We start from the raw sequence: 72,089 nt of genomic DNA, 5'->3' as shown, positions 1-72,089 counted from the left end.
CTAATGATCACAAACACATTTGATGAAAGCCCTAACATCAAAGACAGATCAAAACAAACAGGATAATACAAGGCAAAGAACAGAAGAACATGGACCTGTAACACTATAATTAATATCACAGAAAGCTAAGAAAAGATTATTATAGCAATGAAATATTAACAGAGTTCTATAAAGAAGTGCTTCTGGAAATAATGATAAAAATTTAAAATTCAGTATGTTGTGGAACAGAAGTCTAAAAAATCAGAATAAAAGAAGGAAGGAAAGGAGAAAGAAATAAAGAAAAAGAGCAATGACTGGAAAATTACTGGATTAGTGGAAGAATCCAGGAGATTGATTCAACATCTACTAAAGGAGTTCCAAAGAAAGTATGAAGAAAAATCAATGCAAGAAATTTTCAGAGAACTAATACAAGAAAAATTCCCAGAATCATAAATCACGAGTCTACATACTTAATAGGCCCATTGAGTACAAAGAACATTCCATTTAAGAGGATCCCTGCTAAAGCACATCATTGTGAAATTTCAGCTAGGAATAAAAAGAGGATCCTAAATATTTCAAAAAAAATATTTATTATATAAGGAGAAATAAAAAAAGATTTATCACATCAAAAAGACACCTGATCCCAAATTATTTCCAACCAAGACTTTGAAGTTTTATAGTTCTGTTTGAGAGTTTGGGAAGAATCACAACACATAAATAGAAAACTAAGCAAACAAAAGGAGGCAAATATTAACTCAAAGAAAAACAAAAGTTATACAAGAAACCAAACAGAATCACAGTAGATCATTTGGTTTACCAGTCAATGACACTTACACTGTTATAAAATGCTGACAAATGATATAATAAAAAAAGCAGTGATGTAACTAGTATCAGAAAGCAGGAAGGGAAGTATGGGTATTGGAGGTAATATTTCTGGACCCCATGTTTTATATCAGCATGTTGATAATGTCTAAAATTGATGAATCAAAAAATAGGTGAAATACCTGTATAAAATATGAGAATAAACACTAGTAGACAGTTAAGTGAGTTGATAGTGTTTGGCTATGTGGAGTAGGAATTGAGGGTAAGGAAAGAGGGAACAAGCGTAGCTGAAATCCTATTTGACTTTTAAAAGCTTCTATTCATTACACCTATAGAATCAACCTTTAAGAATTGGGCCTTTTGACTTAAACCAATTTAGAGCAGTAAAATAACTGTAGACAGTCCTCTGACCTTTTACCTAGTTGCAACTGAGTCTCATATGGGCTAAAGAACATAGCATACGCTTATTTAATGAAGAAACAAAAAGAAGATAGGCGAAAAAACCCAGCCATCTTTGCTTCCAAATCTGATTTATTGCAGTGTTTTAATTATTAGTACTATCATTTCTCGATTATGAAAACTGTCACTACCATCAAGTCAGTTTCCATTTATTTGTCTACTTTCATTATGCCTAATGTACTGGTACCCAAGGTCTTCTCTTGTTAAGAGCCCTTTTCTTTCTCTCTCTCTAAAACATTTCTTTTCCATCCACTAGCTAGAAACCTTCAATATTATCCTGATCTATCTCTTTCAGAATTTTACCCTCATTTTCTTATAAATCAATGTAAAAAGTGACTCTGGTAATATACCGTCACTCATATCAATGCTATACTTCCATAATTTAAAAAAATGTCTCAACCCATCTGCATAATGTAAGCAAAGTTTCACTCAAAATGAATCACAGACCTAAAGCACTAAAACTATTAACACAAAAGAAAAAAATACAAAGTAGACTTCATCAAAAGTAAAAACAAATCCTCTTCAGAAATATAGTTAAGAAAACAAAAGACAAGCCAAAGACTGAGAGAAACTGATAAAGGGCTTGTATCCAAAATGTATACAGAACTCTTAAACTCAATAATAAAAAGATGAATAATCTAATTTTTAAAATGGCCAAATGACTGGAATAGACACTCACAAAATAAGATACGTGTTGAGTATCCCTTATCTGAAATACCTAGGACCAGAAGTATTTTAGATTTTTGATTTTCTTGAATTTTGGAATATCTCCATATATATAATGAGATATCTTGGGTACGGAAACCAAACCTAAACATGACATTCATTTATGTTTCACATATACTTTACACACATAACCTGACAGTAATTTTATACAATATTTTTAATAATATATGTGGCTCATCACATGAGGTCAGATATAGAATTTTCCACTTGTGGTGTCGTGTCAGCACTCAAAAAGTTTCAAATTTTGGAGCATTTCATATTTCGAATTTACAGATTAGGGATGCTCAACCTGTATATGAATGGCCATTGAGCACATTAAAAGTTGTTCATCATAGCCAGGCGCAGTGGCTCATGCCCATAATCCCAGCACTTTGGGAGGCCAAGGGAGGAGGACTGTTTGAGGCCAGGAGTTGAAGACTAGTCTTGGCAATATAAAGAGACCTCATCTCTACAACAAATAAAAAATTAGCTGGGCATGGAGGCTCGTGCCTGTAGTCCTACTTACTCTGGAGACTTACGAGGATCACTTGAGTCCAGGAGTTTGAGGTTATAATGAGCTCTAATCAGGCCACCCACTGCACTCCAGCCTGAATGACAGAGCGAGACCCTCTCTTTAACTAATAATTAGTAAAATGCATATTAAAACCCAAAGAGAATAAAATGGCTGAAGTTAAAAGGACCCATATGTGAGAGTTTGAAACAACCATAAATCTCTCATACATTGCTAGTGATAAAGAAAAATGGCATAACTACTTTGGAAAACAGCTCTTTATATTTGATGAATTTTGCTAATTGTATATACTCACACAACCAACACCAAAATCAAGACACAGAGCTATTTTCCAATATAACTAACGGGTACTTTCAAGTAAATTATACCTCAATAAAGCTGAAAAAGTAAATCCTCCCATACTGTAGCTCTACAACAATCATGAATTATTTAATGATTGCCTTGTTTGTGTTCAAGATTGCAGACAAGGACAAAATACTGGGTTTTCTCTCAATGAGCTTCAACGTATGTCTGAGACATCAGAATTAAAAATACAAATATAAGATAGTATACACTTAGGATCCAAGTTGCCCTGGATGCTGTGATATGAGATGGGAGCTCAGAGATTGGGCTAGATATTTTAATAAAAATGAAGCTCAGGGTTAAATGAGGGATATTTAACCTTGATAGACTGATCAAAGGCAAAGATGCAAAAAATTTCACATATATAAAGAGGGAGGCAAGAAGTATACAACTGGTAATATTTAAAGCTGGAATAATAACCACAATCACCAAGTGTGTAGTGGAGTGAAGAGGGAACTGAAAATATACCAATATCCCCATTACCCCTAGTGAGGAGTAAATAGATATTGTCTAAGGAAATCAAGGATCAAGACCATAAAGGTTATTAATATAAAGGCAACCAAAAGAAGGGGAAAAAAATATAAACTTCCCAAATTTTCAGAAGGAAAGACATATAACAAAACAAAAAAATTCAAAGAGCCTATAAAGATAATAAAGATATAAAGATGAGGCAGAATTTAAAATAGAATACATAAAATTAGATAAAGGAACCAATATGAATCATATTCATATCAGTAAGTACAATTAGAATAAACATAACTAGTGAAAGAAAAGGCTTATATGGAAAATTCTCAGGCCTCACACCAGACCTCCTGAATCAGTAAACTTGAGGATGGGACCCAGGTAATCTGTATTTGACATGATTTTGATGCATGCCTAAGTTTAGCAATACTGATATAGCAAAACCCACCTAAACTCTATATGCAAGGGCTGTCTGGAAAGTATCCAGCCAGAAAGTAACCATTCTCATTATATTAACATGGCTGGATACTTTCCGGACAGCCCTGTATACAAGATATGCATCTAAAATATGTCTCAGAAATGCTGAAAATAAACAAAATACAGAATAAAAAAGAAATCTATAAAAACTAGAGAAATCCAAGATACAGCAACACATTAGTAACTGAGAAGACAACACTCTCTTCACCTATGAAATCAAATCCATAAAATATATTTAAAAATATATAAAAGAAAAATATATACCAATTTATAACATAGTTTACTAATCAGTTTATTCTGTATCTTGAAAATAGATAATGAACCACCTGTTTAAATGTTCAAAGAACATCCTCAAAATCAGCTAATATAGTAGGCCTATTCCACAAAGTAGAAAAGGACAAAATATTCTGACCAAAAAAAAAAAAAAACACCCAGAAATTACAAAAAAAAATTAAAAACCTTTCCATTGTGAATTTCAAAATCTACTGGTTTGAACAAATCCTTTGGCCAAAGAGAAAATTAAAACAAATTGCAAAATATTCAGAAATATAATTCATGAAAACAAAACAAAGCATGTCAGAACCTATCCAACATATTTGAAAAAATGCTTGGAAAAGAAGTTTTAGCATAAATATTTACATCATTTATAAAAGAATTAATAATAAACTAAGCACTCTAAATAATTTAAATAAGGAAAAGTAAACAATAAAACAGAAAACTAGTAAAAATAAAAAAATAAATTAATTTATTACAGAAAAAGAGAAACAATAATAAATTCATGAGTTGATTTTTAGGGAAAAAAGTTAAGTAGGAATAAAGCAAAAAAAAAAGATTATTTGTAATTAACCATAGATAGAAAATGATTGTAGGGAATATTCTATTCAACCCACGCAAATAAATATGAAAACCTAGCAAATAATCTTTGAAAACTGAAACCAGAAAAGACCAAAAACTGAAACAGGAAAACTTGAAAAATAAACATAGAAAAAAAAAAATGGAGACAATTGTTAAGGTATTTCATTGCCCTTAAGCCCAAAGCATAGAAGGCTTAACAGGTGAAATGTAATAAACTTTTAATAGATAATAGTATTACTATTTATTTTAAATTTTCCAATTACTTTTTAAATTCATTAAACTTGAGAAAGTATGATGCACAACAAATCGATATTTTAGCTACTTTAATCCTAACAAGCCACAAGAAAACAAAAAGTTACATCTCCTTTGTAATTAAATCCCCTCATATTTTTATAGGTATTACATCTACATCCTTCACACATATTTATCAGAATTGAATTTTTCATACTGTAAATGACAGTGTTGGGCAACGTCATCTGAATACCAGGTAAAATGGTTCTTCCAACAGCATTTACCTCATGGTTTAAAAAATATTTTCAAAATATAAATCAAAATACTCTAATGGCAAGGAAATCTTCACTGTTTTCTTTGTAAACAATGACCTGTTAGAACAAGGGTTGGTAAACTACATGCCATATCTGTTTTGTGAAGAGTTTCACTGGAACATAGTCATGTTCATTTATTTTCTCGTCCGTTCACTTTCTTGTCTATGACACTTTCACGCTACAATGCCTGAGTTCAGTAGTTGTAACAGAGATCCTACAGCCTACGACGGCTCAAATATTTACTATCTGGCCCTTTACAGAAAAGTTTGCTGACCCCCTGTCCTAGAGTACCACCAATTCCTTCCTCTTCCATCTGGCTGGAACCAGTATTGTTGATCCAGCACCGACCACAACCAGATAATAAAGAGACAACCTGGGAGGAATTTGGATCCTTAAAGGACAAAGACCAAAGTAACCATGGAAATCTGGACTACTCACCACATGACTGTTATATGACCAAGAGGTTTAACAAACCTCCAAATGTACTAGGCACATTAAACCAGCACGTTTGGAGGTTTGTTCTATCACTTAGCTTTACCGTGGTTAGTACACTTCTTAGCCCTATCTCGCTGCTTTACATATCATGTATCTGAGATGTCTAACAAATGTTCATCACCAGCTTAGACCTCTCTCCTCAATAACTGATTCACATATCCTACTGACTATTCAACATCTCCACTTGGATGTCTAATAGGGATCTAATTCATCCTGCTCCGGTCCAAACTCTAGCTCTAGCTTCCAAACCAGTTCCTCCTACATTCTTCTCATCTCTTTAAATAGTAACCTCATTCTCTCAGTTGCTCAAGCAACACTTCTATTTCTCTCAGATCACATACCTATTATATCTTCATATACTATTGGCTTTATCTTCAAAATATACCCAGAATCTGGCTATTTCTCACAATCCTCATTGGGACAACCAACGCCTAAGCCACATCCTGTCTTGCCTGGATTATTTAATAGACTCCTCACTGGTCTTGCTACTTTGGTTTTATCTCTTTACAGTTCTCAACACAGCAGCCACAGTAATCTTGTCACAGTCAAATCATGTCACTGCTCTATCTGAAAACCTTTTTATATACTCATAAAAACATTTAGAAGCATACAGAAGACACTGTTAATAGTGGCTGCTTCTTGGGACCAGAAATAGAGAGCTGAGAGCCATGAATGAGGAGACATACCCTATCGTTTTAATTTTCTATCCAGTACATACATTAAATTTTAAGTATGATTTCTTTTTAAAAGTAACAGGGGAAGTGAGCTAGTAAAAGTCAGTACTAATCCCCAAGCCTGCAATATTGTTAAAAAGCAGGAGGTGAGGAAGCATTCGTTGAACTATGACGGCTGAAGGTAAGACAATAGGAAATAAGACTAAGGGAGTAAAATTCAACTCTGAGGTATACAACAATGGCAGGAGGGAGAAATGATTGAAAGCTAAATTTTAAAGAAACGAATCTACATGCTAGTCTTTGAAAGATTACACGTTTGATACATAATAGAAAGATTAGATACATAGATGATATTTTACCAAAAATAATTTACATGCTAGCTTTTGAAAGGTCACAGATCTGTGAAGGCCTGAATGCTTAAGGAAATGAGTCTAGGCATAAAGGGAGAAGTGAAAAATGGAGAATTTTAGTAAAAGAGGGAATAAACATGAAAGTAAGGCTATAAAAATCATAAAATTGAGGCTGCAAATGAGGTAGAGAGCCTGGCACCCAGAATACAGGTGGGGGAAGCAACCAGTCCTCTAGAATCTGAGAAAAGGAAAACATAGAATCAGGAAGAATATCTGGAAATGTCATTTAGGTATCTAAAGAATTAGCAGTAACATCACTCCAAAAGACAAGGGCTAGTAACAAAAATCTCAAAAAAACAAACAAAAAAGAAAATTTAGAGGTTGCAAACTCTCAGTAACTGCAATAAGCCTTTTATCCCATTCATACCTGCCAGGTTTTTGCTTACTCACCTAGAGAGAACCTTCTTTCACATCTCTTCCTCAATCATCCATTGCTCTTCTTGTCTGAACTGGTGACTTTAAGCTTGTAAATGAAAAAGTGACATAGGACTTGGACATTATGGCTGGGGGGCAAAGCAGCATCCCAGAATTCAGGCTGAGCCCTTAGGACTCTAAGAACTGTTGAGGGGTAAGGAAAGTGCAGCTCCTGGGGATGCACAAGATGCTGGCCTGTGAAAAAGAAGTAGTGATGACTCTTTGGTTTATACATACATGTGAGCAAATAGAAAAAGAATATCCATACTTAGCATTTCAGGCCAAACCCATAATGCCATTTACAAGCTCCACACATTTCAGAAATGAGAAACAGAAGGTCCCTTATTTTCAGAATTTAGGTTACACAGAGAAGCTATGACATTAAGTTGCCAGAGTTCTCCAGAATCACAACCTGTACAGGTTCCTTTGAGCAGGTGTCACTTGTGTTCTTGCTCCTGATTGAAGTCACATTTTTAAATGCCTTTTTTTCCCATAACAACACTTTTCTCATAAATGTAAAGTAACTGACCTTGACTGATATGGACAAAATATATAGGAAATTATTTTGATAGTATTTATAGGTCAGAGTGCTTAAAAATTTTAGAGGACTAATATATCTTACCTACATTATGTTACTGTAGGAGAAATTAAATATAATAGTATCCTACAATTATAGTCTTCCCTTGGTATCCACAGGGGATTAGTTCCAGGACCCCTGCGGATACCAAAATCTGCAGGTGCTCTAGTCCCATATATATAATGTTATAGTATTTGCATATAACCTATGCACATCCTCCTCTATCCTTTAAATCACCCCTAGCTACTTATAATACCTAATGTCATGTAAATGCTATGTAAATAGTTGCTATAGCGTATTGTTTAGGGAATAATGACAACAAGAAAAGTCTGTACGTGTTCAGTACAGATGCAACCATTGTAGGCCTAAAAATAATTTTGATCCATGGATGCAAAACCCACAGATACGAAGGGCTAACTGTATTCTCATTTATTGATTCAGCAAATATATATATTTATCACTTATTGTGTGTAATGAAGAAACCTTGGTTTCCAAGTTGTAATGGAGTATGACACATGAAAGGGTCAAACTTACTCAGAAGCTCTTCTCTTACTAAAATGCAAGAGCCTTAGAACCTGGCTAGACAGTGCTATGAATTGCTGAAACAAGTTATACAGAAGGGGGATTGGATGGAGGCAGATGTTAGGAAGGAGCTATCAGTATGACACTTTGGACATAAAGAGCTTGAAGCTCCTATGTAACCTCCAGACGGACTGTCCATTAGGCAGTTGGATATATCATCAAGAGCTCAGGACAAGTCTCCAATAGAAATAGACATTTATTAATCATATGTGTCAGATAAAGCCATAGCAGTGGAATGTTATTGCCCATAGAGTACTTAGAGATGAAAAGATGTTCAAGGCCAGCTTAGAAACACCAATAGCTAAGGAACAAGGAGAAACATTAAGTCCTGTCTTCCTTATAACTTTTAACAGATTTTTTTGTATATATCAAAACCATATATTTATGATATATATTTTGTACTTTGATTCTTTAATTTTTCATTTTATTGAAAAATATGTTAAGAATAAGTGTGACACAATACTTGAAGAAAGTGTCTTTGTAGATAGAAGAAATTTGTTTCACGACATTTACAAAGGCCATTTGGGCTGTGGAAAACCCGGTCAAATTAGTAGTCAGGCTGCTGAACTAGGGAGTTTCTCGATTTCTTTGCGCCAAAGGCAAGACAATTAGCTTTCCATTTCTGTGCTTTCTGTGTTAGTGGAAACTACCGTTAAAGCTATTTTCCTTAGTTCAGGGCTTCTCTAAACAGCCCCACTAAAGTTTCTCCAAAATATTAAGAAAACTCAATACTTACTGGGAGTATAGGCACCCAGTAACAAGTTTTTCGGAAATCTTTCCTCTGAAACAAAAACAAAAAACAAACAAAAAGAATGCTCATTTTGTTTTCTACTTCACAATAGGTTTGCTTTTATATAAAAATCACTTTTAATTCACTCAATTCCTTAGCCTTTACCCTTTCTTATATTCCAGAAAAACACATCCTTATAATCATTATTTTAGAAACGAGGAAAGTTAGGCTTAGAGGTTACTCCTCACAAAGCCACCATCTATCCTCACAAACTTAGAACCAGTTTCTCACTAACTCTACAATCCCAACACCCCTCACAACCCTCGGGGACCCACCCGCGCGCCCACTCGTTTCCTGCCTACCCCTGCTCCCATCCACACAAGCTCTACACACCGCACGTCACAAGAGGCGATTCCTCCCCTTCGGCCTCCACAGCCCCGGCGCAGGCACCACGAATCCTCTCTTACAGACTCCCTGGCAGGGTCCGGGCCCGCAGACCAAAGCCCCACACCGCAGAAACCAAACTCACCAGCAGACAAAGACGACCATGGCGAGCCGGAGAGTCTGCGCCTGCGCACTCTTTCGGCGGGCGAACATTTCCAGAGGTCTCTCGAGCTCTGCCGGCTCCCGGCTCAGAACTGGACGGAATCAACCGGTCTCGGCCTGTCCTCCACGCCACTCATTGACTATGGACTACACTTCCCAGAAGATTCAGGCTTCGAGTCAGCTTTTCGCGCGAACCTTCTTTTCTCCGCCAGAGGCTGTGGGACTGTCTCTCTGGTGGGGGCGGGAGTGTAAGTAGGCCGAGTCTCAAGACTTAGTTATCGTAACATTCTGCTTGTGTCTACTCTGCCTGTAGGAGAGGGCAGTGGTGTGCCAAAGAGTACGATAAGATCAGCTCAAACACGCTGGGCTGACTTCACGTAGGAGCCGCGGTGCGATGCTAGGCCAGGACCCCCAGGAGACTCCCAGGCGCGGTTCGGCGATCGGCGGCAATCTCTTTGGCCGGACTCGGGCCGGGCGCCATCTTGTCCGTCGCGGGTGTGGGGCTGAACTACATTTCCCACAGGGCGCCGCGTCCTCGGCCCCTCAAAAACCGCGAGGCTGGCGGCTCTGTGGACCGCTGTGCTGGACCTAGGAGCTGGTCCCCGAACGGTTCGCCTCGGCGACTGCTAGTGACGCGATACGGGGGAGGCCGGAGGCGAGGAGTCTAGAACCGGGGCGGGGATTGAGACTGAGTACTGAGTCTGTTGAGGCGTAACGGGCTGAGGAAGGGCGGCTGTGCAACCGTGTGTGATTGTGTGGCTGTATGTCCTAGCGTTGTGTGACACCTTGTGTGCGGATGTGGGGAGTATTATGCTGTCCTGTGAGTCCTTGTGTTATGATTGTTAATTTGTGACCGAGTGTAACGCTGTGTGTTCAGGCGTGGGTTAGCTGGGACTGTAGGTGTGAGTGTATCCCTGTGGTGGATGTGTGATTATGATCGTGTGTGACCATGAGTTCCTCTGTGTGCATGTATACGGAGCTTTGTGACTGTGTGGCTGTTACTCTGTCCCCGTGGGCACTGTGACTGTGCAGCACCGTGTGGGGCATGGAGGGAGGGTACTTGTCACTGAGGGTACTTGTCAACGTTAGATGTGTCACTGCAGCACTGTGTGTGCGTGGATTTGAGGAGACCGTGACTGTGTGTCTGTGACTGTATGTCATACATAGTCATATGTGGGAGCACAAGACAGCTCGGCACCTTGACAGTAAAGGAGCACTTTTCTGTGACACTAAGATTGCCATGGAAGCGCCGGTCTCTGATAACCCAACCATGGTGGGGGAGGGGCAGCCAGAGTAACCTCTGACCTTGTCATTTGGACCTCGGAGGAGGTGTGTTGTCTGCCATTTCTGACCTCCAAAAGAGATCCCCAGAGAAGGAGGAACTCGGTCACATCTAAAAGCCATGTTTAAGGTGCCTTGGAATTTTCTCTTTATTCCTTAAATGCTTTATTTTTTCAGGATACAATTTTTTTTCTCTCTCTTGGCAAATGCCCAGAAAGACCTATCAAGTAACCTGGAATCTACTATTTCTCTTTGGAAATAACCTTCCTTCCTTGCTTTCCCTAATTTTCTCTTATTAATATGGGGAATAGTTCAGTCTATCTTGCATGCTGAGTATTTTTGTTTTACATATGTACATACATAGATACACATATATGCATACAGAACAAATACATAAACGCATGTTATATATAGAGTATGTTTTCATTTAAGTGATAGTTTAACTTCCAACAAAATTGAAAGTTCCTTAGAATATTTTAAATATTAGATACTGTTTACTGTTTTGCCACCTGTGGCTAACCCAATATCCATTCCCTCCTCTTTACTGCTGTAAAAATCCTGATCTTATTTGGAAGAGCACTGTGCCCTGCTTAAATAAAGAAAAACAAACAGAAAAAAAAAAAAACAGAACTCTGCATGTTTTGGCTTCTTCTGTTGATGTAAGCAAAAGTTCTTAGATTGGGCTTCTCAAAGAGTTTTTTAAAGATGTGGGGATGGGATGGGGCTGACTCAGTGGGCATGTACTCTTGTGGCCCTTTTCCTCTTTCTGTCTGGAATGTGGATATGGTGTTACATGTGGAGCAGCTATTTTATAACCATGCATTTAGAATGAAAGGAAGTGTATGAGAGTTTACAATATATTAAATGAAAATAGGGAATTTTAAGTTGTACATTGTGTGAAAGCAATTTGGTAAAAAAAAAAAAAAAAAGTTCCACCTATGTATGCATGAAATATGCTTTTTTGTTTGTTTAGTTGAGGGTTTTTGTTTTTGTTTGCATGAAATATATAGTAGCATTTTAATTTTTCCTCACTATAACTAGACTTAAGTTTGGGAAAGAAGGGATTTCTCCTTGTCTTTTTGTATAATTATTCAGTCTTCAGCATGTACCACAATGGCTAGGACATAGTTAGCTATCAGTAAATATTTGATTAATGAAAGAATAAGTAGTTAATAAATGATAGCAGTGTCAGTTTCTTTTTGGTGACACACAAGAAACATGCCCAAATTGCCACTGAGATTACCCTTAATTCTGCCTTCTGGGGGAGGACAGTGGTATGCTAAGGAGCAACTGACATTGTTCAAACTGGATATGAATTCTTCATCATCTACAGGCCTTTTGATGTGGGGTGAAAGATACTCACCATTACTCACTGTTTTTTAGTTTTCTTTGATGCTTACTGTGTTTTTATATCTAATGATATTGATAACCAATTTTTCATGAACATTTAAACTTGATTACTAATTTTAATTGATATATATTCCTTACAACTTTAGCAGGGCTTATTCTTTTGAATGCTTTAACATGAAATCATCATATAAGATTGGAAATAGGGAGATTTAAAAAGTGGGAATAAATTTAAAAAAAAGAAGGGGATTATGATATTTAAGGAAGAGATAGTGGTGGCCTAGACGAGTGTGTTGGTAGTAAATATGGAGAGACATAGATGCTTTTTATTAAGGGGGGAATGTTAGAAGTTGCTGAAGGATTGAATGTAGTAAGAGAAAGGAGAATGAAAAATGACACAGGTTTCTGAGTTGAGTAATTCTGTTGGTTAGAGTTGATGACAGGCAAAGCCAAAGAAAAATGCAAATTGTACCTGCTAGGGCTCCTTTCTCCAGAAGAGGACTGTTGGCATGGCAGACACCTATGGTTTATGTCCTAAAGTAGGTAGATAAAATAACTTATCACTATGATCCAGTTTTGAGTTTGAGCTTTTCTAATGATTATCACATGAGCTATCCTGTCATGTTAAGACTCTTCTATGTAAAAATTAAAGGTTACAGGGGTAAGTAACAGACTAGTGGTAATATTTAAATCATCTGGGTATTTGCTGGAGTTTCTCAAAAGTGAAACTGGGGATGAGAATCCATTCTCCCAGTGCCATTGAGTCTACAGCCTTAACATTTGGATTTCTTTAGACAAGGTTTGTGTTCTTCCCAGTCTATACCCCAAAGTCTATGAGAGGCTCTGACTTGCCTTTCCCTTTTTTGCTGCCCTATATTGATCCCACACTGAAATTCACTCTCTCTTCAATGGGGACTGTTACCTGTTCTTACTTACTGGGAGTAACTGTAGGAATATAGTGACAGAAACTGCAGAGGAAAATAAATTATAAGTTTTTGACTCTTAAAAGCCACTTCATTTCTTAATAGGGAAAAACTAGAAACATTTCTATTCAATAAGAAGAGACAAGAATGTCTGTCATCACCATTACTATTTAACCTTTTTTTTTGAAGGTGCTTCCTAGAGCCATTAAACAAGCAAACAAAAACCTTAGAGGAAAAAAAAAGAGGCAGTAACACTGACATTAAATGCATGATTCCATAGGAAATATGCAGGGAAGATAAATGTTTATATATATTTTAATTACCTTCTGAACCTGAACTTGAGTTAAACAGACTCACTTATCACTAATCCATGCAAGAACTCTACTGATCTGTTTTCAACCTCATACCCTGTTCCCATTCACCATCCACTGTACATACTCATTCAAAATGATTAATTTTATCTTTATACTTGAATATGTTCTTACAAAGTCATATATTTTACATGTATACACTTTATCTACATAAATAAGTCTCCTGTTCCTTCTTAACTTTTCCCCTAACCACAATGTTTTCACAATCCATCTGTTACTGTGTAAACATTATGTTAGCGCATTGACCATATTTTATCTACCTACTTTTCCAGGGAATGGACTCTCATGTTACCAACACAAGAAATGCTGAAATGAAATATCTTCATACAAGTCCTTTATGGACCACTTTGAGAATTTCTTGGGCTATAGAATTTCTGGGTCATAGGTTATGAGTTTACTTGACTAAGTAGTGCCAACTTCCCTCCAAATTGGTTACACGAGTCCACACTTCCACCAGTATTGTGTGAGTGTGGAGCTGTATTTCCCTATACCTACATCTGCATGAACATGGCACTATGTAGCCTTCTCATAGTTACCAGTCTAAAAGGTATAAAATACTATTTCTTTGTAATGTTAATTTGCATTTCTCTGATTGCCAGTGATTTTGAGTATCTCTTAATGCTTATTAGGTTTTTGAACGTCTTTATTTGTAAGTAAATTGTTTGTTTGTACTTTATGTTCATATTTCAACTGGGATTGCTTTTTCTCGTTAATTTGCAAATGTTTCTTGTGTTTTCTAGATATTAACTCCCTGACAGTTTTAGACTCTGTGGATATCCTCTTCTGTATTTTATTTATCATATTTTTATTAAACAGAAATATTTTAATATCATAGTTATCTATTTTCTTTTCTTATGATGTCTTTGTCTAGCACTGGTATCAGGGTAAAATTGGCCTCATAGAATGAATTAAATATTACCTGCTCTTTATTTTCTGAGTTTGTGTAAGGTTGGTATTTCTTCTTTTAAAATGTGATACATCTCACCAGAGAAGCCATTTGGGCCTGGGTTTTTCTTTTGGGGAAATTTTTTGATTACTAACTCAATTTCTTTACTTGTTATATGTCTATTTTCTATTTTTCCTTGATCAATTTCAGTAGTTTATGTCTTTCTAGGAATTTGTCCATTTATTGAATCTGGATTTTGAGTAATATTTAGAACATTGCACTTTTTTCCAATAAGTACACCAGCTGATTCTCAGACACTTGTTTTGCTCCCTCCTCTCCCTACCCCCACCAACTACTCTCTGCAGTGAACCTTTTCTCTGTCCCTCCAGGCTTTGGGACATCCCAGACTTTCTCTGCCCCTCTTTTAACAGGCAAAAGAATCTACTTGCCTTCTTTACTCCCCACAGTCCTTCTTTTACCTCAAGAAGTGAGAACCTGATGGGAAATCCAAGTTAGTGCTAACCTGTGCCAATGCAGACTCTTAATCTTTCATTTCCTATTAAATTCTTTGCTCAGAAAAGGAAACAGACTCAATCATGGGATGAAATTGGATTCAGTTAATTCAGATACACTGAATTACAACTGAGATACACTTCATACTGCTTTTCTGGATAGTTCTATTAATTACTGACATTGGATATTGAAATAGCCAACTTCATTACTGAATTATCCATTTCTCCTTTCAGTTTTATTTTGCTTCATATATTTTGGGACTCCCTCGTTAGGTACATGTTTATTTATAATTGTTATCTCTTCCTAATGTGTTGACCCTTTTATCATGATGAAATATCCCTCTTTGGCTCTCAGGATATTTCTTGTCTGATATTAATTCAGCCACTGCAGCTTTCTTATGATTACTATTTGTAAGGTACATCTTTTTCCATCCTTTAACTTAAAATCTATTTGTGTCTTTTCATTCAGGTGAAATTCACATAATATTAATCATTTTAAAGTATACAATGCAGTAGCATTTAGTACTTTCACAAAATTGTGCAACCACCAAAATTCAAAAAAAATTCCCATTCCCACAGCAGAAAACCCTATGCCCATTAAACAGTCACTCCCCAAGTTTACCTTTCCTCAGCCTCTGGCAACCACCTCAATTTGCCTTTTGTTTCTATGGATTTACCTACTCTGTGGATATTTTGGGCTTTATATAATATGTGACCTCTTATGTCTATTTTTTTTCCCCTTGGCATGTTTTCATGGTTCATCCATGTTGTAGCATGTATTAGCACTTCATTCCTTTTTATTTCTGAATACATACCATGATATGTATGTATCACATTTTGTTCATTCACCCTTTATGGACATTTGGGCTGTTTGCTCCATTTGGCAATTGTGAACAGTGCTGCTAGGAACATTCACGTGCAAGTATTATATTTAAGTACCTACTGTCAGTTCCTTAGGGTATATACCTAGAATTGGAATTGCAGGGTCATATGGTAATTCTGTTGCCTCATAAAATGAGTAAGAAAGTGTTGCTGCTTCTGTTTTTGGAAAAGTTTGAGAAGGATTTCTATTAATTCTTTATATGATTTGCAAACTTCACCACTGAAGCCATGTGGTCCTGGGGTTTTCACATTTGGAAAGTTTTGATTATTGATTCAGTCTGTTTCCTTGCTATAGGTCTATCAATATTTTCTATTTCTTGTTGAATCAGTTTTGGTTGTTTGTGTGTTTCTAGGAATTTGTCCATTTTGTCTAGTTTATCTAATTTTTTGATGAACAACTTTTCATACTGTCTTTTAGTCTATTTCTATAAGATTGTAGTAATAGCCCCATTTTCATTCCTGATTTTAGTAATTTGTGCCTCTTTTTCCTTTTTTCTTAGTCAATCTAGATAAAGGTTTATCAATTTTGTTGATCTTTTCAAAAAGTTCACTTTAGGTTTTGTTGATTTTCTTTATTTTTTTTAATTTTCTATTTCATCTCTCTCTACTCTAATCTTTATTACTTCAGTTCCTCCTGTTGCCTTTGGGTTTAATTTGCTTTTTCTAGTTTAAGGTGAAGGTTAGGTTATTGATTTGTGGTTGTCTTTTTTTTATTGTGACAAAAAACACGATATCTACCCATTAACACATTTTTAATTGTACAATACAATATTGTTAACTTATAAACACAATGTTGTGCAGCAGAGCTCTCGAACTTTTTCATCTTGCATGACCAAAATTCTATACCCATTGAACATCACCTCCCCATGACCAAAATTCTATACCCATTGAACATCACCTCCCCATTTCTCCCTTCCCCTCCCTTCCCTTCCTCCTGCTGCCCCCTACCGTTGACTTTACAGCTTCCTGAACTGTGAGAATTAAATATCTGTTACTTAACTCATACAGTTCAGGGCATTTTGTTACAGTAGCCTGAGCAGACTAAGACAGTTTTTGGTACTGAGAAGTGGGGTCCTGTTGCAACAAATACCTAAATATCCAAGCTTTGGAACTGGGTAATGGGCAGTATGAGCATGGGGAGAAATCCCTGGAGCATGAGCATTGGGAGAAATTGATCTCTCCTTCCTCTTCTCATAAGATCACCGTTCCTATCAGATTAGAACCACATCCTTATGTTCTCATTGCCCTATCTCCAAATGCAATCACATTACAATTTAAGGCATGAATTCCAGCAGGCAGAGGAGACAATTTAAGCAATCTCAACCACAGACTCTCCACACAATTTTAACACACGTATTAGTCTTTAATGCTCTTCACCATTAAGTTGAACCAGAATTCCTTCACTGCAAGTTGCAAATTTAATGGTTCCACATGGCAAAAAGACAGAGTAAGTCTGTAACATCTTGAATTTGGTAAAAACAAGCTTCCACGTAGGCTAGGTAAATTCAGAAGGGATAAAGGGACAAGTAAAAGTGGAAAGGAATGGTGAAGTTTTATACTTTTGAGCACCAAACAGTAGTGAAAACAGGAACAATAATTTCTTTTTTTTTTTTTTTGAGAAAGAGTCTCACTTTGTTGCCCAGGGTAGAGTGAGTGCTGTGGTGTCAGCCTAGCTCACAGCAACCTCAAACTCCTGGGCTTAAGCGATCCTACTGCCTCAGCCTCCCGAGTAGCTGGGACTAAAGGCATGCGCCACCATGCCCAGCTAATTTTTTCTATATATATTTTTAGTTGGCCAGATAATTTCTTTCCATTTTTAGTAGAGACGGGGTCTTGCTCAGGCCAGTCTCGAACTCCTGACCTCGAGCGATCCACCCGCCTTGGCCTCCCAGAGGGCTAGGATTACAGGCGTGAGCCACCGCGCCCGGCCCAGGAACAATAATTAATACCACCAACCACCAGCAATATTAAGGTTTACTGTAGTAACCATGAAATGCCACAAGTTCATAACAAAGTTGAACAGAAAATGTTAATATAACTAAAATATAGCTGTAATTACAAATAAGGAAAACATAAGAATATACTTTGTTCACTAATTTGTCATTTATTCATTAATGACTTTAAAAATTAAGTGTCAAGACACAAGATTATTTTGTTTCTGTCATTTATTTTATGTCTGTATGTAATACTTAGACATTTCATAGTTTTAATTTGTTTATGCTGGAAAGAAAAAAAGAAGCGTATAACATGTAGTACTGGAGTACTACACCCAAGAAAAGGAACATTAATTAGCACTGATGGTAACTCAGAATAACAAGATAGAGTGTAATCAGCAGTGGTGGTCATATAATAGCTTAGTAAATAGAGTGTACCCAGAAATAGAGCTCAGTACTAAATTTTAAAGATATGAAACATCAACTATCCTAACAAAAAGGTTAACGACAGAGACTTATCTTCCTACAGTGTCAGACATGAAATAGCCACCAATTACATATCTTTGAAACTACTTAAATAAAATAAGCAATATTTATAGAAAATATAGCTCAATATGTCAAATAAAAAAGTGGCCTAATACCAGTGATCATGCAAAACTTTAAAGAGTACATAAATTCTGGGAAAAACACCAATTTCAGAAATTAAAATCTAACAAATGATGGTGATATAAATTTATCTAAACATAAATTTTCTTACGAAAATCTCATAACCAGTGGCTCATGATCTCATTCATTGCATAACCAGGTCCTAAGAAAGAGATGATTGTGTAGTTAGGTGAGACTAAGATAAAAGATCTACTAATTGTTGATTTAACTGCCCAAACCTAGTAAGGCAAATCTGAGAGGGGGAAAAAAAATTATAATCATAATAGATAAAAAAAATTGAGGCCATGGGAATATACAGTTGTAAATCCTCTTAATGTCAACCCCCTACTGCTAAATTTGACTGGCTAAAAAAAAAAAAAAGAAAGAAAAAAAATATATTTTAAAAAAAGCAAATCCTCTTAATGTAAGTTCAGTGATCAGTTTATAATCACTGCAATAGTTGAATAGTTGTAGACTTCTCTTCTTTTAAACATCCTTAACAGATTTAATTGATTGACTGATTATGTCAGTAATTTTTACCAAATATTTAAAAGTGTTCCTTTCATTTGGATACTGGCTGGTACTGCCTGGAGGTGAAAAGACTCCTTAAAGGAATTTGTATTATACATGGTAAATATTTAGGGGAATCTGTTGTGTCAAAACAAAATAGACATTTAAAGGAAGTAAATCATTTGATGAAAATGGAAAGGACATTACACATCTACCATTAAAACAAAAACAGCAGAAAACAAAACAAGGAAACTATACACACACAGTGTAGGATGCAAGACTAAAAACCCCACAGCATCTAACTGGGAATTCTAACTCTCTGAATGAAGATAAGTACCTCATATATAAGAAGGAAAGAAGTAGAATGCTAAAAAAAAAAAAAAAACAAAGAAAGAAAGAAAAAGAAAAAGAAAAGTCAAAAAAGCAAAAACACAAACACCAAAAGTTGTAAACAAAATATGCCTGGATAATAAATTTATATGAAAATAACTCAAATCACTCATAATTAGGGAAACAAGTTCCAAACATTTCAGAAACAGACTAATGGGGTCCATCCTATGTCCAATAGATAATAAGAACATAAATTGATTTAAAAAGGAGAAGTATTTGGCAATATCTAACAAAATTGTAAGTATATACCACCTAAGACTGAACAATTTAGCTTCTAAATACAGAATGGCCATGTAATCCAAAAACATATTTTAAAAGAGGGATATATTGAATCCCCTTGATTACCTGTTAAATCCATTGGTTTTCCCAATGAAAACCAGAAACAGAAACCTTTCCACATTTATTTCATTCAAATAACTTTTTTCTCACCAGTATAAATCTTTTGTTGTCAAATAAGGTGCCGAACCACATTTAAGGCATTCCCACAATCCTTACATTCATAGGGTTTCTCACCATTATGAATTTTCTGATGTTTTGTAAAGGATGAACTATGTCTAAAGGCCTTCCCACATGCCTTGCATTCATAAGGTTTTTCTCCAGTATGAATTCTCTGATGTTCAGTAAGGGCTGAACTGTGTCTAAAGGCCTTCCCACACACCTTACATTCATAAGGTTTCTCACCACTGTGAATTCTCTGATGCTGAATAAGGGCTGAACTAAGTCTAAAGAACTTCCCACACTCCTTACATTCATACGGTTTCTGACCACTGTGAATTCTCTGATGTCGAGTAAGTTCACTACCTACTCCAAATGCTTTCTCACATTCTTTACATTTATAGGGTTTCTCACCAGTGTGAATTCTCTGATGTCTAGTCAGGGATGAACTATTTCTAAAGACCTTTCCACATGCCTTGCATTCATAGGGTTTCTTACCAGTGTGAATTCTCTCATGTCGAGCAAGTTCTCTACAGACTCCAAAAGCCTTCCCACATTCCTTACATGCATAAGGTTTCTCCCCTGTATGAATTCTCTGATGTTCAGTGAGCTGTGAACTAATTCTAAAAACCTTCTCACAGTGTATACACTTGTAGGGTTTCTCACCAGTATGTATTCTCCGATGTTCAGCAAGCTGTGAATGAAATCTAAAGTCCTTGCCACATTCCATACATTTGTAAGATTTCTCATCAGTATGGATTTTCTGATGTCGGGTAAGTTGTGCATGCACTCTAAAGGATTTCCCACAGTATGTGCATTCATAGGGCTTCTCACCATCATTTCTTTGAAGTGGAGTAACTTTTCCAATTATTCCAAAAGTTCTTCCATATTCCTTACGTTTATAGAACTTCTCATTATGAATTTTCTGGTGTATACTAAGGTCTTTATAAAAAGTAAATGTATTCCCATATTCCATATATTTACATGGTTTCACACCAGTATGAATATTGAGTTGTAGTGTACGTGAGTTATCTATCCCAAAGGTTTTCCAACATTCATTACATTCATAGGCTTTCTCACCAGCATGTATTCGCTGATATTCATCAAAGTTGGAGTCACAAATGAAGACTTTCTCATATTCCTTATATTCATAGGGCTTCTCACTGTCATGGGTTCTCTGAGGTAATTTAAGAGATTCATGACTGTTGAAATAGGGCACTTTTTTGGAAGTGGCTTTCATTTCACTGATATATCCCACTTGAGGTCCTTGTACTTCAATCTTGCTTTTGCTCTGCCCGTTATTTCTGCAAATGGAGCTTTCAAGGCCAAAGAATTTGCTACTTTCCATTAACTCCCACTGAGAACCATTGTTTTCAATAATGTCCTTTCCTCCAGATAAATTCTTTGTCTCACAGCTGGACTCCAAATCTGAAAGAAGGGAAAAAATGTCTTTTTTCCTGTGTCACAAAAATAAAACAGTCATAGAAAGCAAAGAAGACAAACTGAAAATAATTCCCAATGAGTAAACTGTTTAAAATACTGTTATGAAATCTGGAGAAAGATCAAGAGCTCAGAAAATGGTAACAGCATAACATAAGATTGTGGGCTTTGTGATAAGGGAAATAGATTAAGTCAGTGGATCTGAAATTTAGGTGTTCATCATCACCTGGTAAGCTTGTTGATAAGCATTAATGTTCAGAAACCAATCCAGATAAGAGTCAAAATCTATAATGGTGATTAGTATCTGGTAGAGATAATGCTAATGTAGATCAAAATTTAATAATCCATATATACTGACAATTTCATGATTTTTTTCCCCCTGTAGTAAAATCCAAACACTTTACCATGGATAACAACATGCTGATTGTAAGACCTCATTTTAATCCATTGTCCCCTTTGTACTAATCTTTATTCACCTCCTAGATCAAAACACATTTCGTATCATTTAGAGCTACCCACAGGATGTTTCATCTCTTATAAATAGGCTCTTTGTATGCCAGCCCCTTTTCATTGTTCAGGTCTAAAAGTTAACTATTCTCAGAAAGGGTGTATTAGTTAACCCTAAGTAAATAAGCTCACATATATGTCTCTAATCCAATATCTAGTTCCTTACCCTCACATCTATTTTTTGTGTATTAATTTTCTCTTCTTATACTATTTATTCCCTTATTCCTTAAGCTCCACAAGGTCAAATGCAATAAATTTTAATATGCCAATGAATAACGAGCCCCAAGGAAATAGTATACTATAATAATTACAGGAAAAGTAAATCGCTGGATGGAGGGAATCTAAATAAAATTATATATATAGCCAGGCTGTAATCCTAGCACTTTGGGAGGCGGAGGCAGGAGGGTTGCTTAAAGCCAGGAGTCCGAGACCAGCCTGAGCAAGAGCGAGACCCTGTCTCTACAAAAAATAGGAAAATTTGCCAGGCATGGTGGCACATGTCTGTAGTCCCAGCTACTTAGAAGGCTGAGACAGGAGGATCACTTGAGCCCAGGAGTTTGAGGTTGCAGTGAGCTATGATGACACCACTGCACTCTAGCCCAGGTGACAGAGTGAGACCCTGTCTCAAGTAAAAAACAAAAAAAAAAAGGTATATATACAAAGATAAGTCACTGGAAAACAGATTTCCAGAATAATTATGTAAATGTGAGAATAATTAAACAGTTATCAATGCCTCCCTACTTTCACACTGTATGACAATGTTTTTATATAAATATATGTTTATAATACAGTAAGATACATACATATGGTGAGTGTTTATAAATAACTTTTCCAGTTAATTCCCCAATTGCAGAATTGTCTCCACCACTATTGCTTATTTTGTCATATGCAGATCCGTGATTGACATGTGGGATGAAGAAAAGCAATCAAGATGAGACATGTTATTAACTTCTTCAGAAGCATTTTTACTATTACTCATCTGTTGTACTGAAATCTGTCTATTTTTTTCTTTGTGGTCTTTCCCAGATTTTCCATTTTCTTATACTCAAAGTCAACCACTGCTATACATCTCAAAAACATATATTATTTCAAATATTAAAATTGATATATACGATATTGTTAGACTTTTGCTATTCTGAGCAAAGGCTTATGGGTAAAAAGAATATGCTAACAGAATGATATGGAGAAGGTGGTGCAGATGGGCAAGATTGTAAGGCACTTTGTAACAAAAGAAGTTTTCAACATTGTCTGAAGGTTGCCAATGAGATAAGGGAATAGCCTGAGGAAAATTCCAAGTGACAGAGAAACATTGCATGATAAGGGGCAAGAATAAGATCATGTGACTGAATTATGTTATATGTAACAAAGACATAAACAGTCTTCCTGCCTTTCCTAATAGAATCACATTTCAAGTTTACCAAAGAGCATGTGGGTAACTAATAAATGTAAAAAGAATGACAAATCAGAACACATTGATTCAGATGAAGATTTCTAATGGAATAATGCAGGCATCGTTATTTGACTAAAACATTAAAACCAGATTTGAGTGGCAGTATCAGTAAATCAAAAGCACTTCCATTTAGAAATAAAGAAGCTCTCTGTTGAGTTAATGTGGAAATATAATTGAAATCACAAATTTTCCAGAGAACCATGATGTTGAAAACATTTCTGATTAAAATGTATGGAACTCAATGGTATTAGTCTCATAAAAAGTAAAAATGTAAATGCTTGTATTTTTTGTAAACAAAAGAACGAAAATAACCAATGTATATATCCCATTCTTGAAAATAGAAAAGAACAAAGTTACCCAAAGAAAAGGTAAGGGGAGAAATCAATAAACAGAACTAGAATGTGATGAAAACATAAAAAATATGGAACAAAAATAAAAAATGACAGAAGAACAAGAACCATCAGAAAGGGTATTTTTAAAAAATGTTACAATACTCTTATGCCAGTAAGAGTTGAAAATATAGGCTAATAAATTAATTTCTAGATAAACAGATATTCAGGACTAACCCCAAAAGCCATAAAGTTGAAAAAGATGAATTTCCTAGAAAGAGATAAAATTTTCAAATGCTTCCCATGAAACAAAAAAGTCATAATCATGCCAGTTGCCCATGTTGTTGCAGTAAACCAGAATATAAATCATGGATACTAGAACAAAGGTCTGAATCATGATCTGGAGCAGGTAAGATACAAGATGTGCCCTGGAATATTCTTCCAGAAAGCAAAAATGTTCTATAATATTGGTGGATCACTCAAAAGGATGCAGAAATCATTAATCACTAAGGAAAGCCACCATTTTGACAATACAAGAGTCAAAAGGGGGAAAAAAAGTTTGTGTACTAAAATATCCTAAAGAAAGCAAACCACAAAGCCAGAAATATGCACTTGTATCTAATTCAAGTGTCAGGTCTGGGAAAGGGAGGTTATGGAGTGAGCCTTGGGAAAGCTTGTATCAAGACGCAAGAATAAATTCAAAGACTGAAGAATAAATTCAAAGACTTAAGGATCAATTCAAAGGTAACAGAAATCAGCATAATCATACAACTGGAGATCAAAAATCAAAGTCTGGTGGGCTGAAGTATACTGTACTAATAAAAATCAAGAAATCCATAATGAGACTTAAACAAGAGAAGGTCAGAAGATTTCAAGAGCACCACTAATTAGATAAAACAATATAAAACACATAAACAGTCTTCCTGCTTTTCCTAATAAAATTACATTTCAAGTTTAATAAAGAGCATGGGGGCAACTAATAAAAGGAATGACAAATTGAAAAACAATGATTCAGATAAGGATTTCTAATGAAAATACATTAGGTGAATCATTGATAAGGAACTGTATATGCATAGAATGCCAAATTTAGACCACAGGGACTTCATTCTGAGACACTACCTGAATTAACTCTTCCCCCATCATTCTCTATTCCTTTATTTTTACATACATCACTATATATGTTCTCTACTTACTTGTTTACTGGTTTATTATGCATTTCAACTACTAGTATGTCAATCCCAAGAAGGCAGGGTCTGTATTGCTCTTGTTCACCACAGTACTGATAAGGCTAGCACAGTATCTGTCTCAGTGTAAACACTGAATAAATATAAAGTATATGAATAACCTGTTTTTTCCTTGGTCAACTGAGACATATATAAGTATAAATATAGGAGGAACTGGAAAAGATTTGGTTGCATTGAGGAAGATCTTAATTTGCTTCCCCATCTGTCAGGCTTTTTTAATCACAGGTCTTTGAAGGGATTTTCCCAGCAATATCACAAGGCCTCATCTCCCAGACCATCTGGGCTTTGTGTTCTGCTAACGGTTTTCTATGCTTCATCACCCCTCACTCCCCTGGCCTTGTTTTCTTGTCACATCCCTCAAAACCTCTAGAGCAACTTCCCTTCCTCCAATAAGATAATCACAACTGGATTAGAAACAGAACACCCTGCCTACAACAAAGAAATTTTTAAAATATACTTTTGAGAATTGGTTAAAGTTAAAAAATAAAGTCAAGATGATATTGATAAAGACTTCAGAAAAGAGAAATGTGAGGGAATTGAAAAAAACACTCTCCTTAGAATAACCACAGACAGGTAAAGAAAGGTCATATGTTATTTAAACCCATGCCAATTCTTTGTCTTGAGAGGCAGTATAGTGTTAACATTTAAGGACAGTGTCTTTCATGCCAGCCTGCCTGGGTAGAAAACCTGCCTCTGACACTAAATTGCTGTGTAGCCTTGGAAAAGTACCTAAATACTCTTTGTTGTAAGCAGTCTCTTCTGTAAAATAATAATACAAAGAGTACTTATGTCATAGGGTTATTGTAAGAATAAAATGAGTCAATTATTATTATTTTTTTTTTTTGAGACAGAGTCTTACTTTGTTGCCCGGGTTAGAGTGAGTGCCGTGGCGTCAGCCTAGCTCACAGCAACCTCAAACTCCTGGGCTTAAGCGATCCTACTGCCTCAGCCTCCCGAGTAGCTGGGACTACAGGCATGTGCCACCATGCCCAGCTAATTTTTTCTATATATATTTTAGTTGGCCAGATAATTTCTTTCTATTTTTAGTAGAGACAGGGTCTCACTGTTGCTCAGGCTGGTCTCGAACTCCTGACCTCGAGCGATCCACCCGCCTCGGCCTCCCAGAGTGCTAGGATTACAGGCGTGAGCCACCGCGCCCGGCCAAATGAGTCAATTATTTAAAGTGCTTAAGACAGGACTAAGTACAAAGCAAGAATTATGGAAGTTGAGAGGAGACTCTATAGCTTTCTGAGACATTAAAAGGTCCTTGCTGGAATACTGATTTAATGTTAAATGCAAAGTTCTCTAACCACAAAGCAGGTATAATATTTGTGGGAGGAAATGAATATGAATTGTTTATCAATCCAGCAACATATAAATTGTAGAGATTCTTTTGATAATTATAACAAATCAGGACATGGCCTCTTAGCTATTCTCCCAAAAGGTGGATAAGAAAGTAAAGTAAAGCATGTATTGCAATTCTGAGCTCAAATACAATATACAGGTTGGGCATCACTAATCTGAAAATGCAAAATCCGAAATGCTCCAAAATCCAAAATTTTTTGAGTCCCAACATGATGCTACAAGTAGAAAATTCCATATGTAAGTACTTAACATAAACTTTGTTTTGTGCACAAAATTATTTAAAATATTATATAAAATTACCTTTAGGCTCTATGTATATGGTGCATGTGGAACATAAATGAATTCTGTGTTTAGACTTGGGTCTCATTCCCAAGATTTCTCATTATGTATATGCAGAATATCTATTCTGGAAAAATCTGAAATCTAAAACACTCCAGTCCCAGGCATTTCAGATAAGGGATACCTCAACCTATGATATCTCAGTGATACGCTGTATGTATCTCCCAAGTCAACTCTAGCTCCCTGGTATCAAGGAAGGTAGAAATTATATGAAGAGGCTGAGAAGGTAAGAACATAATAAAGAAGGCTGAATATGTTTAATGGAGGTGTCATCTGCAACACAACAGCACTAAAAGCATGCCTTTGGAAACAGAAGAAATTCACCTAGTTTCTTAAAAGATAGACTTGAGTTCATTAAATATCAGCTGATATTCTAGAGAGCATATTTTAAGTTATTTGAGGCAGATAAATTTACCCAGTGAGACTAAATTGCTGTAGTTCTCCATCATCACATCCCAGTACAAGTCCCTCTGAGCAGAATCCAGATATTCCCACTCCTCCTGAGAGAAGTTGATGACCACATCCCTGAATGTCACCAATTCCTGAAACAACAAACCCATATTATAGGTAAAATTGAAGGAAATATTTTTTAGAAGAAGACAAGAAATAAGGAATTGTATTATAGGAAGGGGGCTAGATATTAAACAAGTAGGCCAGGGGTAGGAGCCTATGACATGGGAAGTAAGGAAATCAGTGCTTCCCAACCAGACTATCTGCATTTCTAAAGAATCTATGTGGTTCAGAGAAATCTTCCTGCAGTCTATGGGATTTCTTAATTAACCAAACATGTCTGGAATGTTTACAAATTAAAAAGAAATTGGGGTATGAACAAAATTAAAAATTTCTTGTAGCCCCAAGTTCATCACTATGTTACTTATTATTTCACGTTATATAATGATAAATTATTTCGTAAGTGCTGTTTAGTGGCTATGGAGTAGTCTTCTTGTTGAACATATATTAGAGCTAATTATACTTAGACATTCAGGTTAGACAAGGTCGTTTCCAATTCTGGGAGCCTGCATTCATCATTTTGTATGACTTGAGGCCAGTCAACATCAAATCCAATCTACCTGGAAACTCAGGTCTGTGGAGAAGTTCAGAGTTTGTCCATGTGTCATCAAACACATCTACCTGCTCTTTTTCCCTAACCAAGGATATGACAAAGAAAAGTTCATTTCTATTCTATATATGCTCTTGATAAAAGACTAAATACATAGGAGTGTGGAACATTATTTGGAGAATACACAGGCACATGGGAGGGACACCATGCTGTTTGACTTCAGCCCTCCTATAAAGTGAAAATGTATGGGGATGTGGTGTACATTCTTTAAGACAGCTGTTTGGCAGGAGAAATCAAAGAAAGGAAACATTCATGAAGAAGAGAGAAACAGCAACTTACATGGTCCATGGTTAGAACTGCAAAGAATTGGTCAGGGAATTCCACTTCTGAAATGACAGCATGAGGAGCTCCGTGGACATGCTCCCTAATGAAACTGGTAAAAAATTATTAAAAACAACCATTTAATGTCTCTGGAAATGGCTCTAGGAACATGAAACAGTTGTGCAAAAAAAAATTTACAAAAACTTGTTAAGAACTGTGAGAGTCTACACTGTATGAACCAAACCTGTGTCCTCCCTTGTCTATCCCATCTTTCTGAGACAAAGACTCTACTCCAGACTGGTGGAGCCAAGTACACAGGGCTTCCTTACCACTTCTCAACCTTTGCTCCCAGTTAGATAGTGATCTTCCCAGACAGAGTAGGACATTATCATTTTTCACTCTGTTCCAGCTACTTGTGGCACAGCTAAAGAATGGGGTTCCCTTCTGCCTAGCCCCCACACATGAGATACACTCTTTAACTTACGGCACTGCTGAGCATAGTGGGTTTCCAAATGTGTTACCTTGGCTCTTGGAGCAGAAGTTCCACACAAGACAGGCAAGCCAACGAGATCTAGGGCAGCTGTATCCCCTATCTACCAAGCACTCAGCTCCTAAAGCTGGGGAATCACTCAGACATGCATGCGATTGTCCTTGCCTCCAGCATGATGATGTTTGCAAAAATGATGTCTGTGAATATACCAAAAAGCACTAAACGATATACTTCTAGTGGATGAATTGTATGGTATATGAATTATACCTCAGTAAAGTTGTTGTTTAAAAAATATGGAGCAGCAGCAAAAAAAAAAAAAAAAAAATTTGGCCAGATTTTCTGGGGATCCTTTCCCAGAGAAGCAGATTCCACAATAGCCAGAGCTGGGGGAGAAAAAAGAGGCTCTTTGACCAAATGTGCCTCAAGAGTTCCCAAAATAACTTGAGTTATTCATAATACAGTTTTTTCTTCTATTATCTTTCTGATTTCAAACATCTCCACCTGAACTCACACAAAATGCATGCAATAAGAGGGGAGTCCAGATAAGTCCCAGGGAATAGAGTTGTTCCACAACAGACACAGAACAGACACCCTTCTGCATAGAGAATACCACTTTAGCAGAATGGTTTCTAGCCAATCTACCACTTTATTGATGTGGATTTGGACCTGACATTGTGCCATTCAGATGTGCCCTGAGGAGATCCTCCTTCCCCATCTATACCTTCCAGAGCTCAGAATGGATGACACCATTCATACTCAACCTCCTGCCTCGCTGCCACCGACAGACAGTAGAAAATAGAAGAGAATCTAGGGTAATATGTTCCAAGAAACCATGCAACCTACAATTGGACCTCCAGTGGACAATCACTCCACCAATGTCAGCACTGTGTTAAGCACTAGGCTGAGTACTGGGGACAAAATACGCAGATGAAGACAATACAGATCACCCATAAGTGCAGCGGGACTATGGTTAACACAGGCATCTGAGTCTTCACGGACACAGATATGCTCACAGAACAGAAATGAGTTTACGTATATGTATGTATGCTCACAGGATTGGTAAAAATGACACTTTACCCAAAACACAACCAAACTTCTGCAGGCTCATTGGGAAAAAATAAAAACACTCCACCTCGTTCACAATTACGTATGGTCTGTCACACGATCACTCAGTCACACTGTCACATAACGATGTCACCACACGATAGGCCCTGAACCTACTCACAATCCTATGAGCCAGATCAGACACCAGTCAGCGCACACACCAGTCTTGTCACACACACACTCAGTCCCCACCCCAAACATACACACTATCCGTCACAAAAAACGGCACTAACAGTCACCGTCGTCCGCAGCTCACGCATACACAGGCCTGAGGTTCCCGGCTCCACGTGGTCCATCCGCACCCTGCCAGTTTGAGGCCTCCTCAGCGCGAGCTCCTCCCGCAACCTGGCTTGGGGGTCACTTCAACTCAACCAGGCAGAACTCAACAACCACGACAATACCGGAGGGGGAAGCAAAGGTTGAAGTTCATTTACCGCCCTGGGGCCTGTGGGAAACGTAGTCCAACACCGAAAGCGTCGGGACATTCAAAGAGCCCACTGGCCACAAAGACAGCGTCATGTCCCACGGGTGCGTAGACCGCTTGCCCTTGGAGGGCGGTTGCAGCTGGCAGGTCCTCCGGGCGCGGAGGAGGCGGCGGATGGTCCTCTGGGAACGAAGCGCAGTGGAGGAAGGAACCGAAGCCTCAGACGGAGACAGTAACGGGGAATTCGGGCGGGGGAGGGCAGAAGCGGGAAGCGGAAGCCAGGCGGAGGCTGGCAGAGGAGGGAACCGGAAGCCTAGGCTGCCCCCACCTCCACTCCCCAGGAAAGAACCGGAAGCCCTGGCCGCGCAGGGAAAAGGGAATCGCGGAACCGACTGGGTAGCCGAGAGAGGCCGGGCTGAGAACTCGTGAAGCGGGTACTGGCGTTCTGGCCAGGGAGGGTCTAGGGGAGAACTGCAAGCCTGGGTCAGGCGAGGCTTTGCTTGACTCTGGCTTGTAAGTGCGGGGTCCCTGGGGGTGGTCCTTGGTTGTCAACCTGAGGGTGACCGGGGTTTTTTGGTCAGTTTTGCGTCATGAGAAAACTGTAGAACTCAGAGCAGCATCTGGCACGTAGCGGAAGCTGAATGTCTGTGTGTTCACCCTGGTCACCACCAGGAAGTTCTCTGGTGTCCTTTTCCAGTTTCAAAACAGAAACCATAGTTCCGATTTCTGTCACTGTAATTTGCTTTGTGAGTTTCAAAATTCCATATGTCTTTTAGCTTATCCCAACGTCTCTGAGATTTATCAGTTGTATAGTTCATTTTTGAAATTTCTAAACAGCATTCCATTGTGCAAATATGCCAAAATTTTAGTCTTTTTTTGTTGATGATCATTTGGTGTATTCCCACGTTTTCTATATTATGAATTAAGCTGGCATGTTTTCATTTCTCCTGGATAAATACCTAGAAGAAATGTTGCTGGATAATTGGTAAATCTATGTTTAACATTCCAAGAAACCGACAAACCTTTTAGAACGATTAGTTCTGAGTGATGTGTTTGAGATTGTACATGACTGGAGTAAGTTGTTTCTGAATTTGGTATCTGTGGAATTATCAGATAGCCTCAGCTGTGTTATGAATGCAACGTAGGGGTCCATGGGATTATGGCTTTGTAAAGTGAGTTAGATCATAGGAAACTGAATGTCTCTGTACCAGCTATTACTTATCAGGGTTTTGTGATGTCTGAAGATGGATACTATGTAAGAGATACTAGTGAATGACTAAGAAACTCTGTTTAGTATATGTTGTTTTGGTTGCAGAATTATGACTTTATGATAAACAAGTAAAATAAGAATTGGAAAGAGGCAAAATTATCATAATTTTTAAATGACAGGGTTACATACCTAGAAACATCATACAAACTAAATCCAGTATGTTAAAATGACTGGGTCTCTGTAAGTAGTACAGAAGAAAAATACTTTCATCCCTACCACTTTGAACAGTTAGATTTGAGTGAGGTATTTTTTTTCCCACTGTTCCTTGATGAAATTGTGGGTGATATTTAATAACTTCTTAAATCATTCTGAGCCAAGTAAAAGTACTTGAAATAACTTCTCATCACAAAGTCAGCCTCATAGCCATTAAAATAGTCATTTTCTAATTAAAATATTTACTATAAAAAATCAGTATTTCAAAACTTCATTTAAAGGAAAAATTTCTTTCGCCTGTCTGCCTATGGTGTAAACTAATTTCTTCTCTATTCCCCCAACTTGTATTACTAGTTAATATTTAGCATAATGATTATTAATATTTAACAGTGAATGTTTACTAGTTAACTAGGCAGATTTAACCACGTCATTATAGAAGCTCTCAGGTGAGGTTTTACATGGCTTCTTTTGCCTCCCTTCTTGTTCACTTTTTAAAAAAAGAATCCAAAAGAACGAAGGTCTTTTCCTGCAAATCTTCAAAGCCATGGCTCAGGAGAGAATGTTTCTTCTCTCTTTTCTAAAATAGTCTTTTTCCCGCAGGAGAGATAAACATTTGCCCATCTTGAAATTTCCATAAGATAGGATTCCCCATTTCTTTTTATTCTAGCCAGATAAACCTGTGCCTTCTCCAAGTTGCCCTTCCAATTTTAACTACTGTTCGCTTATTAATTGGATATTTCACTCAGTGCTCCTTTTTCACTCCCACAAACAGAAATGCATTCCCTTAAATGAAATAAGCATATATTCCTTTAATGAACCTTTCTCGTCTAGACAGAGATTTGATGTCAAAGTAGTGAGTGCTTGGCCGGGCGCAGTGGCCTGTAATCCTAGCACTCTCGGAGGCCGAGGTGGGTGGATTGTTTGAGCTCAGGAGTTCGAGACCAGCCTGAGCAAGAGCGAGACCCCGTCTCTACTAAAAATAGAAAGAAATTATATGGACAGCTAAAAATATATATAGAAAAAATTAGCCAGGCATGGTGCCACGTGCCTGTAGTCCCAGCTACTCAGGAGGCTGAGGCAGGAGGATTGCTTGAGCCCAGGAGTTCGAGGTTGCTGTGAGCTAGGCTGATGCCACGGCACTCTAACCCGGGCAACAGAATGAGACTCTGGCTCAAAAAAAAAAAAAACAAGTAGTGAGTGCTTAGAAGAGTCCATACAAGGGATAGCCTTCACCGTGTCCACAGACCTCAATTTTCTAGTGAGTTTTCTAGTAAGTGATTCTGTTTTCTAGCTAAACATGTCTGTAATCAGTGCTTGACTTGTCAAAACCATCATCAGAGAAAGACCATTAAAGAAACAACTCCTCGGCCGGGCGCGGTGGCTCACGCCTGTAATCCTAGCACTCTGGGAGGCCGAGGCGGGTGGATCGCTCAAGGTCAGGAGTTCAAGACCAGCCTGAGCGAGACCCCGTCTCTACTAAAAATAGAAATAAACTATCTGGACAACTAAAAATATATATAGAAAAAATTAGCCGGGCATGGTGGCACATGCCTGTAGTCCCAGCTACTCGGGAGGCTGAGGCAGTAGGATTGCTTAAACCCAGGAGTTTGAGGTTGCTGTGAGCAAGGCTGACGCCACGGCACTCACTCTAGCCCGGGCAACAAAGTGACACTCTGTCTCAAAAAAAAAAAAAAAAAAGAAACAACTCCTCAACCATCAGGACCATTCAAATACTTGCAGATAGACTTCATTTAGTTAACTACCTCTCTGGGTTATCAATATATGCTTGTAATAGCATGTGTGTATTCTGGATGGATAGAAGCCTTTCCCTGCTGAAAGGCTGAAGCAATTATTGTAGCCAAAAAGTTATCAGGAAATGTGTTTCCTGCTTGGTAAATCCAAAGGGAAATTTCAAGTGATAGAGAGACTCACTTTACTTGACACATCATAAAACAGCAAATATTCAGATATGGCACTACCACTGTCCTTATGATCCTCAATCTTCAGGAAAGGTTAGACACATCAATGGCAATCTAAAATTAAATTTGGCAAAATAAACCACAGGATTACCTGGCCTAAGTTGTTGCCTGTAGCTCTTATGACAATGAGATCAACGACCTTTAGGAAATGTAAACTGACTCCTTATGAAATTGTCACTGGGCAACCCATGCCCTTAATAATAGAACCCCATGCTCATATCCAGATATTTGAAATTCTGATATGACCCAATATTGTAAGGTTTTAATGAAGTATTCAAAAGCTTATTCCCAACCAGTCAAGCCTTCAGAGACTTTCAAGCTCACAAGAACTCTGTACTGGACAGAAACCAGGTGACTGGGTATTCTGCAAAAGACATCAGTGAAAGACTGCACATCAACCACATTGGAAGAAGCCCATTCAGGTTCTATTTTTTCCAAATTTTTTATTGTGTCCAAATACACAAAACATACAACTTACCATCTTAACAATTTTTTTTTTTTTTTTTTTTTTTGAGACAGAGTCTCACTCTGTTGCCCGGGCTAGAGTGAGTGCCGTGGTGTCAGCCTAGCTCACAGCAACTTCAAACTCCTAGGCTTAAGCGATCTTACTGCCTCAGCCTCCCGAGTAGCTGGGACTATAGGCATGCACCACCATGCCCAGCTAATTTTTTCTATATATATTTTAGTTGGCCAGATAATTTCTTTCTATTTTTAGTAGAGACAGGGTCTCGCTCTTGCTCAGGCTGGCCTCGAACTGACCTCGAGCAATCCACCTGCCTCAGCCTCCCAGAGTGCTAGGATTACAGGTGTGAGCCACCACGCCCGGCCTTAACTATTTTTAAGTATACAGTTTCAGTAGTATTAAATACATTCATAATGCTGTGTAATCAGCACCATCATCCATCTCCCTAAGTCTTTTCATCTTGTAAACTGAAACTCTATACTCTTAGACAATAACTCCCTATTTTCCTCTCCACCTAGCCCCTGACAACCACCATTCTACTGTCTTTATGATTTTGACTACTGTAAGTAACTCATATAAGTGGAATCATACAGTATTTGTCTTTGTGTGACTGGTTTATGTCATCTGACATATCTTCAGGATTCATTCATTTTGTAGCATATTTCAGGATTTCCTTCCTTTTTAACGAATAATACTCCATTGCATGTACATACCACATCTTATCCTTTCATCCATCACTGGAGTTGCTTCCACGTTTTAGCTATTGTGAAGCTAAAGAGGCTATGCTGCTTTGAAGATGGGTATACAAACATCTCTTCAAGACTCTGTTTTCAATTCTTTTGGGTATATACCTAGAAGTGGAATTGCTGGATCATATGGTAATTTTATATTTAATTTATTGAGGAACTGTCATACCGTTTTCCACAGTGGCTGTACCATTTTATATTCCTACCAACAGTGCACAAGTGTTCCAATTTCTCCACATCCTTGCCTATGCTTGTTATTCTGTTTTTTTGATAGTAGCCATCCTAATGGATGTGAAGTGGTATCTTATTGTAGTTTTGATTCGCAGTTCCCTAATTGTTAGTGTTGTTGAATATTTTTTCATGTACTTATTGGCAATTTGTGTATCTTCTTTGGAGAATTGTTTATTCAGGCCTTTGCCCATATTTGAATTGGGTTTATTTTTTCTTGTTGAGTTTTAGGATTTCTGTATATATTCTGGATATTAATCTCTTATCAGAAAAATGTTTTTAAAATATTTTCTCACATTCTCTGGGTTGTCTTTTTACTGTGTTTATATTGTCTTTTCATGCACAAAATTTTTAAATTTTTAATTTTTAAATGTTTATGAAATCCACTGATCTATTTTTTCTTTGTTACCTGAGCTTTTGGTGTCATAGCCAAGAAATCATTGCTCTGTGCTTTGTTCTAAGACTATGCTCATGTGGGTTTTTCCCCCTTAGTTCTGTTAATGTGGTGTATTACATTGATTGATTTTCATATTTTGAGCCATTCTTACATTCGAGGAATAAATCCCACTTGATCATGGTGTATCCTTTTAATGTGCTGCTGAATTCAGTTTGCTAGTATTTTCTGGAGAATTTTGGCATCATTGTTCATAGGGATATTGATCTGTACTTTTCTTATGTTGTTGTCGTCTTTGGTATCAGGATAATGCTGCCCTCTTGAATGAGTTAGGAAGTGTTCCCTCTTCAATTTTTTGAAAAAGTTTAAGAAGAATTGATATTAATTCTACTTTAAATGTTTGGTCTAATTCATCAGTGAAGCCATCAGCTCCAGAATTTTTTTTCTTGGTCTGGAGATTTTTAATTATTAATTCAATCTTGTTACTAATTATGTCTATTTATATTTTCTATTTTTTTGTAATTTCATCTTGGTAGGTTTTGTGTTTTTAAGAACTTGTCCAGTTCATCTAGATTATCTAATTTGTTTGCTATATAATTGTTCACAGTACTCTTCTTACATTCCTTTTTGTTTCTATGGAATCAGTAGTATTGTCTCCACTTTCATTTCTGATTTCAGTAATTTGAGTCTTTTTATCCTTAGACCATCAAGTTAAAGGTTTTCCAATTTTGTTAATCTTTTCATAAAGCCAACTTTTTGTTTCATTGACTTTCTGTATTGTTTTTGTATTCTCTATCTCATTTATCTCTGCTCTAATCTTTATTATTTTCTTCCTTCTACTAGGTTTGAGTTCAGTTCTTCTCTTTGTAGTTCCTTAGGTTATAAAATTAGGTTTCTGATTTGAAATATTTAGTATTTTCTATGTAACCATTTACATGTATAAATTTTCCCCTTAGCACCACTCTTACTGCATCCCGTAAGTTTTGGTATGTTGTGTTTTCATTTTCATTCATCTGTAAGTATTTTCTAATTTCCCTTATGATTTTGGACCTTTAGTCCAAAGCCCACCAGGGCCAAACCTAAATTCTTACACATCCAACTGCTTTAAATATAGTCTAAATTGGCCATTTTGAGCCTACCTACTTAGCATACCCCATGAAACTGTACCCAACAGCTGTTAGCAATAAGACAAGCCCTGTAACTACCAAAAAAAGAAAACCCCAACTGCGGATGACCCAGAGTTCCCCGCTTTGCTGCTGAGTAGCATCCGCTAAACATCACCTAGACATATAAGCCCCTTTTCTAGTTTACCCTTCTCTCCTGGTAGGTACCTTGTTGCCCTCTCATGCAACCCTGTCCAAGCGCCACCCAATAAAGCTTGTTGTGTGTGTGAAATAAAACTGTGAAGACACCAAGCTCTCCAGTCAAGATGGGCTCCCTGTGGCTAACAGAGATACTTTAAATTTCAAGCAGAACCAAGCAGCCATGGCATGGTGAGAGAGCAGTCACACACACTGTGTGCTCAGAAGAAAATACAGCCCTTGACAAACATCCTGCTTGCACAACCCCAAGTGGGAGTAGATCCTGGAACCAAGGACTGAAAATTCTCCAACTGACCACCTGAAAATCTTCAATCAAATTCCCACTGTATGCCTGTATCAAAACATCACATGTACCCTATAAAGATATACAACTATTATGTACCCATAATAATTAAAAAAAAATTTTTTAAAGCAAACAACAAAAAAAAGAGGCTTGTGGTTTCAGAATTGAAGGTCACCCAATCAGGACTCTGCTGCCTCAACCACCAGGGCTCAGCTATATCAACCAATAGGAGCTAAACAAGTTTGACTCCTTCATTTGCATAAGGGAGCCTGACTGGGAACATGGGCAGAACTCTCTTTATAAAAGCCAAACCCTCCCTTTGTTCTCTGAAGCACATTTTCACTTGTCACCAAACTCTGTGACTCCCCAAGATATACATTGTTTTTTTTGAACAAAAGCCTCTCCTTTTCACTCTGCAGATCTCGTGGTCTTTTTGGTAACATATGTTACTGTCTATTGTGGTCCTGTCTTTTCCTGATCAACCCCTAAATCCTCAAACTTACTACATCAGTAGTGCCTGACGAATGAATATCCTGCTTAGGATACCTTAGCAATTTATTATAAATTCTTTTGTTTCCAGGAGTACCACATGTGTCCTGTAGGATTATACTTCTGTATATACTTTCTGATGGCACTATCTGAACCCAAGAAGCACCCAGGTAAGCTTTAACATACTGACAGAGTTGTGCTGTGCCTAAATTGATGCCTCAGGACAGATAACGAAAGGATAATACTGGAAATTAAGGAAAAAGCCACTTGGCTTTCTAAGATAAAACTTTATGGTTCAATGTGGTGTTTGTTTTAACAGGCTAAATTGAGGAGCCCTGGAGGATACAACTAAGGCCAATAGTGCAGGTTGGTTACACTCTGCTGCAGGGGTTCTATTGATAATAATTTTGCTGTAAAGATGCTTTGGCCAAGAGCCAGAGAAAAAGCCTGAGCAGAAAAGGGTTAACACAGCAGGTCTGATACTGCTATCATTAGAAAGGCCTGATTGCAAAATTGGTCCTTGGTTGGTATCTGGAAACTTTCATTTCACAAGTATTCTCACTATACCCTAACTGCTAAGGGTGGATATCACAGTGTCCAAACTATTTCTAAATTCAATATAGTTTTTACTGAACACATGCTTTCCTACTGGGAGACTGGAATTTTTGCACTTGCTAGCCAGAGGGTACCTATATGACTAGCTCCCAATTAAAATCTTGGGCAGTGATTTTTCTCCCTGAAGAGAAATGTCACACACATGTTGCTGCATTTTTGCTGCTGAGGGAAAAGTACACTCTGTGTGACCCCTCATGGGAGGGAGAGGGCATGAGGAAACCTGCATATGGATTCCTTTAGACTCTACCTGTGCTGTGTCTTTTTCCTTTATGATCCAGCTATACATCCTTAGTATACTGTAATAAATCTTAGCCGTGAGTACAACTACATGCTGAGTCCTATAAACCCTTCTGGTGAATCTCTTAATGTGGCTGTGGACTTCCAGAACATCACCCTTATGAATCCCTTCATGTTTTCTAAGCTGTGAACAAAATCTAATGCCTTCCCACATTCCATACATTTGTAGGGTTTCTAACAAAATGAATTATTTGATGTTCTCTATGCAATCTAAAGGCCTTTTCACACTCCTCACATTTATAATAGGGCTTCTTACCAGTATGGATTTTCAGATACCCAGTAAGTAGTCTGTATACTTTAAAGGGTTTCCACATGTGTTACAATCAATATTTTTTCTGGTATACTCTAAAATCTCTGTGAAAACCTAAGGCATTCCCTACACTTTGGACCCTTACAAGGTTTCACAACAGTAGGAATTTTCAGATATGCAGCTCATTATTCGTACACACCAAAGCCTTTCCATATTCCTTAGATTCATAGGTTTTCTCAATAGAAAAAATTCATCATGAACACCGTCTGAACCAAACTCAAAAACATTCCCGTATTTCTTTACTCATAGAGCATTTCTTATAAATTTCCTAATACAGAAAAGAGATTTATGCTTTTTATACTTGGTTACATTTTCAGAAATTAATTCTCATTTACCTAAAATATCCCTCGAGACCCTTGTCTCAGTCTTGCTTTTGTTTTGCCACTCATTTCTGAAAATGGAGTCCTCAAGGTCAAAGACTGTACTTCTTTCCATTACCTCACACTGGGAGTCATTTTTTTCCCATTTCTCACATCTGGACTCCAAATCTGAAAGAACAGAAGAAAGGAAACAAATGATTTTATTTCCCCTGTATCAGAAAAGTAAAATTGCTATTAAAGACATTGAAGAAACAAATCGAAAATAACACTAGCAATCAATAGCTAAAATAATGCTATGAAATTTGAAGTAAAGCAAGAAACAGAAAATGAGGACACTATATATAAGATGTGGAGGTTATAAAAGAGCAAACAGTTAAATATCTATGGTTCTGAAATTTAGGTGTTGATCAGAATCAACTGGGAAAGTTGTTGTAAGTATTGATAGCAACCAATGCAGATGAACTGAATCACCATCTTTAGAGTAGGTCCTAAACATCTGTCTTTTTAATATTTCTACTAGTTAATACTGATGCATATCAATATTTGATAGTCCCTACTTACAATTTTTTTAATGGTTCCTTTTTACTTAGAATAAAATTCAAGCAATTTTTCATGAATAACAAGTCTTGCTTCTAAGACTTATTCCATTATATCCTCTTCCCTAAAATTCTCTTCCTTTTAGTTCCCAGATCATACAGTATTTTCTCTCCTAGAGTTACCCATCTCTTTTATTAATATATCTCACAGATGGGCTCCATATATGGTTGGCTCCTTTTTATTCTTCAGTTCTAAAGGTCACTTACTCAAAACACATATTATCAGCTGACCTTATCAAAGAAGTTCATGCCTATGTCTTTCTATTCTAGCACTTATTTCCTTGTCTTCATTATATGTTGATTTCTCTTTATTTTATTATTTAATAACTTTATTATTTACATTAATGCATTTATTTCTTTATCTCTAAAGCTCCACAAGGGTAGATACAATCATTCTTATACACAGCACTACATAACAAACTCCTAATGCAGTTGTTAATTACAGAACAAGTTAATCAATGAATAAAAGAAAATAAATTTCAATGAAGATAAAGATAAATATTAGATAAGCTATTAAAAGAGATAGATGAATATCAAAATATTTAGCCAAAAGAGTTAAGCAATAGTTACTGTATGTCTTTGCCTCATATCTCTCTCATAGTTTACTAGAGTAATGAAATATTCTCTTTCCTATATTATTTCCATTTCAGATGAGAATAAAAGCATATCCAAATTAGCATAGCAAAGGCCAACCATTCTTATATTTCTTAGAAAAGCATCTCAAATATTTTTCAGATATTGCAAAAGGTATAAAATACTGTAAAGCTTATGAAATTGTGAGCAAAGAGGCTTGGAGCTACAATGGAGAATATGCCAATTCAATAAGATGGAAAAAGTCCTCATGGGACCAGAGTGCCTTGGGTTCTATAAACAATGATACATTGGTTATTGGCTAGATGATGGCAATAAAGATTAGCAAATAACCTAAAGAATATCTGAAGTGATGAACCTTGCATGAGATGGGATCAAATATAATTTTCCTAAGACTAAAGCATGGTATGTATAACAAAGTGAAATAAAATAATGTTATTTGGCTATAATAAACACGGATTTGTGAACCAAAAACCCTTCCACTTGGAAATAAACAAGCAATCTACTAAATAAGCTTTGGGTCAATTGTGGAAATATCAATGTGGGTGGGGGACTCTAGAAAGCCAGGATTCTAAAAACATCACATCATTGCTGAATTGTGATCTATGGCAGGGAAGAACAAGATGAGCCCTGGACATTTTGTGCCAGAAAGAAGTAAGCTTTCAAATTCTAATTGATCATGTCAATATGACACAGACACCACCAGATGTGGCTATGAGCGGCCAGCACTGTAACATTATAAAAATCAAAAAATGTTTTTGTAAACATTTTCAATAAAAATAATATCTAATGATAATAAAAAATGAGATGGCCAGGAAAATACACTTGTCAACAATTCAAGTGCCTGTCTGGAAGGTAAGCCTGGCACATCTTGTGTCAGCAAGAATAATTTCAAAGATTAATGTATTAAGTTGTACACTGAAATCAGAATTTAACTAGCTATGTTCTACTAACAGGAGCATTTGGGGAAAAAGTGTAGAGGCACTGGTTCTAGGTAAGATGAGGTAAGCACACTATAAATGTTTCCTGAAAGCCAAGAGTCTAGGCACAGTTAGCTAGGTCTTCTGCTTCAGAGTCTTTCACAAGTCTGCACTCAAGGTGTAAGCCAGGGCTGGAGTCTTACTTGAAGGCTTAACTGAGGGAAGAATCCACTTCTAAGCACATATGCTTGTTGGTAGCATTCAGTTCTTTGCAGGCTGTTGAAATAAGGGCCTCTGTTTTTTGCTGGCTATAGGCCAGAGGCTACCCTAAGTTCTTAGCCACATGGACCTCCTCAATATGCTTGCTTCCTTTATCAGAGCCAGCCTCAGGGAGAAAATTTCTTGACAAGGCTGCTGTTATAATATATAACGCAATCATGGAAGTGGCACCCTTTCACCTTTCCCATATTCTGTTAACCAACGGTTAGAAGGAAGAGGTGTCACAGACTCTGCCCACATACAAGGGGAAAGGATACACAAGGACACAAGTACCAAGAAACAGAGATAATTGGGGAGCATCTTAGACTCTGTCTACCACCTGCTAATTAAACAACAGAGATTGTCAAAGTGGATTTTAAAAACATGATCCAATTACATGTTATTCATAAGAAACCCTTTTCAAATATAGTTATAATAAAAGGATAGAAAAAGAATATCCTGAAAAAAACTAATCAAAGAAAGTTGAAGTGGCTTTCATATGATCAAAGTAGGCCACAGAGTAAAGAAAATTACTAGGGATCTAAAAGAACATTACAAAATGATAAATTCATCAAGAAGACATAACATTCCTAAATGTGCATGCATATAACAATGAAGCTTTAAATACATGACATAGAATTAAAAGGAGAAACAGACAAATCCACTGTTATACTTTGAGACTTCAATCCTCTTCTTCAATAATCAACAGAACTAGTAGACAAAAAACATCAAGGATATAGAACAAAACAATACCATCAGCCAACTGAATTAGCATTTGTAAAACACTCCACACCACAATAACAGAACATACATTATCTTCAAGTGCACATGGAACAATTACCAAGGGAGACTGTATCTTGAGACATAAAACCAGCCTTAACATATTTAAAAGAACTGAAATCATACAAAGAATGTTCTCTGCCCATATGTTTAGATTAGATCTCAATAGCACAAAGTAACCAAGAAACTCTCCACCTACTTAGTAATTAAACAACACACTTCTGAATAATCATTGTGTCAAGGAAAATTAGAAAATATTTTTAAATAAAGTAGAATAATATATCATTGTTTTCAGGAGGCTGCTATATGAATGAGGCTTAGAGGCAAATTTACAGCATTAAATGATTATATGAAAATGAGAAAAATCTCAACAATCTAAATTTTCATCTCAAGAAACTAGAAAAAAAGCAAAATAAACTTAAAGCAAGCAGAAGTATAATAAAAATAAGAGCAAAAATCAATGAAATAGGAAACAGAAACAGAGAACATCAGTAAAATAGAAAGTTGATTCTTTGAAAAGATCAATAAAACTGATTAACCTCTAGCAAGACTGACAAAGGAAAAAATAGGGAAGACACAAATTATGAATATCACAAACTGAAGAGAGTTAAGCATTACACACCCCACAGACATTAAAAAGATAACAAGAGAATACCATGAACTCTGTGCACATGAATTTGACAACTTAAATGAAATGGTCCAATTCCTAAAAACCACAAACTACAAAAACTCACCCAAAATGAAATGGATAACCAGGATAGTTCTATAACTATTAAAGAAATTGAATCATGGTTTAAAACCTTTCAAAAAAGAAATCTTCAGGTCCATATGGTTTAACTGATGAATTCTACCCAACAGTAAAAAATAAGAATTAACACCAATTATATACACAATTTCTTCCAGAAAAACAGAAAAGTCAGGAAGCCTTTTCAAATCATAGTATGAGGCCAGCATTCCCCTGATATCAAAAGCAGACAGAGACAGTAAAAGAAAAGACAACTACAGACAAATATCATTCATGAACATAGACATAAAATCCTCAATAAAATACTAGCAAATTGAATCCAGAAATTCAATAAAAAGAATAATGCCCCATGAGCAAGTTTATCCTAGGAATGTAAGGCTGTTTAAATATTCAAAAAATCAATCAATATAACCCATCCATTATATTAATAAAGAAGAAAAACCACATGATTGTATCAATTAGTACAGAAAAAACATTTGACAAAATTCATATACCCATTCATGATAAAATACCCATTCATGATAAAAACTCAGCAAAGTCTGGGCAACCTAGTCAAATACACTTTATGTAAAATGTGTTTGACATAAATGACTACCATACTAGGATACAGGAAAATTAGAAAGTTCTTGTTTTCTCATTTCTATTTGTTTTGTGACCTTGATCAAGTCAGTCACTTTCTTTGTTGAGTTCCTAACACTTTTCCAGAGTATTGCAAGCATTATAGAAAGTAATAAAACATTAAAATGCACTAGAGAAAAAAAAACTCAGCAAAGTAGAAATATTAATAAAATAGAATTTTTCTCAACCTGTACAAAAAAACCCACAAATACTGTATTTAATGGTGAACGACTAAATACTTCCCTGTTAACACCAAGAGCAAAGAAAACTGTCTGCTCTTATAACTCCTATTCAATGTAGTATTGGAAATCCTAGCCAATGGAATAAGAAAAAATAAATAAATACAAGGCATACAGATTGGAAAGGAAGAAGTAAACTTGTCCTGAGATCAGCCTGAGACCCTGTCTCTACTAAAAATAGAAAAATTAGCCGGGCGTGGTGGTGTGCGCCTCTAGTCTCAGCTATTCAGGAGGCTGAGGCAAGATCACTTGAGCCCAGGAGTTTGAGGTTGTAGTGAGCTATGATAACGCTACTGCCCTCTAGCCGGGCAACAGAGTGAGACTCTCTCCCAAAAAAAAAAAAAAAAAAGACTATTACTTCTGTGTTAATTCTGTCATCAGGAATACATAATAAAATCTATATCCATTAAAAACATTTTTCTAAAGAGTTGGGAGGGAAAGCTATCTTCTACTTAATACAAGAACTGTGAGCAAATAAGCTGGCAAAATGAGAGTGAACAGCACTAAAACCAGATTAAGACAAGCCTATTAAATCTTTTACATCCTTTTACCATATTTTATCAATATAATGAAACATTTCGCGACCAGTCTGAGCAAGAGTGAGACCCCGTCTCTACTAAAAATAGAAAGAAATTATCTGGCCAACTAAAAATATATATAGAAAAAATTAGCCAGGCATGGTGGCGCATACCTGTAGTCCCAGCTACTCGGGAGGCTGAGCCAGGAGGATTGCTTAAGCCCAGGAGTTTGAGGTTTCTGTGAGCTAGGCTGACGCCACGGCACTCACTCTAGCCCGGGCAACAGAGCGAGACTCTGTCTCAAAAAAAAAAAATATATATATATATATAATGAAACATTTTCAATATTAAGATCTTCCTTCAAATATACACAATTGAGGTAAGTGGCACTTTCAGACTGAATAAGTAGTGTTTGGTTCACAGTAGAGGCTTAACAAATGTGGCTTTATCCCATTGCCCTTCTCTATTGAATGACCAATTAATGTATCACATTAGATATAATCCTTGAAACACTGCTAATAAATGCCTATCATGGTTAAACTGATTTATAATGTAGCAATTTCTTGAGTACTTTTGTTCATAAATATGAGTGTTGAATAATATTACATCATATATATATATATGTATATATATATATATATATTTTTTTTTTTTTTTTTTTTTTTGAGACAGAGTCTTACTCTGTTGCCCGGGCTAGAATGAGTGCCATGGCGTCAGCCTAGCTCACAGCAACCTCAAACTCCTGGGCTTAAGCGATCCTACTGCCTCAGCCTCCCCAGTAGCTGGGACTACAGGCATGCACCACCATGCCTGGCTAATTTTTTGTATATATATTTTTAGTTGTCCAGCTAATTTCTTTCTATCTTTAGTAGAGGTGGGGTCTCGCTCTTGCTCAGGCTGGTCTCGAACTCCTGAGCTCAAACAATCCACCCACCTCGGCCTCCCAGAGTGCTAGGATTACAGGTGTGAGCCACCGCGCCCAGCCTACATCTTATATTGTTTATATTAGTATGTCTTCCTAATTTTTATCATCTATATAGTATTCACTTGGATGTAAAGGATTAACTTAATATTTACATAATATAGGAAATCATTTTTGGACAAACTTCTTCTAAAGTTCATTTCCAGGTATAGTTATTAATAGGTCACTGGTTCAAAACATTCTGGGGTCATGTACACCTTTAATACTCTCATAAAATTATAGACATTTTCCCCCAGAAAAAGATGCATTGATAAAATAAATATACAGTAATTTGGCATATAATTCCAAGGCAAATTATTTCAGGTGAAGTATGCCTATTCTAGACCATCTGAGCATATGGCTCATTTTCTTACTTATAAATGCCCATCACAATTAACTTCATATTTTCTTTGCACCTGATCTATGAATGTGGAATGACTTAGAATATCCACATAATAATAATAGGTTTTTAATTTAAGTGCTTATTATTGTCAGCCACTGTTAAAGTGTTCTGTTAATAGTAACTCTTCTAATCCTCATAAAACCCCTTTGAAATTGGTATTATTAAACAAATAATAAGTTGTAGAACAGAAAGATACTGAGTATATTGCCCAAAATCACAAATAGTAAGTGGCAAAACCTAGATTTTTATTCAGATACTCTAGATTAGGGGTTGGCAAACTTTTTTGTAAAGGACAATATAGTAAATATTTTAGACCTTGTGGGTTAAGAGGCAAAATCAAGTATATTATATAAGAATTTATGTAACAAGAGAGATAAATTTCTACAAATTTTTTATTGACAAAATTCAAAACTTTATGGACACTGAAATTTGACTTTCATATAATTTTCATATGTCACGAAATATTACTCTCCTTTTTATTTGTTGTCAACTACTGAAAAATGTTAAAACCAGTCTTACTTCACAGATCATACAAAAATAAGCTACAAACTGGATTTGGCCTGCACAACCATGGTTTGCTGACCCCTGCTCTAGACTCAGAGACCATTATACTGTACGATCTCCCATAGTCTACACAATTATGTGACTTGGAAAAAAACTGGATGCTGTCAAACCTCACACAAGAACTGGCTGGTACCACATAAATCTCCTAATGGATTTTCTCAGAAAAAATTCCTGCCCTTCTTGACAGCTCTCTCTGCACATATCCCCAATAATATTTTAACTCCTGAAGTCCTCCAAAAGAGACAACTGTTACTTATTAAAACCAATCAAACCATCTCTTACCTTGCTATTTTTCCACTAATGTCTCTGAAGAAGATCTAAAAGATCTAATGTGTAATTTTACCTGAGCATTGGTCTCGTCCTTAACAAACCACTGTGTCATGAGAATACTTAGATAAAAACAGCACATGGGGGAATTAAACCTACTGGCAAGTGGTTAGATGAAAATTAACTCTAGGAAAGGGATCTGATGAAGTACTGGGAAAGAAGGAGATTTGTCCCCTTGTACCATCATTTTTTTTTTTTTTTAGACAGAGTCTTGCTCTGTTGTCCGGGCTAGAGTGCCATGGCCTCCCAGAGTGCTAGGATTACAGGCATGAGCCACTGCGCCCGGCCCCCTCATACCATCATTAACTGGGAAGAGAAAGACTAGAGACCAGGTAAATAGATAAGTCACTATTTGGTAGGGCATTTCAGATGAAATTATATCTACACTCAGAAAAACAAAAACGCATTTCACAAAACAGAAAAAACTCAAAATGACCTCTAGCTTGACTTTAAGATGAGCAACAACGGCAATGCTTTTGTCCTCTCAGGGCTCTTCTCTTGGAAAATGCCAAAACATGGAAAGAAAAGGGAATCATGGCCTTTCTTGAAGCCCAGACAGACGAAAATAAGAACACATTCTTCACCACTAGCAAGCTTCCATCACCACATTAAATAAACATACCCAGATGGAATTATAAGAAAGAATGGAATATTGTTGACTTTCCCCTTTATCATAAAGAAAACTCAAGTTCATTGAAGCCTGGGACTGGAATCTGTTTCTATGTTCACAGTAGCTTCCTGTAGACAGAGCTATGAAAACGTGAATCTGCAATGTTCAACTTGCCCCCACAGAGCTTCTAAGAGGGATCTTGGAGGAAGTAATCCTACTCTTGGGGTCTCAATATCCTGTCTTCCCAGGACCCTGCCTTGCGGGCAATTCCAGCTCTAAAATCTCCATCCCAAACACAGGCTGTGCTTTTTTACTTGCAACCTTCATTCTAGGTCTCAAATATCCAACTTCCCTTTTCATTGCCATTTGACTGCACACTGTGCAGTGTGGCTATAAGGTGAAATGACAGAAACAAAACCCCGTGCAACAAATTCCAAGAAATCATGGTACTTAAAATTGGCCCCAGGGGTTGGCTACACTGCATGTCTACTGTGTATTAAGCCTTAGGCTCGACGATGGATACAGTGTGCACTGATGAAACCAACAGAGGCCATGCTTTAGAACAGGAGGCCTCGGAGTCTTCCACCGGCACATAACCAGCCACGCGGGGATATGGTCCACATATTCCTCAGTACCAGAACTGCAAAAATGAAACGCTACTTCCCTAAGAATAAAACAAAAGCCATGCTTGGCCAGTTTTGATCACAGTCTCCAGTCGGTCACAACAGCGCTGTCACAGGATCACTCGATCACAATAGGACACACCTCACAGTCACCGCTAACCGTGGTCTTACGAATGGCCCCGCCCCCACTCAGTCCCCCGGGCCCAGTTAGGGCCTCCCCAGCGCGCACACACCCCGACCCCATCACTCGTGTACACACACTCACAACCACCCTCCTCAGCAGGTGACTTACACACGGGCCTGGGGCTTCGCCTCCACCTGCCCTATCGCGGGGACGCAGGGCTCCTACCGTGAGCTCCTCTCGCATTCAGACCTGGGTCACCTTAACTCCGCACACAGAAAACGACCACAAGGTCAGCGGAAAACGAACCAGCGGGAGAAGTTCATCAGAGCCGTGGGGTCCGAGGTGAAACGTAGTCCAAGCCGGAATAGATCCAACGCTGAAGCAAAGGCAGCGCAGCGCCGGCAGCGAGGGCCGCGCAGCCCCTAACAGGCCGCCCCGGAGACTCCTGGGAGCGCACGCCCACACGCGAGCGCGCAGGCGCAGACGAGTGATCCTTGGCCGGGGGTGCGGTTTGGTGGGTGTTAGGGGCTCTGAGAAGGCCGAGGAGGGGTTTGGGAGATCCGTTCTCGAGAGAGCTGACTAAGGAAGCGGAACCGGGTGGGGAGGCCAGGGAAGAAACTGGGAGTTCGAGCTAGGCCTGGTAATTCTAAGGAGGGAACTGGGACCACGCTATCCAGACGCTCATATCAGTACGACCAGGGCCTCGGGTGTGGTCCGTGGGCGTGACCTTGAGGGTGACCGCGAGCGAGCTCCGCGAGGGGGTATTTTGCCTGTTTTGACCCATAGGAAGCGACATCGCGGGGAGCGGGTTCCCGCGCCTAGCAGGCGCTGAGGGGGAGTGGGGGGGGAGAGAGTGTTAGTATGAGCGCGCGCCGAATGGGAGTGGTCTCCCGTGCCCAATCTGCTGCATTTTAGGTGCATGCTACTCTGAGATGTTGAAGCCGTTTGGGTGTGTAAAGTGGACGGACTTTCGTGTTGCTGCGTGAGATTTCCTCTGCATGTGTCTATTTTTAGATTAGGTGTGAGTCGTATTTGAAACTATGTTGACTGTTGGAGAATTGAAAGTGATTTGTGAATGACTGTGACTTTGCCTGGAATTGTGTAATGTGCTGAGATTGTGAATGACAACGGCCTATGGATTGGTTTTCTGAAGGATGTTTGATTGACTATGACTATGCATGTGTTTGTAAGCTACTGTTATTTCTGATGGTTTTGTGACTATGGTAACCGAAATATTTGGATGACTGAGGAACTCTTCTATGAGCATGTCTAGTTGGTTATGTAAGATTTGATTATCTGAATAGTAAGCCATTAAGCCTGCCTCCAAAATTGTAACTAAGTAGCAATTTAGCAAATAAGAGGTATAAGTATTGTAAAGGAAGAAGTAAGGTTTTCATAATTCCCAGATGGTAAATTTATTGCCAGGAAACGCTATATTATAATAACTAAAACTAGTGTGTTGAAATGAATACCATTCCATGGGGGACATGCAGGAAAAAACAAACAATTTTTACCCATAACTACCAATTTCAACACTTCTATATGAGTGAGGTTTCCTGCTCCTGGATGAAATCAATGGCAAGACCAATAACTTCTTCAGGCATTCTAAGATAATAAATAGTATTTCATACACTTTTAATCACAAGGCTAGTCTCACTGTAGTAATTAAAATAGTTATTTTGCTAACCAAAGTATTCATTGTAGTGGTCAGTACTTCAGGCATCATTTAGCAAAATATTATTCTTTCTGCCTGGAAGCCTGCAGAGTGGCTTTCTACCCAGAAACTTGATCAGTTTCTTTTCTATTTCCATACCTGTACTACTAAAAAGTATTGTCCAATAGTTAATCCTTAAATTAACTATTAGCAAATTAGTAATAAATAATACTTAATTTCAATAACCATGCTTCTTAAGTAGTGTTATACAAGTGAATCAACAAAGAGTTGAAGTAGAGAAATTAAAGTCCAGACATATTCTCAAGTATATAGGGAAATGATAAAGATTATGATATATTGTAAATGTGATAAAGATGACATTTCACATCAGTTGAGGAAATATGAATTATACAATATATGGTATTGCTAAACCACAAAACATACAGGGGAAGACTCTTCACAAGGCAAAGACAATTTAATAGTCACATGAGAAACTAAGAAAAAGTATTTGCAACTTAAAGTAGATAAAGGGTTAATTTCTTAAATTAAAAAAACAGAAGGAGATAATGTCAACTAACTAGGAAATAAAAACCCAAGAGAAAAATAGACATACTATAAAGAGATACCATTGCAGAAAAGAAATAAGGAATGTCTTTAAACATATTAAAAGAAGCTTATTCTCAACTACAATATAGACCTGATGGGCAAAGATTAAAATGTTGTCAACTGTATTCATCAGTGCATAGGAAGATATTATGCACTGCTGGTGACAGTGTAAATTGGCATAAAGTCCATAAAGAACAATCTGGAAATATACAGTAAACCCCTGCTCAATGGGAGATGGAAAGTAGACATGCAGAGGGAAAAACACAATGTTACCTCTCTTCAAGCTACAACAGGTTCTCCAGAATCCTTTCTACCTCACCATGAGACAAGGTTTCTGATGTCTGTGAGGGAGCAGGATGGGTCCATTTTCCCACTAACCTCTGTCTTGGATTTCTGAAGGGTATGCAGACTGAGCAAGTGCTGAAACAGTGAACATTAATGCAGATTTAACTGAGTTATTCTGGGAGCTCTAAGTCAAGAATGGTCTTACATACTTGTGTCCTCTATCTTTGCCTTCTCAGGACTCTTCCTTTTTCCAAAAGAAGAGCTCAAAAGAGAAGGTTCATCTCTTACAAATCTCAAAGCCATGTCTCAGGTGAGATGATGTTTCCTCTCCTTCTGAAATAACCTTGTTTCAGGGATGAACACCTGCTTCCCTGTCCTTAAAACTTCCTAGATATTGGTATTTTCTTCCATGAAACTGGTATTTAATCAGGGCCCAAATTAGGGTAAGGCAAGCAAGTGGCATGGGGTGCAATATTTATGGAGTACTCTCAAGGCTGTGCCTTCCTAAATTTTGCATTCTAGGTGCCTCACCTGACTTACCCAATTCTCAGCCCTGTTCGCAATTTCTCCGTTCCAACCAGATAAACTTAAGCCTTCTCCAAGTGCACCTTCTAGTTGTAGCCAATGTTCACATATTGATTGGGTGTATCATTCATCATCTTTCTCAATCTTCTCACAAAAGTCCTATGGGAACAGAAAGGTATCTTGGTTTAAGTGGGTATATATTACTTTAATCTACCTTGACACTGATTTGAGATCTAAGTTGTTGAGTAGTCAAGGAGCAGACATGGAAAAACCCTAATCATCTTCACTAACCTAGGTTTTCCAATGATACAATGAGAGGTAGAATTAGTAGATCACATTATTAGTTTGTGGAAAGATGTCCTTCTTTGTGAGGTTTTTAGGATAGAGATTTGACTACAAGCTTATACAGAAAATTGAGGTTTTGTGTTCCTCCTCTCTGATCTCCCTATTTTATCCATGTCTGCCAGCAGTTCCTACAAATTATGGCCTGCAAATGAAAAAACCCTTCCAGTCTTCCAATGCTGTTATAGATTTATTCTTATCTTTTTAGTTTCTTCTGATTTTTTATATGTGGGTACAGGAAAAGGAAACGCATACACTAGTCCACTTTTGAAATATTCTACTCTTGAGTCAAACAGTATTTTGTCCTGTTTTCATATCTTTGTTTCAGAAAATTCCTCTTCATCTACCAACCTTTAAAATATTGATTTTCTCCAGATGCTAACTGGTTCCCTTCTCTTCACAGTCTCTTTTTCTTTATGCACAGATTCACTCTCAGTGCTGCACTTATCTGACTCTCAGATACCTCTCTCCATTCTAGACTTCTGTCCAGAGTGTCAGAATCATGTATTCAACTTCCAACAGCTATCACTGCCTGTAGGTTCCACAGACACTACCTTTCCAAGGTTTACCTCATTACCTCTTGTGGTCCAGCCTATTCTTTCTTCTGCTTCCCATTTTCATTTTCTAGTCCTAGCAGCCACACACTTGCCTATGCAGATAACCCAAGAGCTTTGCCTCTCTTTTGTCCACTCTACAACCAATTTATGACCAATTCTTTTGCAATGTATCACGTAGGAACCAATTGTCCTCTGTCAGCCCACTAACACTACCTTAATATAGGAGGCATCTCCTAACTATGGTTACTTGTCATTCCCACCTAACATACCTTAAACCTTTTCCAGTATATAAGAATATTGCCTCTCAAGTAAAAATTTTATCATATGTGTGTTGACTTAGTTTCTTCATGTTCTTTATATTCCTTAAAGACCCAAAGTGGGGCATGCCTCACAGTGGAATGTATAAGACAGTATATTGGAAGGAAAGAAAATACCAACAGTTTACATTCAAGAGCACTAATCATTAACATTGTGGGTTGCCACTAATGCCTATTGCTGATTTATAAATAACTACAATTTTGGGAATGTGCTCAAGTACATTTTTAAGACCACTGCTATGTAGGGAAAAAAGTCTAATATTAGCCATAATATGCCCACTGCCTACCTCCATGTGCCTTTTCCTTCTTAGAGCTCAGAGACTGTTTACTAACATACTGTGCCTTTTGCTATTTCCTGAATGTACTAACTGGTTTTTTCTCCCCATGAATTTTTAAAAGCTGATGCCCTGTATTCCTACAAAACAAATTCATTGTGAGTACAAAACTTTTATGTCCTCAGTGAAGCCTTGGAGTACAAAATGAAATTTTTCTTTGCTTTATGACACTTTCCCTTGTACGTATTTCTGTCATTGCATCTATAATACCTATTGAATGCATGTATTTACATGTGGGCCTCTTTCTTAGCCTATAACTTCTCATAAGCAGGGTCAGGGTTTTATTCATTTTAGTCTACCAGGCAACCAGTTACATTCAGGACAAATAGTGTGATCTCAGTATATTTAGCATGAGATAATAAGTAAATACAGATGAATGTATTTTCAGAGTGACTTTTGTACAGTATAAAACACAAATAAGAAAACTAGTCTGACCATCAATCATTGTCAGAACTAGGTCTCCAATATCTAGTTCTTACCCATTTCCGATCACTTCAGGATGAATTAGAGTATGCCCTTACAGGGATCAGTGTCATTCAAGGATGTGACTGTGGACTTCAACCAAGAGGAGTGGCAGCAACTGGACCCTGCTCAGAAGGCCCTCTATAGGGATGTGATGTTGGAAAACTATTGCCACTTCATCTCTGTGGGTAAGGAACACTCCTTGAATCTTTCAGTGTCATGTATCTCTTTCTAGGCATTCCTGAGACTTATAGAACTTTGAATTTCAGGGATCAGAGGTGATGAATCCTCTGATCCCAAAATGTTAGCAAAAAATATGATTACATCCTCACTTGTATAATGCAAGGTGATGGTCATCTGCTACCTTGAACGTGTATCTTCCTCTTACTTCAATAGTTTTAAAGCCCAAACAGTTTAGACCAAGTCTCATTTTTTCATTGTCAGGGTTTCACATGACAAAGCCTGATATGATCCGCAAGTTGGAACAAGGAGAAGAGCTATGGACACAGGGAATTTTTCCATGTCAGAAGTACCTAGGTGAGTCTGTACAAATAAAATCCAGTGGATATTAAATCTCAGGCAGTTGATGCCTTTGAATGTTTTTTGGGATTTATTTTTTAAATGTGATAAAATATACATAATGTTAAATTTTCCATCTTAAAAATTTTTTAGCATATAGTTCAGCAGCATTATAGTTCACCATCATCCATCTGCAGAACTTTCATCTTACAAAACTGAAACTCTGTACCCATTAAATAATAATTTCCTTTTACCCCCACTCCCTGAACCCCTGCAACCATTATTCTACTTTCTGTCTCTGTGAATTTGACTACTCCAGGTACCTCTTGTAAGTGGGATCATATAGTATTTTTCCTTTTTGTTACTGCCTTATTTCACTTAACATAATGTCCTCAAGGTTCATCCATGTTGTAACATCTATTAGAATTTCCTTTCTTTTTAAGCCTGATTAATATTCCTGTGTGTGTATGTGTGTATACCACATTTTGTTTATCCATTCATTCATTGATGGACACTTGGGTTGCTTCCATCTTTTGGCTATTGTAAATAATACTGCTGTGAACATGGGTATACAAATATCAGTTTGAGTTCTTGCTTTCAGTTCTGTTGGGTATATACCCAGCAGTAGAATTGCTGGATTGTATGGTAATTTTATGCTTAATTTTTGAGCAATCACCATACTGTTTTCCACAGTAGCTATACCTTTTTACATTCCCACCATCAGTGCACACGGGTTCCACTTTCTCTACATCTTCACCAACATTTATTATTTTCTTTTCTTGAGAGTAGCCATCCTATTAGCAATCTATTTCTAAAGGCCTTAGATCTGTGAAGTACCTATACATGGCTGACTTTCATGCCTCTAAAATCTAAATTTTAGGTTTGAACATTACTCCCCATGTAAATTGTTTCCTTGTTTGCCTGTGTTTATAGAAATATTGGATGCTATTACTTTACCAAGAATCTATTTCATGTTTTCCAGGTATAAGGTACATGGAGCTCTTAAGTGTAAAGTTCTTTGAGTTCTGACAGAAGTATAAGCCCATGTATCCCACACCCCAATCAAGATAAAAGACACTTACATTAACCCATTAAGTTCCTTCAGGCCTCTTCCAAGTCAGTCCCTCCCATTAGGACAGGCACAGTTGTGATGTCTACCAACATAGATTAGTTTTGTCTATTCTAGACCTTTTTCATGTCTACTTTCTTTCACTCAACTTAATCTCTGAGAGATTTATACACGTTTTTGCACACATAAGTAGTTTGTTATTTTAATTGTGAAATAGTATTCAATTATATGAATATACCAGTTTGTTTATGCATCTCCACTTGAAAGACATGTGGGATGTTTCCAGTTTAGGACCATTATGAATAAAGCTGTATCTGTTCACTGACCAATATAAATCTTTCAAATGTTGACACATTTCCATATACAATATAAAAAAGCCAAAACCCACATTTGTTAATATCATCAGCAATCTCATCAGAAAAATCTGTTAGGTATTGGGAAACTGACAGATTCACAGTAGAAAATTCAAGCTTTCTAACGTAATAATCTGTACTTGAAAGCTTAAATTTTATCATTGGCAACAAATATTGGCAGATATTTTCTTTGGAGTAACAGGTTCACTTTGTTCATTCTCAAGAAAATGTCTGCCAGATACCCATATCTGAATAATAGTCAGTTGTACTATTAAATAAAAATGATCTTCCCCCAAAACTATGAATATTCAGTTCTTAAGTCAAATAATTTTTGTAACTTTTCCTTAAAAAATATATCATACTCTGGTATACAATAGAAGTGCTTTCATGCTTCTTTAATCATCACATAGAATATTAAAAAGATATGTACTCAAGGGTGGAAATCTAATAAAATTAATGATTTATGCTCATGTGCCAGCATTTTACCCACTGCATTAATCAAATTTTTAATTTTCTATGTTTTGACATCTTTGACGGCGGTGGGTAGGGGAGAACCTTGCTACCTGGGGAGAGAGACTGCCCTCCCAGAGTTAGCTAATTCCTAGAGACAGTAAACAACTTGTCTGTGAGCTCACCTTTCATAACAAACCAACCAAACCTAAGCCCATACTCCCAACCACCTCCTTTATTCAGCTCTGACAAACTAAGCCAATATATTCCCTGCCCTAAATCACCTAAGTCCAGGTGCCAGACAACTAAAGACCACCCCTATAACCCATAGCCTGCCAACACTTGACTAGCCAATTCTAAGCTGTTTGCTCTGCCCTGCCTTGCCTTTCCCCTAGAAAAACCAATGAAAGTTGTAGCCTAGGCTTTTCTCCCATGCTCCTTTCTGCCTTCTGACCAAACTTGGTGCTTCCTCATGTGGCCATTTGTAGCGTGGCATGCCCCCTTCACTTCAGGAAATGTAAATAATAATAGTCTTCTTTCAACAGCACTAGCTGCTCCATGTTGTCATTCAGTCACTCCATAAACTAAAATTCATTGGTACAAATGAGATACCCACCATTGCTTTTACCCCATTAGTACAAACATAAACACAGTAAAAAAGACAAATGAAGTGTTATTAATGAAAATAGTTTTTCCCTTGCAGATACTCCCCATCACCCCCAACATAAGGGTCTCAAATGCCAGAAGTTCACGTATCACACTTTGGGAACTAGTGGTTTAGTTGTTTAGTCTTGTTTTTCTTCTCTTTCTTTAGCATTTCAGTCCTCTATATTCCTTTTTTTGTTATAATCTCCTATTTGTAAGAATTCTTAAATCTATCTAAAAAATAAAAATGAAATCATTGTTTAATATTTGCCTTCTTCTTGGTTTTTCTTTTCTTTTCGTGTGCAATGCCTTATACTTGTTTCTTGCACTCAGTTTCATGTCCATTCTCGCCATGAGACTTAACCATCAGATTTCAAAATCCATATGCCAGTGATAATTTCAGGATCACCGTTTCTTTCCAGTATGTGCTTCATATCATAATACTGAGCATCATTCCTGTTATCTACCCACCTTGATTTGGGTGAAAAATACTAACTCATTCTCATCCTATTTCCTTGAGTACCTTTTCACATCTTGGTTGCTTTTCTTTCCTTTATCTACATTGCCTGGGACAATAAATATTTGTTGAACAAATGAATCTTGTTTCATTAGGCCTCTGATTAGTGTCTTTCTGATGTGTCCTTAAAGGATCTTTCTTCCCCCTCAGTTCTTATCTTCATAAAAGTCCTGCAGACTATAATAATCTGGCCCATTCTCAAGTTGTGATTTCCTTGTTTTACATGACTGGCTTTCGGATAGACATATCAGCCCATTTCTCATACTTGAACTCTAGTGGTATATGTTTATCTTCATATGAGAGTATGACTGTCAATTGTCTTATCCTTTTGGCTATCAGTATATCAGAATAACAATTATCTTTTATTTGTTTATTCTCGTTTCTATAATGAGCCCAATAGTATCAGATTGACTCTGTCATCTCTATTATACTTTCTTAATAGTCTCTCCACAATTTGTGTTATATTATCTCAGCCTGTGAAATATCTTTACATCCTTTTATATTCTCATTTGCCATTGACATCTTCCAAAGTGAGAGCCTTGTCATTTCAGGTGTGGACTGCTGTAATGACTCTTTGGATTTACCATGATTTTTCTGCAGTTTTTTAAAATTTATTCTGTCAATATGCTAAAAACATATGACTTATTATATCCCTCCTTCTTCAAAGGCTGAGAGAATAGTACCCCATTTGGTCATTCTAAATCTATTTCTCTCTTTGACTAAGAACTTTTGATCATCTCTATTTGTTCAAGTCTCCTAAATATACTCTATATACAATCAGCCCTCCATATCCACAGCTTCCACATTTACAGACTCAATCAACTGCAGCTCGAAAATATTCAAAAAAATAAAAACACACACACATACAAGCACATATATATTAATATATGAATATTAATACAATTAATACAGTATAATAACTATTTACATAGCATTTAGATTAGGTATTTTAAGTAATCTAGAGATGATTTAATGTATATGGATGTGTATAGGTTACATGCAAATACTATGCCATTTTATGTGAAGGACTTGAGCATCTTCAGATTTTGGTATCCTGGGGGGGCAGTCAGATAATGAGGGACAACTATAATTGGTTTTATTCCTTACAGCTGGACCTTTCATTATATGACATACCATATGTTTGATATAAATACTTGCAAAGTTAGTCAACTATGAAGCTTGAGGATCCTGTAGTCTACACAAGACTTCTGACACCAACTGTAAGTTCAGGGGTCCCCAAGATAACCCTTAGGTTCAATAATTTGCTGAAAGGAACTCACAGAACTCACTGAAAGCTATTATATTCACAGTTACAGTTTGTTACAGGGAAAGATTTAAATCAGCCAAGGGAAGAAGGACATAGGGCAGAGTCCAAGAAAGTACCAAACATGCAGCTTCTAGTCGTCCTTTCTCTATGAAGTCTTAAACAGCATTCCTGGCAACAATGTATGATGATACATACAATGTACAGCCAAGCAGGAATGTTCAACCAAGCTTCAGTATCCAGTGTTTTTATTGGAGCTCCATCAGATACGCATGATTGACTGCCCATGTGGCTAATTTCAGTTTCCACACCCTTAGGAGGTCAGCCTAATACTGCATGACCCAAAGACCCTACCCTAAATCACATTGTAGCTATCTGGCTGTCTAAAGTCTCCCAGGCAAACAAAATAGCCATGATGTTCCCAGGGCTTAAAGATTACCTCCCTGAAGCCAGAGTCAAAGGTCAGACCTCTCTTTCTGGAAGGTTAAATTATTTACCACCCAATACTATATCCTCCAAGTTTCACTTCCTCCACAAAATATTCCTTGACTACTATAGACAAGGTCTATTTCTTTTTTCTTCATTCCCATTTTACTTAATGTCTGTAACATGTGAACAGACATATCCTCTGATATGATCTAATAATTTGGTACCTAATTCAACACTCGTTTATCTGAGGCTTCTTTCTCCAGTTGGTTAATAATTCCCCCAAAATAAGGTCCTTTCTTTTACCTTTCCTTACTGTAGCTTGTAACAGAGGCTAGGTATTCAGTAGTTACCTAATTGGTTGTGGTACCATGCAAGGAAAACATCTTTCTTATCCATTTCAGAAATCATTTACTGGTAAGTTCTTTTTAGGCAGACCTGCCAAGATCACATCCCCTCACTTCAGATTAACAGTGTGTTAATGTATACACAGAAGGTTTCAAAGATAGTCAATAAAATATTGACCTCCAAGAACATAAGTTTTAGTTGGGAAAGCAATATTATCAAATTGAGCATTTTACATAGAATAGTTATGTTAAAATACAGGTTTTTGGAATATTTCTTGAAATGGATGTGCCAGACCATAATTATACTACAATTTCAGACAAATTAGACACTACAGGGTAGAAATACTATGTGAAGGCTTTAAGAAAAATTTGATAGTAGCATGTACCTGGAGGTATTTAATGTTATTAGGAAAACAACGTAACTTCAGTTACCAATACAGATTAGTTTTACTATTCTAGAACTGCACATGAATGGAATTATACAATATGTACTCTTTTGCATAAAGCTTAGACTCTGCCAAATGTTTGGGATTCATCCTTGTTGTCAGTGTTTATCGGTAGGTTTTTTCCCTTTTTATTGCTGAGGTAGTATTCTATAGCAGAAATACATGACACAGTATTACCTGTTTATCTTTTGATGGATATGTGGGCTGTTTCCAATATGAAGCTATTATAAATAAAATTGCAAATTGTAGATAAGATTAATCCATCTTTAAAGTTGCTCCATCCCCCAAAATATGAGTGGTAATAAGGCAGCAACAGTAAGAACATAGTCAAGAGTTTATAGAAAAATAATAGTTAAGGTTATTCAGTACCCTACACATACAATGAAGAATCTAGTCCTTCACAGCCCCAATAGGGAGCAGAGTTAAGGTATGTTACTGCATTGGGAGGAAAACTTGAACCCATCTTTCCATGACTGAAAAAGGTAATTCAGCAAATTGAAAGAAGGAAAAGTTAGAATTGATAGTCAAGAGATTTTCATTATTTACCATCTTTGGAAGAATAAATTGATGATAGCAGTAACCAGAATACAACAGTAATTATATTCATGTTGCAAATATTCTTTGTCTTCTGGTTTATTTTATAATTCCTAATGGGAATATGTTTTCCTGATTCTCTGCTTTCAAGAGAAAATACATCACAGTTATATGGACAGTTAGGGCCTAGACTGTAGACTAATGTTTCTGTAAACACTAGGAAATGAGCTTTAGAAAGTTGTTTTGTCATGGATGGGCTAAAAGGAAGTAAGGAAGAAAGCAATGTAAGCATTTTACAACACTTACTTAGGAGGGGATAAATGTACAGTTTTCCATCTCTTCCTAAGTAATTTTCCTTGAACATTGCTTACTGTTTAGTATCTTTAGTAGGCTCATTTCATTATCTCTGAATCTTCCCATTCCAAGAACAATCCCTCTTTCAACATTCTTTGTCTTCAGCTCACTTACACTTTCTCAGTGCAGCTTATATTTACAACATGTCAAAGATATGAGTATTCTTTGCTTATGCTGATTTTTCTTCATTTTAGCAGTATAGCACGATTTGTGTTTACGTTTGTACATTTTCCCTACCAAGAGGTAATGTATTCTGGCCTTTTTGTAGACTACAATAGCAAGATAGTCCCACCATATTTTGTTTGTATATACATCTAATATATAGTATTTATGTGAAGACTTACAGTGTTAATCGTGTTCTTTTCTAGAAGATGGAAAAGCTGAAGATGTTTTAGTGAAGTTCAAAGAATACCAAGATGGACATTCTAGATCAGTTGTATTCATCAACCACAAAAAACTAATTAAGGAGAAAAGTAATATTTATGGTAAAAGACTTACTCTAGGCAAGAACCATATTATTTCAAAAACAACATTATGTGAATATAAACCTGATGGAAAGGTTTTGAAAAATATTTCAGAATTAGTCATTAGAAATATAAGCCCCTTAAGAGAGAAGTTTGGAGAAAGTAATGGATGGGAGAAATCACTTCTCAATCCGAAGCATGAGAAAATTTATCCTACAGTGAATCTCCATAAACAAACAGAAAAAGATCTCAGTGGTAAACAGGAACTTACTCAGTATCAGAAGATTCAAACTCCAGAACAACCATTTGAGCATAATGAATGTGAAAAATCCTTCCTTATGAAAGGAATGTTATTTACACAAACTAGAGCTCATAGAGGAGAAAGAACTTTTGAATACAATAAAGATGGAATTGCCTTCATAGAAAAGTCAAATCTCAACATCCATCCACACAGTCTTATGGAAAAGAAGCCCTCTGCCTACAACAAATATGGGAAATTCCTCTGTAGAAAGTCTGTTTGTGTTATACATCAGAGATCTCAAACAGAAGAGAAACCCTTTCAATGTCCTTACTGTGGGAATGGCTTTAGAAGGAAATCATACCTTATTGAACATCAGCGAATTCACACAGGTGAGAAACCATATGTTTGTAATCAATGTGGAAAGGCCTTCCGTCAGAAGACAGCCCTTACTCTTCATGAAAAAACACATATAGAGGGGAAACCCTATATTTGTATTGATTGTGGGAAGTCCTTCCGCCAGAAGGCAACCCTCACTAGACATCACAAAACACATACAGGGGAGAAAGCCTATGAATGTACTCAATGTGGAAGTGCCTTTAGAAAGAAGTCATACCTCATTGATCACCAGAGAACTCACACAGGAGAGAAACCATATCAGTGTAATGAATGTGGAAAGGCATTTATCCAGAAGACAACCCTTACTGTCCATCAGAGAACTCACACAGGAGAGAAACCATATATTTGTAATGAATGTGGGAAGTCCTTCTGCCAAAAGACAACCCTCACTCTTCATCAGAGAATTCATACAGGGGAAAAACCCTATATTTGTAATGAATGTGGGAAGTCCTTCCGCCAGAAGGCAATCCTCACTGTTCATCACAGAATACATACAGGAGAGAAATCCAGTGGATGTCCTCAGTGTGGAAAGGCCTTTAGTAGGAAATCAAACCTTATTCGCCATCAGAAAACTCACACAGGAGAGAAACCATATGAATGTAAAGAATGTGGGAAGTTCTTCAGTTGTAAGTCAAACCTCATTGTCCATCAGAAAACTCACAAGGTAGAAACCACGGGAACTCAGTAAGTAATGGGACTTTTTTGTAAAAAAACTTTTAAGTCATAGTAAATCCTGTACATGATATGTTGCTTGCAAGTGTAATAATATCCAACAGTTTAAGGTACTTTACCACCTATAAACCTACTATTGGCTAGACTAGCAGCTAGCCTATAAGATACACACACACCAAATATTACTAGACAAATTAAGTGACAAAAAATCATTGAAATAAAAGCCCAAATTTTTTATTAGATTCAGCAGATGAAAACTTCTTCTGTCAAATTGTTATAAACATTTGAAATTGTTTATTTTAAATTTCTATTATCTTTTTGTGAACCAGTAATAAGCAGTTGGCCAACTGACAGTGGTCCATGAACTACACTGTGAATAGAAGTTCTATAAAAGAAAGGAGGTATGTTCTCAACATGGACAAAGCAGGGGAATAAAAAGGAGATGTGAACTGTATTTCTCATTGCAAATATAAAATAAAAATTAGTTGTTACCTCTTCAAAGTTAACCACAGTTCTGACTTCTAACATTATAAATTAGTTTTTACATACTATAAAACTTTATATAAATTGGATTATATATTGTTTATTCTTTTATATATGGCTTATTTCATTCATCATTATGTCTCTAATCACTAGTAGTGCATATGCAGAAGTTTATTTTTATTCTATATAGAATTCCATTATATGATTATATCACAATTTATCCATTCTGTTGATGGACTTTCACACTGTTTACATCTTAGGGTCATAATAAATAATGCTTCTGAAAACGTATCTGTCTTTTCCTATATATATGCATTTTTCTTGTGTATATACTTATGAATGGAATTGCTGGGTCTTAGAGCATAAGTATGTTTAGTCAGCTTTGGTAGATACTGCCAAACCACTCAGAACTTTCACAGCATGAGATAATTCACTCTGAAGGGAAACAACTATGAATTTTATCAATATGTTGGTGGCTGAAACCAGAGAATTTATGCTAGAGGGAAACTATCAGCGTTATTATGAAAACTGGGAATGTGAATGGAATGCATGCAAAAGGGCTTTTAGCCACAGCCCAAATCTTAATACCAGACATATATAATAAATGTGAGATTGCCTTTAGCCATAGTTAATGCCTTCTTTGAAATAAAAAAGTCATACTAAAGGAGGCATCCAGAATTTCCCTTGCTCAAAACCAGAGAATTCTAACTAGAGAAAAGTCCTATGAGTATATTGAAGTTGGGGTGGGGAGGAATACAGCATTTACCCACAGCCTATATCTTACTGGTCATATGCAAATGATGAATATGGAAAAGCTTATAGCAATAGCTCAAATCTTACACAACACCAGAAAATTCACATTGGGTGGGAACTCTTCAAATGAAGTGATTGTAAAAATGACTTTAACCATAGCTCACTCCTTATACAACATCAAAGAATTCATACTAAAGAAAGGAAAATTAAAAGGAAAGAAATTAGGCTTGGGACTCTGAACTCTGAGGAAAGCTAGCTTCCATGAAAAAAGTCCAATCATACCTAGACTATAATGCTAGAAAATCTATGTGTAGGCACCCTAGTCAACAACCCCAGCTGAGCTCCCAGCCATCAGCTAGCATCAACTGCCAGCCATGTGAGTGAGCCCTCTTGAACATCAAGTCTTCAGATGATTGTAGCCCTTCCTGACATCCAACTTGAGCCACACAAGAGCCCCCAACCAAGACCTGCCCAGTTGAGGTCTTCCCAAATTCCTGACCCCAAAAATGGTTAGATTTTTAATTAAATTTTGATTGTTTGATTAAAAGAATGGGATAAGTAACTTGTATCTATTTATATAACACAAATAAAGGTTCTCAGTAGTATTCTTATTTGCAACACAGTGCCAAATAATTGTATGTGTATACTGCATTCTGGAGGATAGTACTCCATCCTTGCACAATATGTCTTTTGAGGCTTCACATTGGGTGTGCTTTCAGAAAGCCTTTTAGTGCTCATCAGGGAAACTTCTAGATGGTGTAGCATGTGATGTGAACAGTTCACCTCAGTGTTTTGGTTTTTTATTTTTAAGGATGTATAATGTACATATTTATGGGGTATATTTTGATACATGCATATAATGTGTAATAATCAAACCAAGGTTAAGTAGGATATCCAGCATCTCAAACATTTATCATTTCTTTGTATTAGGAATATTTCAAATCTTATCTCTTCAAAAAATTCAATAAATTAACTGTAGTCACCATACTATGTTATCAAACACTGTAACTTATTCCTTCTATTTAACTGTAATTTTGTACCCATTAATCAACTTCTCTTCATCCCCCCCTCCCCAGCTTCCCAGCCTCTGGTAACCATCATTCTGCTCTGAACTCCATGAGCTGAACCTTTTTAGCTGCCATATATGAGTGACAACAGTGATATGTATCTTTCTGTCCCTGGCTTATTTCACCTAACATAGTGTCCTCCAGTTTCATCCATGTTCATGCAAATGACAGGATTTCACTCTTTTTTATGGCTTAACAGTATTCCATTGTGTATATATACCACATTTTCTTTATCCATTCATTGATGAACACTTAGGTTGATTCCGTATGTTGGCTATTGTCAATAGTGCTGCAAAAAACATGGATGGGCAGATTTCTTCAATACACTGAATTCTTTTGGATATATAACCAGCAGTGGGATTGCTGGATCATATGTTAGATCTACTTTCAGTTTTTTGAGGAACCCTTACACTGTTTTCAATAATGGCTATTTACTTTCCCACTGGCAGTATATTAGCATTCCCCTTTCTCTCCACCCTTGCCAGGATCTGTTATCTTTTGTCTTTTTGGTAATAGCCAGTGTCACTGCAGTTTTGATTTACATTTCCCTGATGAATACTCATGTTGAACAAAACCAAAACAAAGAAAAAACAATCTGATTAAAAAATGGGCAAATGATCTGAATAGACATTTGTATGGGTTTTTTTCTGAGAATTGTCTATTCAGATCATTTGCCCATTTTTTAATCAGATTATTTGTTCCTTCTGAGCTTTCCTCAACTGTCTTCAACTGTCAAGTGATCATCTTACATTGAAAAAGGGGCCCCTCCTGGTGGGTGGGGAGGTTACTCCTATGCCTGCCAGTCCCAGTCAGTCCGCCAATTCACCCAGACCTTCACAACTCCGGCAGGAACCACAAGAAAAACAGACTTCCCTAGGCCACACAGCCCAAGCAGAAACAGGGGAAGGGGCTCAATAGTGGGAAAGCTAATTTGAAAGGACCCCACCCCCACCAGTCTGCAGCTCAAAACACACATTCTTCGCACAACACACCACAGGGAAAACACAAACACACACACACACACACACACACACACACCCCTCCCACAGAATCACTCACACACAAACGCATGGACACAGGAACACAGGGGGCTCCTGGGCCAGTGCTGTTCGGCCTCTTGAGGGGGAGGCTCGTTGGGCTCAGACCAGCCCCCGGGCACACTGGCAGGTCATCCGTGCAGGGCACAGGGGCCACAACACTGGGGGTGACTCACATACACACGCACGAGGCAGGCCTGAGGCAGCAACAGATCTCTCCCTGAGTCCCCGCTGCTCCCAACAAGGTTTCCTGGGCTCTCCGCGGCGCCCTCTACCGCCCCTAGGCTTCCGGATAACAAGACATCCACTCACAGGAAGGGCAAACTGGTGCCCAGTACCCAGGCAGGGACACGGTCCCTAGGCAACCACAGCGGTCACTGTGACGCCAGGCGGCAGACCCGTGACACGCGCATGCGCGGTTGCAAGGTGGGCGGGAATCCCGGAAGCCAGGCTTTGGCAGCCATGCTGCCTCGCGATGGCCGCAGAGCCAGGGACCCCTTGAGGGCCAGACCCGAAGCGTCTTGTGCTCTGGCCCCCTTGGAGCCGAGCTCTGGGTCGCTTCCTCGTGGAGGCCCAGCTTCAGGGTGAGGGCAGCACGCTTGCCATCCCCCTTGGGCCCGATTTCAGGTTGCATGGTGTGGATAGGTATGGGCTCACACGGTGGTGGGAGTGAAATGTGGCGAGGGGGACTTGGCTTGTTGGCGGGCCTCAGGTTACCAGAGTCCCCGAGGGCAGGGGTGGGCTGACAATTGTCTGATCCTTGTGTCCGCTGCCTGCCTGTCTGGGACCTGGGCCTACCAGGTATTGCCCCGTTCTCAGATGCCAGGGGCTCTTGCTTGTCCCCACCGCTGCTCAGCAAAGGGGGAAACACCGACCTAGGCAAGTGGGCGAGGGACTGCAAAGGTGACCGCAACTAGGCCACCGGGGGCAATGGGATCCCCGAAGGGCAGGTGGAGCGAAGCAGCTGTTTCAGAAGCAGCTCTGGGTTATTCCCAGACTGACAATGACCACAGGTCTGCTCCCAAGGAGCATTCAAGGCCCTGAAAAAGTCCGGGAGAAGCCAAGCATAGGTGGGAGCACGCAGGCCCTGATGCTGGAGTCCCAGGGAAGAGCGGGCAATCTTGCCTGAAGGCAAAAGAGCCCTTCGACAAGCAAAGAAAGCCCCACCTTCGACAACTCGGACCACTACGACTCCCCCCACCTGCACCCACTCAATCCCTAGTCCCTTCTTCCGTGTGAAAGCAGAAGCAGCCACAGGGTTCTGTGCTGCTGCCGGGGTCCTGGCACCCTTGACCCCAGGAATGCAGTAAGTATGCGCATACGCCCCCTTACCCCGTTGGTATAAAGGAAGAACAAAGTGCAGATGAAGGGAAACACCACATTCATTTGAAGGCAAATTGCCGCTGTCTTGGGCTACACCTCATTCAATGTGAAGCAGTCAGTCATCTGAAGGTGGGGCCTTGTGACCCAGGCTTCCCCTGTGAGCACAAGGCATGAAAAGGAAGCTCTGCCTGATAATTCTGCATGCCCAGTCTGTAAGTAAAAAGGGTAGAGAAATGGATCCCCAATAATGTTGTCGTGTATGAATTGGGAGTATTTTGTTGATAAGATGGATCCAGAAGCAGAAAAGTCTAGGCCCATGAAAAAGATTCAGAACAACAAAAGAGGAGTGACCTTGGAGAGGTGGCAGCCCACAAAGGAGAAATCACTCCCCACTGTCTCATGAACGTTGATGAGGGAAGCAGAGCAAAGGTGGCGTGGTAGTCCCAAAGACCACGGTTTGATTGATACATACTGTCCCTACCTTATGCTCTGTTTTCTAATCCTTGGGCCATGAGGAGAGATGTGACCACCAGAGGCAACAGGGAGTGGAGATAGCTTCACTTTGCTTGAAGTCTGTCTGAACCTGTCCTGAATGCCGATAGTAGATTCCTTCTGAGATTTCTGTCCTCATATGTGATGTGGGTGTTTTAGGTTGGGTAAAGCAGCCCTTCCCCATGGGGAGGTTTCCCCTATGCCTGTAGGTTCCAGTCAGCCCCCATCTCACCCAGGCTTTCACAAACTAAGGGAGGAAACACAAGAAGAGATTTCCTAGGCCATACCGTCCAAGCTGAATGGGAGGCAGGAGCTCTAGAGAAGGAAAGCTAAGTAGAAGAGAGCCTCTCCACCATCTCTTTGGAGGAGCTAGCCTTTAAGCGATCTAAAGTATCTGTTTGAGAAAAAGGAAAAATTGAAAATATTGATATTTTTGCTAACTTTTCTTTGTTTATTTTTTCTGTCTATAGGATAGAGAGACAATTTTCTAGTGAGGTCTCCTGGGCAACCAATTACCTCTTGTGTTATTCTGTCTTGCGGCTGGGTTTGTCATCCTAAACCATGTTTGGTGCAAAGGTTTGCATATATTATTTCTGATTTGCAAAAGCTGGTCTCTGGCATCAACTACGTGGTACAAATAATAGCTGTACACTCAGAGATCCCATGTTTGTTTTTAACCCAGCCCTGTTTCCAACATTGTGTACAAGGCAACAGTCCATTTTACCTTCCAATACTCACTATTATAGTTATTGCTTATGACTTTTTTTTGCCTGGTAATCTGTTGTAAACATCCTGCTGAAGCTTTGCCTGATATACATAAGTATAAATTTTCCTTCTAAGACATCACCCGAATTCAGATGGAAGTAAGTTAATGACTGTGTTCCCCTCATCTCATCTATATGAATGGGTAAAATTGACAGTGGGGAATATGTAACAGAGGGAAAGGCCTAAATAAATGGCAAAAATATTTTTTGTCTCTTTGAAACATGCTGCAGTCCTTTTTGAGAGCTAGGCCCTGCATCTGTGACTGGGGCCAGCAGTTGGGAGGGGCAGGGTAGTGTCCTTTGTTCTGTGTGCTCAGGAGATGGCTCAGCAGAACTGTGGATATCTCCACAGTGTGCAGAGGTTGGGGATTTTATGAGATGGAGATGGTACAATCAGAATCACCAATGTAGTTGAACAACGATATTCTAGGACTGAACGCCCTCCCTTTAAAAGCTCTGTATTTCTGCTTATGATTAGGATGATGGCATTTTAGACAGGAGTCTCCATCCTCCTCAGTTGCCAGCAAATCAACAAAGTCTTTTTTTTTTTTTTTTTGAGACAGAGTGTCGCTTTGTTGCCCTAGCTAGAGTGAGTACCGTGGCGTCAGCCTAGCTCACAGCAACCTCAAACTCCTGGGCTTCAGCGATCCTACTGCCTCAGCCTCCCGAGTAGCTGGGACTACAGGCATGCGCCACCATGCCCGGCTAATTTTTTCCATATATATTTTAGTTGGCTAGATAATTTCTTTCTATTTTTAGTAGAGATGGGGTCTCACTCTTGCTCAGGCTGGTCTCGAACTCCTGACCTCAAGCGATCCACCCACCTCGACCTCCCAGAGTGCTAGGACTACAGGTGTGAGCCACCCCACCCGGCCTCCTTTTTCTTTTTTTTTCAAACTACCTTTCCTCATTCTCCTGATGCAGCCTTGGGGACAGGTGCTGAGCTCAGTAACACTATGGTCAGATATCGCTTGAATTAAAAGTTGATATTTAGACTGTAACTTTTTTTTAAATGAGCTTTTTATCTTCTTTTGTAATTTTGGGAATTTATTCAGTTGACTAAATTGAAATTTTAAAATGTTTTACCCCTATGTTTGTTTTCTATCTTGTTTTCATGATTTTTGCTGAGAAATACGTAAAACTTCATTGGCCTTTTAAAAAGTTTAAAGTCTCCCCAAGTTGGATCCTTTAAGACTTGTTCTTCTGTTATAGTATGGTGTGCGAGAAATGACCACCTAGGGACCGAATTGAGCCAAGTTATGAGTCTTTATTAGCTGGCAGTGACCACCCCCTGCCCTGTTAGGGTACAGGTACAGAGAATGGCCCTGAGCCGAAAAAACAGGAAGGTTTTATACTCTCCTAAGTTAGAGCTATGTGACTTTAGGCACGGTGGTTGAAACAACATTATATCATCTTTTCTACAGCTGGAGGGTCTGGGACCAGCCTCGGACCGGACCCCTCCCCCCCCATTTCGGTTACAATCTTTAAGCGAACAGGTTTACAGAAGCAGATAGCACCAATTAAGGAACATTTTTTCAGGCATTAAGCAAGCACAATAAATTTCACAACAGGCAGCTGGAAAGTTTAAACAATTAGTTACAAGTTAATTGCTTTGTTTTATCTCTGCAGGGTACATCTTTCTAGTTACAGACATAAGTCAAGCCGAACATACGTCACTTAGCGAGCAAACATAGGTTTAAATTATAGACTTAGGTCAAGCAGACATCGGTCATCTATCGAGCAAGCGTAAGTTTTCTAGTGGGCCTTTACGCTTCCATTTTCTTCCACTTCTGTTCCTCTTTCCTTTTGCCATTTTCAATAGTACATGAAGAAATCTAGAGGAGATTCTAATGTCTCTGAGACCTCTGGAGGAATGCAGAAAAAAAACCACCAATAACCTTTTACTGAGGTCTTCTGTTTTCATCATAGCATCCAAATTGTTTCCTCTCAGGTGCTCTCCTTTGCATTGCATTGCCTAATATCTTTGGATTTGGGGGTACCAAGTATTACTTTGTACTGGGAGAGCAAACTTGACTTTTGTGTGTTTGGTGGCTGAAAAGTCACTGGTAAAAGCTGCAGGTTTGGAAGTTGCTGACAGCAATTGCAGTAAATGGTTGTTACTGCAGGGGGCTACTTTTTCTTTTCTTTGTGTAATTAGCAAAAACAGAAGACAGGTTTGAACACTTACGGTTGGGTATACTCTCCACCAAAGGATAAGATTCCTGGGGGAGGTAGGCCAGGCCTGGTGGCTCACGCGTGTAATCCTAGCACTCTGTGAGGCCGAGGCAGGAGGATCCCTCGAGGTCAGGAGTTCGAGGCCAGCCTGAGCAAGAGTGAGACCCCCCCCCCCCCCCCCCCGCGCCCGTCTCTACTAAAAAATAGAAAGAAATTAACCGGACAACTGAAAATCTATATAGAAAAAATTAGCTGGGCATGGTGGCACATTCCTGTAGTCCCAGCTACTCGGGAGGCTGAAGCAGGAGGATTGCTTGAGCCCAGGAGTTTGAGGTTGCTGTGAGCTAGGCTGATGCCATGGCACTCTAGCCTGGGCAACAGAGTGAGACTCTGTCTCAAAAAACAACAACAACAAACATTCCTGGGGAGGAATGGGCTAATCACAGAATGAGCTGATTGATGTTGGTCACACACTAGCCTTGCAGCAAAACACACCATGGAAGCATGTGTGGCTTGGTTTTATGTTGTTTCCCTCTTTGTGAGTGTGGGGGGGGAGGGGGTGGGATCCTTGATTTTTAAAGATCTAGATGCACTGCCTTCCACCTTTGTTTGCTTTTCACATATCTAAATATTAGGCCCTAAAAACTGCAAATGCTTTCTTTGCCCTATTCATTAAAGGGCCTCCACCCTGAAACCAGTAATCTAATCAAGAAACAAGTTGAAAAGACCACCTATCTAACTAGATTGGTCTCTGAAATAAAATATTCTGGCATTTAGCTGGCTATTTTGAAACTCTTTGTAAGATAAATTTACATCTATAAAGGAAATTTCCATTTGTAAAGGCATCTTCCCTGCTGTACCTAAACCCTTAGAAACTTACTATAGGGAAGGCATTGGGTTAAAGTTTACATAACAAAGCTTACCTTTGTTTAAGATATTTTTCCTGGCAATCTTGTTGTTTGCTTGTTTAGAGATAAGGTCTTGCTGTGTTGCTCAGGCTGGAGTGCAGTGGCTATTCACAGTTGTAATCATAGAGCACTGTGTCCTGGCCTCAAGGAATCCTCCCTCCTCAGCCTCCCAGGCATGGCCCAGCTGTCTTGTCTAGACTGAACCTTTACCTATGCCCTTTTTGTTTGTTTCAGCAAATAGTGGTGTTAAGATTTAAATTCTGTGCTTTTGGGATGTAAATTTTCACATAAGAGTTATGTCTTTGGGAGTTTAAATTTAGGGTTGCTTAGCTAACAATTGTTTGATAGGGCTTGATAGTCTACAGGGGTGAGAGAAACTATTTGAAAACTGGCAGATGAATCTTATAAAGCTATAGGATCTGCTTCTGTGTCTGTATGCCTATATGTTTATATGTTATGTATATGTAATATTTCACTACCAAAATATATGAAATATCTCTAATTGGCTGAAAAAAAGCACTTAAATAGTTCATCAGAAAAATAAAAACTAACTCAGATGCTTTTTAGTTCACAAGACTTGGCTAAACCTGTTTAAAAAGGACTAGTATAATGTTGGTTTAATGAAAACAACTATGTCTTCTGAGTTATTAATAATATGTATTTAAAGGATTTTGCTTTTGTGATACTTGTCTAACAGAGAGTAATATAAAAATGGTTCTGCAGGGCTGTGGGACTTGATATATGTGTGGATTTTGGTATATGCAGAGGGGTCCTAGAACCAATCCTGCACATATACTGAGGGGATAACTGTGTATTAATATTTCTGGTTTTTGGTGAAATACGTTATATAGATTTGGAAGAGAAATTTCAAGTCTGGAAAAGAGAAATACGTACACATAAGGAGAAAATGAGAGAGAATCATTTCAACAATTTTTATAATTCAAAAGGGTTAGAAATTGTAACCAGTACTATAATGACACCTATTTTTGCCTGGTTTTATTAATCATTCCGAAGGGTACAAATACTCCTCTTAAGAGAATACTTAAAATTTTCAAGAACAAACTTCTGAAGTAAGTATAGCAATGCAGAAAACAGTATTTATTTCCCCCTTTGAAAAATTTGATGCTTAAATTTTTTGTTACAAATTGCCCTACAATGGGCTAATATTTAGCTAGGATTGATTTTATTTACCACATAATAAGTTGTTTACATTTCACGTAATTAAAATATATATTATTTTCCTATTGTGTGGGGTAGAAGTGGAACCTACTGGATGGTGATTATTCTAAATGTGAATGTCTATAGACCAGGAGGTATGATCGAGTGGACAACTGCAGTGACTTCAAAGCAGTTGCATATAATATGTTGTACTAGTTCTCAGTTATTACTTTCAGTGGGTAATAGTTTAGTGTCTAGTTCCCAATGTGTAAACACTATATTTACATAATAACAATTGGACAGGCCAGGTGATTGAACATTCTGGATAAATAACCTATCATGTTCTTTTAATAGGCTGCTAGATTTGATTTGCTATTTTAATTGGAATACTCATATACTGTAAGTACAGTAGATTGATTATTTTTGACACTTGAGTTTGGATGCTGTCCTTTTCCAAATTTGGTAAAAGGGTAATGCTAGCTTCATAGCCATGATTTCTTTGTATATTCAAGTGGTAGAAGACTTAATCAGTAAGATAATCTGGTACTAGATGAATTATATGGTATAGCCCTTTTATCAGTTTCTCCTTGGTTCTTACTTTATTCAGG

General features: G+C 37.8%; 3 protein-coding genes across 11 annotated transcripts in view; 1 reads left to right on the top strand and 2 right to left on the bottom strand.

Annotated features, from left to right (window-relative positions):
* The window catches only part of ZNF260 (zinc finger protein 260), a 14,089-nt gene extending 3,971 nt beyond the window's left edge, over positions 1–10,118 (bottom strand). For 3 of the 4 annotated variants that reach the window (XR_006730129.1, XM_045532217.1, XM_045532219.1), the window contains exons 1-3: positions 9,454–9,487; positions 9,067–9,111; positions 7,148–7,366 (exon numbers count right to left, since the gene is read on the bottom strand). The gene's annotated coding sequence lies outside the window, so the exon portion shown is untranslated. Of the gene's footprint in view, positions 1–7,147; positions 7,367–9,066; positions 9,112–9,453; positions 9,488–9,589 lie in introns of those variants that run through there. The other variant, XM_045532218.1, reaches the window with a different exon arrangement.
* Positions 10,119–19,318: 9,200 nt separating this feature from the next.
* ZNF529 (zinc finger protein 529) lies at positions 19,319–47,981 on the bottom strand. Of its 5 annotated transcripts, none has more exons than XM_045532206.1 (5): positions 47,710–47,981; positions 38,680–38,832; positions 27,796–27,889; positions 26,812–26,938; positions 19,319–21,150 (listed from the first exon to the last, which is right to left on the bottom strand). In XM_045532206.1, exons 3-5 carry the CDS (start codon positions 27,802–27,804, stop codon positions 19,736–19,738), a joined length of 1,551 nt encoding a protein of 516 aa, XP_045388162.1. In that variant the 5' UTR covers positions 27,805–27,889; positions 38,680–38,832; positions 47,710–47,981; the 3' UTR covers positions 19,319–19,735. The 5 variants fall into 5 exon arrangements, with proteins under 5 accessions (XP_045388162.1, XP_045388163.1, XP_045388164.1 ...); XM_045532207.1 differs by having other exon boundaries at positions 47,767–47,981; XM_045532208.1 differs by having other exon boundaries at positions 47,848–47,981.
* Positions 47,982–50,286: 2,305 nt separating this feature from the next.
* ZNF382 (zinc finger protein 382) lies at positions 50,287–62,058 on the top strand. 2 transcript variants are annotated; one of them, XM_045532203.1, is made up of 4 exons: positions 50,287–50,396; positions 52,686–52,812; positions 53,069–53,161; positions 59,917–62,058. In XM_045532203.1, the coding sequence occupies exons 1-4, from the start codon at positions 50,388–50,390 to the stop codon at positions 61,335–61,337; spliced, it is 1,650 nt and encodes a 549-aa protein (XP_045388159.1). In that variant the 5' UTR covers positions 50,287–50,387; the 3' UTR covers positions 61,338–62,058. The 2 variants fall into 2 exon arrangements, with proteins under 2 accessions (XP_045388159.1, XP_045388158.1); XM_045532202.1 differs by lacking the exon at positions 50,287–50,396 and having other exon boundaries at positions 52,478–52,812.
* Positions 62,059–72,089: the final 10,031 nt, after the last annotated feature.

Source organism: Lemur catta, chromosome 19, assembly GCF_020740605.2.
Source record: "Lemur catta isolate mLemCat1 chromosome 19, mLemCat1.pri, whole genome shotgun sequence".
Lineage (NCBI taxonomy): Eukaryota > Metazoa > Chordata > Mammalia > Primates > Lemuridae > Lemur > Lemur catta.
This window is presented reverse-complemented; position numbering and strand designations above follow the sequence as displayed.

What these genes read in the sequence shown, in the direction of transcription:
- ZNF529 (XM_045532206.1), bottom strand. An exon ending in CAGCAATTTAGTCTCACTGG is followed by an intron (nt 21,151 to 26,811) that starts GTAAATTTATCT and finishes CCCTTCTTTCAG; the next exon opens with ATTTGGAGTCCAGCTGTGAG.
- ZNF382 (XM_045532202.1), top strand. Translation starts at nt 52,674, where the DNA reads ATGCCCTTACAGGGATCAGTGTCATTCAAGGATGTGACTGTGGACTTC. An exon ending in TTGCCACTTCATCTCTGTGG is followed by an intron (nt 52,813 to 53,068) that starts GTAAGGAACACT and finishes TTTCATTGTCAG; the next exon opens with GGTTTCACATGACAAAGCCT. An exon ending in TCCATGTCAGAAGTACCTAG is followed by an intron (nt 53,162 to 59,916) that starts GTGAGTCTGTAC and finishes GTTCTTTTCTAG; the next exon opens with AAGATGGAAAAGCTGAAGAT.